Source organism: Mustelus asterias, chromosome 16, assembly GCF_964213995.1.
Source record: "Mustelus asterias chromosome 16, sMusAst1.hap1.1, whole genome shotgun sequence".
Lineage (NCBI taxonomy): Eukaryota > Metazoa > Chordata > Chondrichthyes > Carcharhiniformes > Triakidae > Mustelus > Mustelus asterias.
Genome location: NC_135816.1, coordinates 100,309,610 through 100,381,698, shown reverse-complemented (window position 1 = coordinate 100,381,698; position 72,089 = coordinate 100,309,610). Strand labels below are relative to the sequence as shown.

General features: G+C 45.8%; 1 protein-coding gene and 1 non-coding gene across 2 annotated transcripts; both read right to left on the bottom strand.

Annotated features, from left to right (window-relative positions):
• Nucleotides 1–20,358: 20,358 nt before the first annotated feature.
• Nucleotides 20,359–41,225, bottom strand: LOC144505313 (serine protease FAM111A-like). Its single transcript, XM_078231429.1, has 4 exons — nucleotides 41,086–41,225; nucleotides 38,466–38,611; nucleotides 34,373–34,475; nucleotides 20,359–23,937 (listed from the first exon to the last, which is right to left on the bottom strand). Exons 3-4 carry the CDS (start codon nucleotides 34,448–34,450, stop codon nucleotides 22,102–22,104), a joined length of 1,914 nt encoding a protein of 637 aa, XP_078087555.1. The 5' UTR covers nucleotides 34,451–34,475; nucleotides 38,466–38,611; nucleotides 41,086–41,225; the 3' UTR covers nucleotides 20,359–22,101.
• LOC144505709 (U2 spliceosomal RNA) lies at nucleotides 31,874–32,073 on the bottom strand. Its single transcript, XR_013499850.1, has one exon. It is a non-coding gene; the product is annotated as a U2 spliceosomal RNA (small nuclear RNA).
• Nucleotides 41,226–72,089: the final 30,864 nt, after the last annotated feature.

Below are 72,089 nucleotides of genomic sequence, written 5' to 3'. Positions count from 1 at the left end.
GCCCCCATAGGCCTTGCCCCAACAGGCCATGCCCCCTTGGCGCTGCCCAACGCCTGATGGGCAGTTCCCAGGACATGGGCACTTTGCCCCTTCGGCAGTGCCAGAGTGCCCATGCCCAGACGGCACCACTACCCCCCCCCACCGCCCAACCCTGTGGGGGGGCCTCAGTTCAGGCCTCAATGGAGTGCCCCTCTTCACTCCAGCTGGGTCGAGCCACTCGCTCCCTCCAAGTGGACAGCCACTGTAAACCCCACGAGAGTGAAACACACTGACGGGGTGGGTGAGGTGGCGGGCCTGGAGAATTCAGTTCCGGGCCCGATAATTATATTTAAATTAGACTCAAATAAAGCTTTAAATTATTTACCTGTCTTCCTGCCAGTTTCCAGCACAGAACTTGCTGCGCCAGAAGTCCAGCACGAGAAGGTGCGCTCGTGACGGGAACGCATGCGCGAATCCCGTGAATGCCCGGATGCGAGATTTTCCCACCCCGCTGTGCTAGAACATTAGCGTGGGGGTGTGGGAGAATCGCTGCCCCCTCCCCCCCACCCCCTGTACGCACCCCCGACCTAATCTTAGTAATGGTGATAATGTTACTGGAATAAAGAGATCATCTCAAAAATATATCGCCATCCCCTCGCTGTCGCTGGGTCAAAATCCTGGAACTCCCTCCCTAACAGCACTGTGGGTGTACCGACACCTCAGGGACTGCAGCGGGTTCAAGAAGGCAGCTCACCCACCACCTTCTCAAGGGGCAGCTAAGGGTGGGTGATAAATGCCAGCAATGCCCACATACCATGAAAAAATCTCTTTAATATTCAGACAATATCTCTCACTGTCTCGGGATCTTCCTAAGTGTTTACAGCAAATCAAGTGCGTCCACTGTTGGAAGAGAGAAAATGCAGCAGCCAAGTTATGAATAGCAAGCCTCCACAAACCATGACATGTTAACAGCCAAACAGCCTGGTTCTTGAATGATTTTGGTTTTGGGGACACGAGGGGAGCTCTCAGCTCTCCCAGTCCCTACTCCAGTCCACATGAGATCATTTCCAACGTTGCGAAAGCAGTGTCATTAACCACATCCGCTGTACGCTCTGTGGAAAATTTAACATAGCTCTGCAGAATCATCCTTGTCAAAGTAACTCTGACACTGCTGAGGATTCTGCCTGTTGGTGAGTTGAAAAATGTTCCGTCAGGTACCAGAGCTGTATGGAGGCGCTGGGCAGGGACTCAATTGTTTGCTTTCCGTCTGGGCTGCAGGATTGGAGCGGGTGAGGGACTGACCAAGGAAAGGTCCATCTCGCTCGGGTGGCATTTCCTGGTTTCAGGGCGAGTGCTGCTGGAAAACCCGACCCTGCCTCTCTCCCTCACACACACCAACACACTCACCCTCACACACACCAACACACTCACCCTCACACACACACTCACCCTCACACTCACCCTCACACACACCAACACACTCACCCTCACACACACCAACACACTCACCCTCACACACACCAACACACTCACCCTCACACACACCAACACACTCACCCTCACACACACCAACACACTCACCCTCACACACACCAACACACTCACCCTCACACACACACAAACACACACCAACACACTCACCCTCACACACACATTCACCCTCACACACACACTCACCCTCACACACACACTAACCCTCACACACACACCAACACACACACCCTCACACACGCACCAACACACTCACCCTCACACACACACCCTCACAAACACACACCCTCACACACACCAACACACACCCTCACACAAACACACTCACCCTCACACACACCAACACACTCACCCTCACACACACACTCACCCTCACACACACAAACACACTCACCCTCACACACACACACACACACTCACCCTCACACACACACTCACCCTCACACACACCAACACACTCACCCTCACACACACACTCACCCTCACACACACCAACATATTCACCCTCACTCCCCCACACCCACTCACTCCCCACACCAACCCACAGACTCCTCCACACACACACTCCCCCACACCCACTCCCACACACATCCACTCCCCCACACACACCCACTCCCCCACACACACCCACTCCCCCACACACACCACTCCCCCACACACACACTCCCCCACACCCACTCCCACACACATCCACTCCCACACACACCCACTCCCACACACACCCACTCCCGCACACACACACACTCCTCCACACACACCCACTCCCCCACACACACCCACTCCCCCACACACACCCACTCCCCCACACACACCCACTCCCCACACCCACTCCCACACACACACCCACTCCCCCACACCCACTCACTCCCCACACCAACCCACAGACTCCTCCACACACACACTCCCCCACACCCACTCCCACACACATCCTCTCCCACACACACCCACTCCCACACACACCCACTCCCGCACACACACACACTCCTCCACACACACCCACTCCCACACACACACCCACTCCCCCACACACACACACTCCTCCACACACCCACTCCCACACACTTTCCCACACACACATTCCCCCACTCCTCCACACCCACTCCCCCACACACACCCACTCCCCAAACCAACCCACACACTCCTCCACACACACACTCACACACTCTCCCCCACACACACCCACTCCCCCACACACACCCTCTCCCCCACACACACCCACTCCCCCACACACACTCTCCCCCACACACACCCACTCCCCAAACCAACCCACACACTCCTCCACACACACATTCTCCCCCACACACACCCACTCCCCCACACACACCCTCTCCCCCACACACACCCACTCCCCCACACCCACTCTCCCCCACACACACCCACTCCCACACACTCTCCCCCACACACACCCACTCCCCCACACACACCCACACATCCACTCCCAAACCAACCCACCCACTCCCCCACACACGCCCACTCCCCCACACCCACTCCCCCACACGCACTCCCACACTGCTCCACACACCCATTCCCCCACACACACCCACACACACACCCACACACACACCCACACACACCCACACACCCCCTCCCCCACCCACACCCACACACCCACTCCCCCACACACACCCACTCCCCCACAAACCCACTCCCCCACACACCCACTCCCACACACACACCCACTCCCCCACGCACACCCACACATCCACTCCCCCACTCACACCCACACACACACCCACACACACACCCACACATCCACTCCCCCACCCACACCCACACACCCACTCCCCCACAAACCCACTCCCCCACACACCCACTCCCACACACACACCCACTCCCCCACGCACACCCACACATCCACTCCCCCACACACACCCACACATCCACTCCCCCACACACACCCACTCCCACACACACACCCACTCCCCCACACACATCCACTCCCACACATTCCTCCACACACCCACACATCCACTCCCCCACACACACCCACACAACCACTCTCCCACACATACCCACTCTCCCACACACACCCACTCCCCCACACACTCCCCATGCCAACCCATAGACTCCTCCACACACCGACACACCCACTCCCGCACACACACCCACACACCTACTCCCCCACACACCTACTCCCCCACCCACTCCCCCGCACACCCACTCCCGCACACACACCCACACACCTACTCCCCCACACACCTACTCCCCCACCCACCCACTCCCCCGCACACCCACTCCCGCACACATCCACTCCCCACACACACCCAGTTCCACACACTCCCTAAACCAACCCACACACTTCCCCACACACCTACTCCCCCACACACACCCACATACCCACTCCCACATACTCCCCAAACCAACCCACAGACTCCCCCACATCCACCCACACACTCCCCAACACCCACCCACACACTCCCCCACACCCACCCACACACTCCCCAACACCCACCCACACACTCCCCCACACCCACCCACACACTCCCCCACACCCACATACTCACTCTCCCTCACTCATTCACACGTTCACTCACACACACACGCACTCCCTCACACCCACATTTACACACACTCACCCTCTCTCATACCAGCTCCCGTTCACTCACACACAAACACACTTAACCCTCACACCCACATGGTGATGTTAGTGTACCTTTAAGAAAGTTACTTTTTAAAATATGATTTCTGCAGCTCATGCTTCAGTGATGTGACTACAGCCTGCCGGCTGACTACGATGAGTGGTTTAAATGGGGTTGTTTGTGTTTGCTCTGGGATTAGTTTTGGGATCTTGCATTGTTCGTGTGTCTTTGGACCTTTGTCCAGTGAATTTAAGGTTTCAGTTTCAGTTTGGAGCTGCAGGTTTGGGTTTTGGTTTTAGAAGGGACAGCAAGATAAATGGAAGTGTTTTCCCTCTCTCCCTGTTGTTTTGAAAATTCTGTTGTTTGGCTGGAAACAAGATCTTGTTTTCCCGAAGGGTGAAAGTTTGCTGTTGTTGGGGGCTGGACCAGAGTCCCTCTGGGGCTTTGGGAAGCTGTCTTGTCTTCAAACTGTTTGGAGTGAATCCAGAGAACTGGAGACTTCAACTAGAGGATTCAATTTCCAGTATCACGTGAGCAGAAGTCTGTGCTGTGTTAAACCGTGAAAAAGATTGTTTTTAGTCTATGGGTTTTGGTTTGATTGGAACACATCAGAGATATTCATTAAGGGTTATACATTCTAGTGGTTATTTTGTTTCTTGTTTGTAGTTGATAAAAGTTCTTGCTAATTGTCTTCCTATACATGTTCACTATATTCTTCAATAAACTTTGTTTGATAAAAGCTCCCTAGTGGGTCACCTGAATCATACCTGAGGTGAAACATGTCATGCTTATCCCAGACCTGTGATTCAGGTAGACTTCATAAACACTTTGGAGTTTCTAACCTGAACCATAACAACATTCACCCTCACACCCACACAGACACTCACCCTCACACAGACACTCACACTCACACAGACATTCACCCTCACACTCACACAGACACTCACCCTCACACTCACACAGACACTCACCCTCACACTCACACAGACATTCACCCTCACACTCACACAGACACTCACCCTCACACAGACACTCACCCTCACACCCACACAGACATTCACCCTCACACTCACACAGACACTCACCCTCACACCCACACAGACAGTCACCCTCACACCCACACAGACAGTCACCCTCACACCCACACAGACATTCACCCTCACACTCACACAGACATTCACCCTCACACCCACACAGACAGTCACCCTCACACTCACACAGACACTCACCCTCACACACACACAGACATTCACCCTCACACTCACACAGACTGTCACCCTCACACTCACACAGACACTCACCCTCACACTCACACAGACATTCACCCTCACACTCACACAGACACTCACCCTCACACAGACACTCACCCTCACACTCACACAGACACTCACCCTCACACTCACACAGATATTCACCCTCACACTCACACAGACATTCACCCTCACACTCACACAGACACTCACCCTCACACTCACACAGACATTCACCCTCACACTCACACAGACACTCACCCTCACACAGACAGTCACCCTCACACTCACACAGACATTCACCCCCACACTCACACAGACATTCACCCTCACACTCACACAGACATTCACCCTCACACTCACACAGACACTCACCCTCACACAGACATTCACCCTCACACTCACACCCACAAACACACTCACTCTTTCATGCCCACATTGACAAACACATTCACTCTGTGCTAGGACCCCCACTGCCTGCTGAATCATAGGTTTTATATAGTTAACATGTATGGAAAGAAAATTCGCAAGAACTTTTATCAATTACAAATAAGAAGCAAAATAACCACTATAATGTATGGCTCTTAATGAATATCTCTGATGTGTTCCAATTAAGACCAAAACCCAAAGACAACATTATATATTAATGATTTGGAAGAGGGAACTGAATGTATTATCCTCAAATTTGCAAATAATTCAAAGTTGGGTTGGAGGGTGAGCTGTGGGGAGGATGCAGAGATGCTTCAGTGTGATTTGGACAGGCTGTGTGTGTGGGCATCTGCAGGGCAGATGTAGTATAATGTGGATAAATGTGAGGTTATCCACTTGGTAGCAATAATAGGAAGATAGATTATTACTTGAATGGGTGTAAATTGAGAGAGGTGGATACTCAACGAGACCTAGGAGTCCTCATGCAGGTACAGCAGGCAGTAAAGAAGGTGAATGGTATGTTGGCCTTCATAGCGAGAGGATTTGAGTATGGGGATAGGGATGTTTTGCTGCAATTGTACAGGGTGTTGGTGAGGCCACACCTGGAGTATTATTTGCAGTTTTAGTATCGTTATCTGAGGAAGGATGTCCTTGCTATAGAGGAAGTATAGTGAAGGTTTATCAGGCTGATTCCTGGGATGGCAGCTCTGATACGAGGAGTGACTAAGTCAGTGAGGATTATATTCACTGGAGTTTAGAAGAGTGAGAGGGGATCTCATAGAAACTTATAACATTCTGACAGAGTTAGACAGGGTAGATTCAGAAAGAATGTTTCCAAAGATGGGGGAGTCTAGAACTAGGGGTCATAGTTTGAGGATAAGGGGTAAACCTTCTAGAACTGAGGTGAGGAGAAATTTCTTCATCCAGAGAGTGTGAATGTGTGGAATTCACTCCCACAGAAAGTAGTTGAGGCCAAAACGTTGTCTGATTTCAAGAAAAAAATAGATTAGCTCCAGGGGCTAAAGGGATCGAGGGATATGGGGGGAAGGGGGGGTCAGGATATAGAACTCGATGATCAGCCATGATCAAAATGAATGGCGGAGCAGGCTCGAGGGCCGAATGGCCTCCTCCTGCTTCTAGATTATATGTTTCTATGACTGGCTTGCCCCTACCGGGGCGGCACGGCAGCACAGTGGTTAGCACTGCTGCTTCACAGCTCCAGGGACCTGGGTTCGATTCCCGGCTCGGGTCACTGTCTGTGCGGAGTTTGCACATTCTCCCCGTGTCTGCGTGGGTTTCCTCCGGGTGCTCCGGTTTCCTCCCACAGTCCAAAGATGTGCGGGTTAGGTTGATTGGCCAAGCTAAATTGCCCTTTAGTGTCCTGGGATGTGTAGATTAGAGGGATTAGTGGGTAAATATGAGGGTTAGAGGGATTAGCAGGTTAACATGTAGGGATATGGGGGTGGGGCCTGGGTGGGATTGTTGTCGGTGCAGACTCGATGGGCCGAATGGCCTCTTTCTGTACTGTAGGGGTTCTATGGTTCATCAATTCTACTAGTTACATCCTCAAAGAATTCCAGTAGATTTGTCAAGTATGATTTCTCTTTCATGAATCCATGCTGACTCTGTCCAATCCCGCCACTGTTTTCCAAATGTTTTGCTATGAAACCCTTGATAATTGGTTCTAGAATTTTCCCCACTACTGATGTCAGGCTTACTGGTCTATAATTCCTTGTTTTCTCTCTACCTCTCTCTTTAAATAGTGGGGTTACATTAGCTACCCTCTAATCTGTAAGAACTGTTCCAGATCTATAGAATCTTGGAAGTTGATCACCAATGCATCCACTATTTCTCAGGCCACTTCCTTATGCGCTCTGGGATGTAAATTATCAGGCCCTGGGGATTTATCGGCCTTTAATCCCATCAGTTTCTCCAACACCATTCCTCAACTAATACTGATCTCCTTCAGTTCCTCCCTCTCAGTAAACCCTGTGTTCCCCAACATTTCTGGTATCTTATTTGTATCCTCCTTTGTGAAGACAGAACCAAAGTATATGTCAGTTGTTCAGCCATTTCTTTGTTCTCCATTATAAATTCCCCTGTTTCTGACAGTAAGGGACCTACATTTGCCTTCACCAATCTTTTTCTCCTCACATACCTATAGAAACTTTTACAGTCAGTTCGCTATGTTCCCCGCAAGCTTACTCTCATACTCTATTTTCCCCTTCTTAATCAATCCCTTGGTCCTCTTTCACCAAATTCTAAACTGCCCCCAATCCTCAGATCTGTTGTTTTTCTTGGCGAATTTGCATGTTTTTCCTTTGGATCTAATGCTATCTCTAATTCCCCATGGTTGGGCTACCTTTCCAGTTTTACTTTTGCCCAAGATAGGAGTAAACAACCTGTGTGTCCCTTGAATGTTTGCCATTTCCTATCCACCAACATCCCTTTAGTAACGTTTCCTAATCTATCATTGCTCACTCGGGCCTCATATCATTGTCGTTTCCTTTATTAAGATTCAGGACCCTAATCTCAGAATCAACTACGCCACTCACCAGCTTAATGAAAAATTCTCCGATGTTATGGTCGCTCATCCCCAGGGGTCTCACACAGCTAGATTGACAATTCCATTCCTTTCTCATTACACAATACCCAGTCCAGAATGGCCTGCTGTTGAGTTGGTTCTTTGGTCCAGAAGACCATACCAAATACACTCCAGGAATTCCTCCTCTATAGTATTGTGACTAATTTGACTTGTCCAATCTATATGCAGATGAAAATCATACATAATTATAGATGTTCCTTTATCGCATGTGCCTCTAATTGTCATTCACAACATCATTACGACAGTTTGGGGTCTGTATACAACCCCCACTGACATTCTTTGCCCCTTGGTGTTTTTCGACTCTACCCATACAGATTCCACATCATCGGAGCTAATATCCTTCTCTCACTGTTGTGTTACTTTTCTCTTTAATCAACGATGCAACTTCACTGCCTTTTCCTTTTTGTCTGTCCTTCTGAAAATACTGACTACCATCTGAGATATGAGCAGAATTAGGCCATATGGCTGCACTCCTGGATGTTCCATCACCCTGCAGCCATGTCTCAGTAATCCCAACTATATCATACCCAATTACATCTATTTGTGTGATTAATTTATCCATTTCATTGTGGATACTCCAATTGCCAGATCTTTGCCCACTCAAACTTTTCATAACTTTTAGTAGCCTCTGTACGCCCTCTTCATAATTTTCTTTCCTACCTATCTCTGATTTGATTTGATTTATTATTGTCACATGTATTAACATACAGTGAAAAGCATTGTTTCTTGCGTGTTACAGACAAAGCATACCGTTCATAGTGTTACAGTCATAGCTAGGGTGTAGAGAAAGATCAACTTAATGCAAGGTGAGTCTATTCAAAAGTTTGATGGCAGCAGGGAAGAAGCTGTTCTTGAGTCAGTTGGTACGTGATACAGAATTTTGTAGTTTTTTCCTGAAGGAATAAGATGGAAGAGAGAATGTCCAGGGTTCGTGGGATCCTGAATTACGCTTCAACTTCAGATGATTTGCTCTACCCCACCTCCACCCCTTTGTTTTCATTCTATTTTACTTAATCTTTTACTGTTCTCTACCTTTTGTTTTTTTATTGCCTTTCTTCATTTTTCTTCCCCTCCACTTTTTCCCCCACCTTTTCCTTACCTTTTCCCCCCTTTTTCTAAATTTTGCCACTGCCCCATCCATTTCCCTCCCCTCCCCCCCGACATCTTCATCTGTCACCGCTTACCCTCTGATTTTAGCTTCTCTGCCGTTTGGCCATTCACACCCTTTATTCTTTCTGTGGACTGCCATTAGCAGTCTTCTCCCCTGGTTTCTGTGGCTACGACTCATCTTTCATTCCCTCCCCCTGCAGTATAAATATCTCCCACTTTCTACGCCTTTTAGCTTTGCCAAAGGGTCATCTGGACTCGAAACGTCAGCTCTTTTCTCTCCTTACAGATGCTGCAAGAACTGCTGAGATTTTCCAACGTTTTCTCTTTTTACAGTTTCTCCCGGTCTACTCTGTCCAGTCCCCTCATGATTTTGAACATCTCTATCAAATCTCCTCTGAGCTGCCTTCTCTCCAAGGAGAACAGTCCCAACCTCTCCAATCTATCCTCAGAACTGAAGTTTCTCATCCCTGGAACCATTCTTATAAACCTCTTCTGCACTCTCTCCAATGCGTATCGTACCTCTGCTCGAGAAACTGGATTATTTTGACCCTGCTCTGGAGGACGGGGCCCAGTATGGGGAACGCATGCGTTACTTTCTTAGCTCGAATGACATTATGCAGATGAAAAGCAACGGGTCATTCTTCTGACCGCTTGTGGACCATCGGTATTTGCCATTATTCACAGATTAACTTTCCCACAGGCACCAGATATCAAAACCTTCCAGGAATTGGCAGACCTAATAAAGGAATATTATGACCCGTTGCCATGTTTGACCCTGAGAAGGTACTGGTTTTGCTTGGCACTCTAGGAGACAGGGGAGTCTGTTACGGGTTTCCGAACAAGACAACTGGCAGAAGCATGTGAATTCGGGGAGACACTTAATGAGATGCTAAGAAACCGTTTGGTATGCGGGATAATTAAAATTTATTTATTAGTGTCACAAGTTGGCTTACATTAACACTGCAATGAAGTTACTGTGAAAATCCCCTGGTCGCCACATTCCAGTGCCTGTTTGGGTACACGGAAGGAGAATTTAGCATGGCCAGTGCACCTCACCAGCATGTCTTTCAGAATGTGGGAGAAAACCGGAGCACCCGGAGGAAACCCACGCAGACTCCACACAGGCAGTGACCCAAACCGGGAATCGAACGCAGGTCCCTGGCGCTGTGAGACAGCAGTGCTGACCACTGTGCCACCGTGCCACCGTAATATAACTGTTCAAAAACGCCTATTAGCTGAAGCTCAACTGAACTTCAAACAGGCGCTACAGTTGGCCTTATTGTTGGAAAATGCTGCAAGTGGAACTGGACACTCATGCCAGTTTGACTGAGTTTGGGACCATCACTTGAGCGCAGGTGATCGATTACACAGCCTCACTCAGGAAATATCCAGAAACAAGTAAATCCAGGTCTGCCTGCAGTACATCCCCAAAGAAAAGCCAAGTTTGACGAGACAGTCGATAATACCTTCAGAATCCCACCTGGCAAAGCATTGTGATTGTTGCTGGTATGCGGAGTCAGAACAGCAAAGCAAAGCTCTCAAGACCTGGATTAAGGAAAACAATACATAGGCCGGTACACACCCTGGAAGGTCCACCTACATCTGACCTAGAACAATTAAACTGCATAGCAACGTCCAAATTGGACCCAATTAAGATAACCGGAAGGTTAAATGGACGTCCAGTATTAATGGATGTCGATAGTTGCAATACCGGTTGGAGGTTCAGTAAAATTCACACTGGACTCCAACCCTTACCTTTAGTCAAGACTTCGGCAAGGCTGAGTAATTATACAGGGGAACCTCTGAGTTGCAGGTACAACCTTTGTCCTGTTTCTTACGAAAAACAACTGGTTTGGTCATCATTAATGATAGTGGAGGGCCGGGCCCGACCCTAATGGGGCAAAACCGGTCACACGAAATTCACCTGGATTGGGTAAACATCGTCCAGTTAGAAAATGGTCACTTGAGTGAAGTCGTGCTCAAATACCCGGACGTTTTCTGAGAAGGGACAGGAACAATAAAAGAAGCCAAGGCGACTTTACACGTCAGCCCAGGACGCAGTCCCGCGACTTTGCAAAGCCCACCCGGTACCATTTGCTTTAAGGGAAAAAGCGGAAACAGAACTGAGGAGACTGGAACGAGACGGTATCTTAAAAGCTGGCCAGTTTGCGGAATGGGCAGCATCGGTCGTGCCTACTTTGAAGCCAGATGGTTCAGTCCGCTTTTGTGGAGACTTTAAACAAACAATAAAACATTATTCACAGCTGGACAAATACCTGATTCCCTGGATCAAGGACTTATATGCAAAGTTTCAGGGGGACACATTCTCAAAATTCGATATGAGTCATGCTGATTTGCAATTGCAGCTAAATAAAAACAAAGAAAATTACAGCACAGGAACAGGCCCTTCGGCCCTCCAAGCCTGCACCGACCGTGCTGCCCGACTTAACGAAAACCCCCTACCCTTCCGGGGCCCATATCCCTCCATTCCCATCCTATTCATGTATTTGTTCAGATGCCCTTTAAAAGTCACTATCGTATCTGCTTCCACTCCCTCCCCCGGCAACAAGTTCCAGGCACCCACCATCCTCTGTGTAAAAAAACTTGCCTCGAAAAACTCCTTTAAACCTTGCCCCTCTCACCTTAAACCTGTGCCCCCGAGTAATTGACACTTCCACCCTGGGGAAAAGCTTCTGACTATCCACTCTGTCCATGCCTCTCATAATCTTGTAGACTTCTATCAGGTCTCCCCTCAACCTCTGTCGTTCCAGTGAGAACAAACCAAGTTTCTCTAACCTCTCCTCATAGCTAATGCCCTCCATACCAGGCAACATCCTGGTAAATCTTTTCCGTACCCTCTCCAAAGCCTCCACATCCTTCTGGTGTCCAGAATTGAACATTATATTCCAAGTGCGGCCTAACTAAGGTTCTATAAAGCTGCAACATGACTTGCCAATTTTCAAACTCAATGCCCTGGCCGATGAAGGCAAGCATGCCGTATGCCTTCTTGACTACCTTCTCCATCTGCATTGCCACTTTCAGTGACCTGTGTACCTGTACCCAGATCCCTTATTCTATCAATACTCTCAAGGGTTCTGCCATTTACTGTATATTTCCCATCTGTATCAGACCTTCCAAAATGCATTACCTCACATTTGTCCGGATTAACCTCCATCTGCCATCTCTCTGCCCAAGTCTCCAACCGATCTATATCGTTCTGCATCTTCTGACGGTCCTCATCACTATCCGCCAACTTTTCTGTCATCCGCATACTTACGTAATAATCGAACCAGTTACATTTTCCTCCAAATCATTTATATATATATTACAAACAGCAAAGATCCCAGCACTGATCCCTGAGGAATGCCACTTGTCACAGCCTCCATTCAGAAACACACCCTTCCACTGCTATCCTCTGTCTTCTATGACTGAGCCAGTTCTGTATCCATTTTGCCAGCTCACCTCTGAGCCCGTGCGACTTCACCTTCTGCGCCAGTCTGCCTTGAGGGACCTTGTCAAAGGCCTTACTGAGGTCCATGTACATCCACTGCCCTACCCTCATCAATCATATTTGTCAGTTCCTCGGAAAACTTGATCAAGTTAGTGAGACATGACCCCCCCTTCACAAACCTATGTTGCCTCTCACTAATATGTCCACTTATTTCCAAGTGGGAGTAAATCCCGTCTCGAAGAATCCTCTCCAATAATTTGGCCTACCACTGATGTAAGGCTCACTGGCCTATAATTACTTGGATTATCCTTGCTACCTTTCTTAAACAGCTGATGAGGATTCGCAGAAGTATTCCACCATCAATACTCTAAAGGGCCTCTATCAATACACAAGGTTACCTTTTGAGGTATTGTCGGCCTGCTCGAGCTTCCAGAGAACAATGGAGAACCTGTTACAAGGTTTACCCCAGGTAGCCATTTACTTGGATGAAGTTCTCATGAACAAAGGTGGACGAAGGTCTCCTAATTTCTGTTTCCTACAGAACCAGGAAGAAGTTCTTAATTGTTTTTCGAGGATCGGCATGCGCCTAAGAAGGGAAAAATGCATCTTCCTGGTACCTCAAGTGATCTATCTAGACTGCAAAGTGGACAAATCGGTTGTACATCCTTTGGAGAACTGGATGCGGGCGCCCTGGCTCCCACGTCCATCCAGGAGTTGCAGACGTTTCGAAGGCTGATGATGTACTATGGAAACTTTATACCAAACCGTGCCTCCATCTTGGTTCCGCTACATCAACTGCTAAAAATGTCAAGCCTGGGAATGGTCTGCCCGTCAAGACCTGGCTTTTAAGAAAATAAAGCAAATAAAGCTGTCATCGGCGAACGTCTTCGCACATTACGACTCCAGAAAAGAGTTAGTGCTAACCTGTGGTGAGTCTCCGTATGGCATCGGGGCAATATTAGCACATAGACGGCCAAATGGAGAGGAATGTGCAATTGCATATGCCTCCAGGACCTTGGGCACAGCAGAAAGAAAGTACGCCCACTTTGTAAAAGAAGGGTTAGCGGTAATATTTGGAGTAAGAAAATTTAATCAATATCTTTATGGGCAAAGATTTCTGATTGTCACCGATCACAAGCCATTATTGGGATTGCTCGGAGGGGATAAGGCGGTGCCAATAGCATCGGCCCATATTCAGCAGTGAGAGTTATTATTGGCTGCCTACAATTATCAGTTGGAGCACAGGCGGGAGGCTGAGTGGAAAACACAGATGCCTTAAGGCGGCTACTTTGAGTCGGCACCCCACCTAGTACCGTAAGTGGAAGAGATGGCAATGACTATGAATTTTCTGGATACCCTCCCAGTGGCCGCACATAACATACATCTTTCGACGCAAAAGTTAAACACTTAGCACTGTTGGGGGAAACAGAAAGGCCAGTACAGCCCCAATTCCATCCTTATTGGATCAGAAGGGAGCAGCTCACAGTAGAAGATGGAAGACCACTATGGAGGGGGTGGGGTGGTCACGAATGGTAGTTCCGAGTCTGGGCCACCATTCGATGCTGGGTTGTTATTGTTACAAGTTGTCCTTAACATTCCAGTTTGTGTCTGGGTTTGTAGATATCAATAACCACTCCCATGTCCAGATGTCTGATTTAATGAATTATTTTAGGCTGAGTCATGAATAAATGAACAAAACTGGTAACCTTGCTGCCTTACTTTACACACAAATAGATATATTCACTTTAACATTTTTCCTCACAGATTCCGCCCCCCCCAGGAAAAAAATCCTGCAGGAAATTGAAAAGACACATTTTCCTTTTTTATTAACCAATCCCCTTTTATCACTACCTTATCTTAACTGTACAGAACAATTTATTTTCATCATAGATACAGGTATACCGGACTATTCAATAATAATTATATTCAACACAAGTCCATTCCAATCTTGACATGTGGGCGACACGATGGCACAGTGGTTAGCACTGCTGCCCCCCCGGGACCTGAGTTCGATTCCTGGCTTGGGACGCAGTCTGTGTGGAGTCTGCACGTTCTCCCCGTGTCTGCGCGGGTTTCTTCCGGGTGCTCCGGTTTCCTCCCACAGTCTGAAAGACGTGCTGGTTAGGGTGCATTGACCCGAACAGGTGCCGGAGTGTGGCGACTAGGGGAATTTCACAGTAACTTCATTGCGGTGTTAATGTAAGCCTTACTTGTGACTAATAAAATAAACTTTATTCATGTTCCTCTTGATAAGGCATCAGCTATGATATTGATTCTTCCAATAATTTTTCAAATGATATGGTTGTAGCATTAGACTCCAGTGAAAGTTGCAGATTCGTGATATGAAATTTGACAAGAAATGTTTGTGGATTATGATCCATATAAATGATACTCTCTGGAGAGTTGTTATCGATGTTAGAGGTGCAAATTTCAAAACATTGTAAAGCTGACATCAAACTCAAAGTCTCTTTTTCTACCTTTGAAAACTTTTGTTGACAAAAGTTCAACTTCTGAGAAAAATGGCTAACTGGCCATTTAATCATAGAATCATAGAATCCCTACAGTACAGAAAGAGGCCATTCGGCCCATCAAGTCTGCACCGACCACAATTCCACCCAGGCCCGACCCCCATATTCCTACATATTTTACCCACTAATCCCTTAAACCTATGCATCCCAGGACACTAAGGGGAAATTTTAGCATGGCCAATCAACCTAACCCGCACATCTTTGGACTGTGGGAGAAAACCAGAGCACCCGGAGGAAACCCACGCAGACACGAGGAGAATGTGCAAACTCCACACAGATAGTGACCCGAGCCGGGAATCGAACCCAGGTCCCAGGAGCTGTGAAGCAGCAGTGCTAACCACTGTGCTACCGTGCCACCATTTGATCACCATATAATTTTCCTGTAATAACATTGCACCAACACTCCAGCCAGTTTAAACAGTTCAGCATAGTTTGGGACTGCTAAAAGTGGTGTAGTCGTCAGTACATCTTTCAAGCTGTCAGGAACACTTTGGTACACTTTTGTCCATCCAATTCTCTTGCCATTCTTCAGAAAGCTTGTCAACTAAAGTGTTGAAATCCGAAATGAAACTGCAACAAAATCCACTCGTGCCAATTGTTATGACCATAGTTGCTGTTAACCTCTGAGTAAACCAAATTCCAGAGGAAAATTTGGCTTACAGGTCTTAACCCTTGCTTTTGTATTCTGAAAATGAGAAGGAACCAGACTGATAGCAACAGCAAAGAAATTCAGCGACACTTTTGGAATTTTAAAATTTGAAAGTTACAGATTTATTAATGGAAAAAATAATTCAAGCACACAAGATTACAGCTACAGTGTTTAAAATAGTCTCAGAAAATTCCAAAAATCCTACTTGGTCAGACCCATAAGTAAACACCTTTCAGGTAACACTTCCCTTACAGATGTTTAACTTTAAAAAAATCCAGTAATATAACCCAAGGCAAAATTGCTGTCACTTTAGTGAAGCTACACCGCACAACCTCGCAAACTCTCTTCCACACACTGCTATGGAAATGCAAGAAACTTCAAAAACCAAAAATAGAAAATGCTGAAAAAAGTCAACAGGTCTGGCAGCATCTGTGGAGAGAGAAAGAGTGTTAACGTTTCGAGTCCGGGTGACTCTTCTCCAGAGCTAAATGGAGGGAGAAATAGGCGGGATTTTTACTGTATAAGAGGTTGTATCAGCGGGGCAGAGAAGGTTGGTGATTGGTTGGAGTTTTTGCTCAGCGTTTTCTGCTTTATTTCAGATTCCAGCATTTATAGTATTTTGCTTTAAACTTCTCAAACAGGAATGCTTTTTTCAGCCCAAGACTTTTCTCGTTTGATGGACGTCTGATTCAAACTTTATCTTCTCCCTGCTCACAGCCATTTCTTCCCCCACGCTGTCAACCCCCATCCAGCTCCATATCTCTCCTTAAATATCCCCTTTTCCTTTCACCTTCAATTCCATGGTTCTCAGCACTTCTTTCAACTTATTTTTTCCAAAGCATGAAAGAATTTTCATATGCCTTTCCTATTGCCCCCACTTTTGATTTGATTTGATTTATCATTGTCACATGTATTGGGATACAGTGAAAAGTACTGTTTCTTGCGCGCTATACAGACAAAGCATACCGTTCATAGAGATGGAAACGAGAGAGTGCAGAATGTAGTGTTGCAGTCATAGCTAGGGTGTAGAGAAAGATCAACTTAATACGAGGTAGGTCCATTCAGAAGTCTGATGGCAGCAGGGAAGAAGCTGTTCTTGAGTCGGTTGGTACGTGACCTCAGACTTTTGTATCTTTTTCCCGACAGAAGGTGGAAGAGGCGGGGTGCGTGGGGTCCTTAATTATCCGAGGCAGCGGGAACTGTAGAGTCAATGGATGGGTGGCTGGTTTGCGTGATGGGTTGGGCTTCATTCACAACCCTTTGTAGTTCCTTGCGGTCTTGGGCAGAGCAGGAGTCATACCAAGCTGTGGTACAACCAGAAAGAATGCTTTCTATCGTGCACCTGTAAAAGTTGGTGGGAGTCACAGTTGACATGCCAAATTTCCTTCGTCTTTCCTTGGGTCAAATTTAATGGAATAACCAGCCCTTGTCTACATATGCAATCTTTGCAAGCTGTAAAAAAACCTTACTCCCATTTGAAGTTTCACAGGTCTCCATCTCCCAACTCAAATGTCTAAACTTCACTTATTTACTTATAAAACCACTTGATTATAGCTTCATTACAAATGCATGCACTTCACACCTCTACTCCTTTTCACCTCTCAATTTGTATGACTACATATTGACAAACTTCAGCTGGGGTTACAAAACCTAATAGTTCTTTGGCTGTATCGATTAATGGAACTCGCCAGTATCCCTTCAAAAAAAAAATTTTTTTTGAAGTAACATTGTCGGTCTAATCTTTTCAATAGTCTTCTAACCGTGGAATTGGATATGTATCTACCTTGGTTACTGTATTAATTTTATGATAATCTATACATAATCATCGTGACCCATCCAGTTCCAGCACCATTACAGTCGATGAGTTCTAGCTCGTGTAACTCAGCCCCATCATGTTATTTTCCACCTTGAACTTGTTCGCTTTCCTTAACTAACGTCTCTGGATTGAGTCTGCAAGGATGTTGCTTTGTGGGTGATTAATCTCCTTCTTTATCATGTGTGGTCAAAGTTGTTTTATATGGTCTATTCCCACAACTCAGTTAATGAGTGTGTAATAGTTTCTTTGGAAGTCACGGTGACAGTTTTCTGGAAGATAGCCTAATTTTCAAGCACCTCCATATTATCCAATCTGATTGCTGGACAGTCATTTTTTATCTGCTTTCGCTTCCAGTGCAGCTAGTGCAATTTTCAAATACTCTGGACAACTCTCACACTTTGTGTCAAATTTCTGGGAGAGATTAAGCATAGTCGAAAGTGCAATCACTGAGCTTAAGTGTATCAGTTTTTCTTTAATTAATTTAAGTGGTCCTCTCACACCATGCCCACATCTCAGTTCATAAGGACTGAATCCTTTGTATTAATTAGAGGGGTGGGTCCCAGAAGGCAAACAGTAAAAATGGAATTCCTTTGTCCTAATCGTGAGGACGTTCCTGACAACAGACTTTCATCATGGTTATTAAAGTGTGATCCTGAGGGCAATTTCCCCAAATTCTGGGTGCGATCTTACCGTCTTGCCATGCTGAGCCGGTAAGTTAGGGCAAGAGGTGAAAAACCAGGTTCGCGCCCGGCTTCTCGACACCCACGAGCTTGCCAGCACAATCAACCTCATGCCCAGGAAGTGGCAAGGCTGATTTCAATATTAATGACATGAGTTCCATGTCATGAACGGGCCCCTATCGACTGGGCTCACTTTCCTCAGTCCCCTTGTTGGCTGAGGTCCTCAACGGTGAGCATCACAGGTGGTCTGCACCAACGGGGACCAGACGTGATGACCTTGAAGGTGGGACCAGAGGTCATTGAAGCACCTTGGGTGATCGGGTGCAGGGCTGGGCAGTGCCCATGGGATAGTACCAGCCTTGCACTCTGGCACTGCCAGCCGGGCACCCTGGTACTACAAGGGGGGTGGGCCTGAGGGGACAGGGCCTGAGGGGGTGGAGTCTGATGGGGTGGTTGGGTGGGTGGGTTGGGGGGAGTGAGTCCATATGAGGGGAGGGAAGAGGGGAACTCTGCTCTGGGGGGAGTGGGGTGCTTATCGGTGGGGGTGGCGAACAGCCGGAGCTGCGATCGGGGTGAGGCAAGAAAAGCTACGTTTAATAAAAGTCTGAAAATGGGTGTGCTCTACACCTGTGTTTTGGGCATGTTTGCCACTGCAATCTTCCCACACTCTTGTCAGTTTTTCTGGCAGTAGGGAGGCTTGCACCGGTGAGTGGGGAAGGGAGGGAACAGGGCGGAGCCTAATCTGACTGGGGAAACCGACTTCCGAGCACTCCCACGCCATTGCGGAGGGCGCCCCAATCTCTCAGTGAACTGGGAGATCTCCTCCCACCCCCATCCCTCCCTCCCATCATCGGCGGTCTGTTCTTCCCCCACACCAAGCATCAGGGAAACAGGACGCTCCTGGCAGAACCCCTAGGGTTTACAGCGAAGGCTATAAAAGGTGGAGGATGGGGCTCTGTATAATATAGAAATCATAGAAACCCTACAGTGCAGAAAGAGGCCATTCGGCCCATCGAGTCTGCACCAACCACAATCCCACCCAGACCCTATCCCCATATCCCTACATATTTTACCCACTAATCCCTCTAATCTACGCATCCCAGGACACTAAGGGGCAATTTTAGCACGGCCAATCAACCTAACCCGCACATCTTTGGACTGTGGGAGGAAACCGGAGCACCCGGAGGAAACCCACGCAGACACGAGGAGAATGTGCAAACTCCACACAGACAGTGACCCGAGCCGGGAATCGAACCCAGGTCCCTGGAGCTGTGAAGCAGTCGTGCTAACCACTGTGCTACCGTGCCGCGGGGGTCGCAGGGGTTCTGCCAGGAGCGTCCTTGTAGAGCAACCCACCTTTGCAGAGACCCCCTGCAGGAGCCCCCCTGAGATTGTGGAGGTGGGGCGTGTATGCACAGTCAAAGCCCCATCCCCACTCAGGCCACACACCACAGGCACTTCCTCTGGCAACTTCATTGCAGTGTTAATGTCAGCCGACTTGTGACTAATAAATAACCTTTAACGTCGGAATAAATGGGTGTTTTTCTGGTTGGAGGAAGGTAACTAGTGGCGTGCCGCAGGGATCGGTACTCGGGCCGCAACTGTTTACCATTTATATAGATGATCTGGAGGAGGGGACGGAGTGTAGGGTAACGAAGTTTGCAGACGACACAAAGATAAGTGGAAAAGTGAATCGTGTGGAGGACGGAGAAGATCTGCAGAGAGATTTGGACAGGCTGAGTGAGTGGGCGAGGATATGGCAAATGGAGTATAACGTTGATAAATGCGAGGTTATACACTTTGGAGGAAATAATAACAAATGGGATTACTATCTCAATGGAAACAAATTAAAACATGCTACCGTGCAAAGGGACCTGGGGGTCCTTGTGCATGAGACGCAAAAGCCCAGTCTGCAGGTACAACAGGTGATCAAGAAGGCAAATGGGATGTTGGCCTATATCGCGAGGGGGATAGAATATAAAAGCAGGGATGTCTTGATGCACCTGTACAGGGCATTGGTGAGGCCGCAGCTGGAATACTGTGTGCAGTATTGGTCCCCTTATATGCGGAAGGATATATTGGCATTGGAGGGAGTGCAGAGAAGGTTCACCAGGTTGATACCGGAGATGAGGGGTTTGGATTATGAGGAGAGGCTGAGGAGATTGGGTTTGTACTCGTTGGAGTTTAGAAGGATGAGGGGGGATCTTATGGAGACTTATAAGATAATGCGGGGGCTGGATAGGGTGGAGGCGGAGAGATTCTTTCCACTTAGTAAGGAAGTTAAAACTAGAGGACACAGCCTCAAAATAAAGGGGGGTCGGTTTAAGACAGAGTTGAGGAGGAACCTCTTCTCCCAGAGGGTGGTGAATCTCTGGAATTCTCTGCCCACTGAGGTGGTGGAGGCTACCTCGCTGAATATGTTTAAAGCGCGGATGGATGGATTCCTGATCGGTAAGGGAATTGAGGGTTATGGGGATCAGGCGGGTAAGTGGTACTGATCCACGTCAGATCAGCCATGATCTTATTGAATGGCGGGGCAGGCTCGAGGGGCTAGATGGCCTACTCCTGCTCCTATTTCTTATGTTCTTATGTTCTTATGTTCTTATGTTCTAACGTTTATCATGCCTGGTTTCCACTGGTGGAGACCAGCAGTGATTCTCACCAGTGAGACCTCTCACCAATGAAGCATCCGGGAGACCAGAAACAGCTGTCCCAGATGCGCTAATAGGATTAAAATGCAGTCAATCCCATGTAAATCCTGCCGGCAAAACAGGGACAATTTCTGTGACGGCAAACATTTTTTGGCCTCAGATGATGCAATTTTATTGGCTCTCCATGCCAATCGACTGGCTTGGCTGAGCCAATAAGATCGCGTCTGCCATTTCTCTCACCCTCCTTATAACTGCAGATGATAAGCTAAAGACTTAAATTGTTTGATTCCTAAACTATTAATTATCTCTTTGAATAATTGTGAGAAAAAAACTTGAGCCTTGATCTGATTGTATTTCCACATCTTGCAAAAAAAAATTGAACAAAATTTTCCACGATCACTTTTGCATAATAAGGCACTAGCTCAGGAAATTATGTCAAAAGATATTGATTCCCATTTCGGGTTTAAGTAGGGGTCCTATGTAATGTATTAATACCATGCTAAATGGCCTTTCAAAAGCTGGTATTGGAATTAAAATTGCAGGTTTAATGGCTGATTGTGTTTTCCCCACCTAACATGTCTGACATGTCTGGCAGAATTTAGCCAAGTCTTTAAGGAATCCTGGCCAATAAAAATATGTTTCAATATTTTAGCCTGAGTTCCAAATGTCTAAGTGAAGGGCCATCGGAATTTTTTGAGGCACTTGTAAAATCTTTGATAAATTACTATACTCTCTCTCTTTTGAAGTGTATAGTTTAGGGGCAAAAGGGGGAGCGGGGGAGCAAAGGTTTTCAGTTGAATGCTGCTATAAGTTATTCTCAACATTATACCATATCATGAACCATTTCCCGACACCCAGTTTCCCAGTTTCTCTCAAGCTATTCTTAACTAAGAAGGTTTTGATAAAAATTAGGATGTTTTTGGAATACATCATATTTGACAGCTACTATTGCAGTTCCATATTCAAATAAAAAACAAGGTTGCCCCACACCAGCACAATGCATGGCAACAACTTCACCATTGGAACTTAATACCGGGGAGCCAGAGGAGCCATGGAAGAAACAGGTATCGTATTTGAGACGTTGACGATCTTGGTCGATCGACATTATATTTTTTGAAAGCAAGTACATTGTTTGTAAACTCTCCTCCAGTGGAACTTTTAAATCAAGTTGGCTTTTCATCCAGTCTCGAATGCGCTGTACCATCTGCTGATCTTCTGTTACAACAGGCAAAACAACAGAGTTATCTATTTTCTTTATGCTTCCATTTGGGTGACCAATAATGTAGATCACTTCTTGTTGAGGTTTCCCACTGCTGATTACTTCTTGTTGAGCTGTCCTTTGGTAGTTTTCAAGAAGACCTGACAAACATTTCGATTCTCCCTGTGGGTATTCCAGCTCCAAAACAGCATAATCGAGTTCTTTGGAGTACACCTCAAACCATCGTTTCACTTTGTAACTTGAACCCTGAAGTTTGGTATGTTCATAGTCAAATATGACTGTTACTGTATCGCAGAGAACATTGGGTATAGATTCTTCATCATGATTTGTGATTTCTTTCCCCACCATTCCTTCCACAACATGGTAGCATGTGAGGATATATGCACCTTTCAGAATGAAGCAAGTACCTGAAGCGTGTGCACTGGATATGTAGCCAACTGATAAACTCTTTTGCTTAAGCATCAGTAAGTCTTTGACAGGGGTGGAGATGTTCTCCAGTGTTTTGTATTCACTCTTCAGGAAATTCACAACTGCTGATTGTGACAAATCACCACAAGTCCTTTTTTCTATAAATTTCTGAAAATCAGAAATGATTGTCTTGTTTCTGTCTATCATATATAAGGGTACATTTTGCATTTCACTCATTGCAATGCACTCCGAGTGCAAGTATTCCCTTGATAATTTTGATTTCTTTTTATCAACTGTTGCATATTTCTCGGTAGTTGTCTTTTGGGCCTGAGCAGTCATTGCTTCCTCACTGGTAGCCTTATTGATCTGTATTTGAAACACCTGGCCACTTAAACTATTCACGATGTTGTTGAATTGAATTTTAGTTATAGGGTGGACAATCGTTACTAGGTAACAAAACTCAGATTGTACAGTGGGGAGAAAACGCCCATCAGACACTAAAGCTTCTCGTATAGTCTCTCCTTCAAAGCCCAAGACACAAAGATTAGTATCTCCGTTTGCTATCTGCTTACAAGATATTATCTTTCGATTATCTCTTCCTTTTGTTCTGCCAGTCGGGAGAATATAAAAGAGAATGGGTCGTTTGCCATGAGATCTTGCAGTACTTACTGGTCTTCCACTAATGCTACCTTTTGGATCTTTCACAAATGACAGAATGAAGTAGGTATCCGCTGGCAGGCACTGGCACGGAATCCTGCTACTGACAATTCCTTGAAAAGGTTGCATCCCATAAGTAACAACTTCACGGGGTTTATACCTTCCAAGCATTTGCTGAAAGACAGCGGAAGTCTGGAGCGCTGAAAATAAGCTGTCTCCTGATTTCCCAAAGAATGCATATCTGACGGAGTCAATGTCCCCTCTCAAGCTGAACTTGAACGGGAGATTCTGACCTTCTCCATTGTGGCATGGTTCTTCTGTGGGCAGTTGTCCACGACACTGTGACTCTACTTGTGGCACATATTCACATTTGATCCTTTTGGTGTCCACATTGACCTCACTCGGAGGGTCAGTTAAGAGCTCCACTGGACTAGACTTCAAAAAGAAAAGATAGTTAATATATGTTCAGTACTACTCTTGGAGTGAAAGTAATAGGGCAATTGTTATGGGGGATTTTAACTTGACTAATATTGACTGGAATTGTTATAGCTCTAGCTCGTTAGAGGGGTCAGTTTTTGTTCAAAGCGTGCAGGAAGGTTTTTTGACTCAGTATGTAGACAGGCCAACTAGAGGTGAGGCTATATTGGATCTGGTGCTGGGAAATGAGCCAGACCAGGTGCTAGACTTGGAAGTTGGTGTGCATTTTGGTGATAGTGACCACAATTCGGTTACGTTCACCTTAGTGATGGAAAGGGATAGGCATGAACCTCGGGCCAGTGGTTTTAGCTGGGGGAAGGGTAATTATGAGGCTATTAGGAGAGAATTAGGAAACATAGGTTGGACTAGGAGATTACAGGGACTGGGAACGTCCGACATGTGGAGTTTTTTCAAGGAGCAGCTACTGCGAGTCTGTGATAGGTATGTCCCTGTCAGGCAAGGAGGAATTGGTAGGGCTAGGGAACCGTGGTGCACCAAAAAAGTTTCTTTGTTGGTTAAAAAGAAAAAGGAGGCTTATGTTCGGATGAGACGTGAGCACTCGGGTAGTGCACTAGAAAGCTTTAGATTGGCTAAGAGGGAGTTGAAGAGCGAGCTTAGAAGGGCTAAAAGGGGACATGAGAAGACTTTGGCGGATAGGGTTAAAGAGAATCCTAAGGCGTTCTATAGGTATGTCAAGAACAGAAGGTTGGTTAGGGCAAGTTTAGGGCCAGTTATAGATGGCAGAGGGAAGTTATGTGTGGAACCGGAGGAGATTGGTGAAGCATTGAACCAATATTTCTCTTCGGTGTTCACGCAAGGGGACATGAATATAGCTGAGGAGGACACTGGGTTGCAAGGGAGTAGAATAGACAGTATTACAGTTGATAAGGAGGATGTGCAGGATATTCTGGAGGGTCTGAAAATAGATAAATCCCCTGGTCCGGATGGGATTTATCCAAGGATTCTCTGGGAGGCAAGAGAAGTGATTGCAGAGCCTCTGGCTCTGATCTTCAGGTCGTCGTTGGCCTCTGGTATAGTACCAGAAGATTGGAGGTTAGCGAATGTTGTCCCATTGTTTAAGAAGGGGAACAGAGACTTCCCCGGGAATTATAGACCGGTGAGTCTCACTTCTGTTGTCGGCAAGATGTTGGAAAAAATTATAAGGGATAGGATTTATAGTTATTTGGAGAGTAATGAATTGATAGGTGATAGTCAGCATGGTTTTGTGGCAGGTAGGTCGTGCCTTACTAACCTTATTGAGTTTTTTGAGAAAGTGACCAAGGAGGTGGATGGGGGCAAGGCAGTGGACGTGGTATATATGGATTTTAGTAAGGCGTTTGATAAGGTTCACCATGGTAGGCTTCTGCAGAAAATGCAGATGTATGGGATTGGGGGTGATCTAGGAAATTGGATCAGGAATTGGCTAGCGGATAGGAAACAGAGGGTGGTGGTTGATAGTAAATATTCATCATGGAGTGCGGTTACAAGTGGTGTACCTCAGGGATCTGTTTTGGGGCCACTGCTGTTTGTAATATTTATTAATGATCTGGATGAGGGTATAGTTGGGTGGATTAGCAAATTTGCTGATGACACCAAAGTCGGTGGTGTGGTAGACAGTGAGGAAGGGTGTCGTAGTTTGCAGGAAGACTTAGACAGGTTGCAAAGTTGGGCCGAGAGGTGGCGGATGGAGTTTAATGCGGAGAAGTGTGAGGTAATTCACTTTGGTAGGAATAACAGATGTGTTGAGTATAGGGCTAACGGGAGGACTTTGAATAGTGTGGAGGAGCAGAGGGATCTAGGTGTATGTGTGCATAGATCCCTGAAAGTTGGGAATCAAGTAGATAAGGTTGTTAAGAAGGCATATGGTGTCTTGGCGTTTATTGGTAGGGGGATTGAATTTAGGAGTCGTAGCGTTATGTTGCAACTGTACACAACTCTGGTGCGGCCGCACTTGGAGTACTGTGTGCAGTTCTGGTCCCCACATTACAGGAAGGATGTGGAGGCTTTGGAGAGGGTGCAGAGGAGGTTTACCAGGATGTTGCCTGGTATGGAGGGGAGATCCTATGAGGAGAGGCTGAGGGATTTGGGATTGTTTTCGCTGGAAAGGCGGCGGCTAAGAGGGGATCTTATTGAAACATATAAGATGATTAGAGGTTTAGATAGGGTGGATAGTGATAGCCTTTTTCCTCTGATGGAGAAATCCAGCACGAGGGGGCATGGCTTTAAATTGAGGGGGGGTAGTTATAGAACCGATGTCAGGGGTAGGTTCTTTACCCAGAGGGTGGTGAGGGATTGGAATGCCCTGCCAGCATCAGTAGTAAATGCGCCTAGTTTGGGGGCGTTTAAGAGATCCGTAGATAGGTTCATGGACGAAAAGAAATTGGTTTAGGTTGGAGGGTCACAGTGTTTTTTTTTAACTGGTCGGTGCAACATCGTGGGCCGAAGGGCCTGTTCTGCGCTGTAATGTTCTATGTTCTATGTTCTATGTATCTTCATTAAAGAATATTAATGATTTAAACTTAAATGTGGGAAATTTGCAAATGACACAAAAGTTGATAGTGAAGAGTATAGCTGTCAATCCCAGAATATCAACGGTCTGATTGTGTGGGCAGAGAAGAGGCAAATGGAATTCAATCCAGAAAAGTGTGGGGTAATCCTTATTTACTCTCTCCAAATACAAGAGTACACAATAAACAGGAAGATATTGAGAGGGGTTGAGGAAGTGAGAGACCTTGATGGTGGCAGTACGGGTAGACAAGGCGGTCAAGAAAGCACATGGAATGCTTTTCTTTATTGGATGAGGTATTGAACACAAAAGCAGGGATGTAACAAACTCTAAATTCACTAATTCATGAATACACATGTAAATGAATAGCCAGATATTGCACGATGATCCGAGTGCATGAATCACAAAAGGCTGGTATACAGGTACAGGATGTAATTCGGAAAGCTAATAGAATGTTACTGTTTATTACTGGGGGAATTGATTCCAAAAGTTGGACAGGGCATTGGTAAGACCACACCTGGAGTATTGTATGGATTATCGGTCTCCTTATTTCAGGAACCTGCCTCCACCACACTTCCAGGCAGTGCATTCTAGACCCAAACCATTCGTTGTGCGAAAAAGTTTTTTCTCACATCACATTTTGCTGCTTTTTAAAATGACTTTAAATCCATGCCAAAGAACAAAGAAAATTACAGCACAGTAACAGGCCCTTCGGCCCTCGAAGCCTGTACCGACCATGCTGCCCGACTCAACTAAAACCCCTTACTCTTCCAGGGACCATATCCTTCAATTCTCATCCTATTCATGTATTTGTCAAGACACCCTGAAAAGTCACTATCGTATCTGCTTCCACTCCCTCCCCCCACCTCGAGTTGCAGGCTCCCACCACCCTCTGTGTAAAAAAACTTGCCTCGTACATCTCCTTTAAACCTTGCCCCTCGCACCTTAAACCTATGCCCCCCCTATTCCACCCTGGGAAAAAGCTTCTGACTATCCACTCTGTCCATGCCCCTCATAATCTTGTAGACTTCTATCAGGTCGCCCATCGACCTCCGTCATTCTGGTGAGAACAAACCAAGTTTCTCCAACCTCTCCTCATAGCTAATGCCCTCCATAACAGGCACTGGTACTCGCTGTACTCCCTCTATAGCAAGAATATCCTTCCTCAGAAAAGGTTAATGGCCCCTCATTCTCGATTATTTTATGAGGGGTGACAACTTCTCCCTGTCTATGAAGTTACCATGAAAATCCAATGCAAAAGATTAGATTAAAGGAGATGAACGCGAAGCGCTACTTAACCTGAAAAGAGTATTTAGGTCCTTGGACGGTGAGCAGGGGGGGAGGAAAAGGGGCAGGTGTTGCATCTTCTGGGATTGCATGGGAAGACGCTATGGGAATGAGGTAAGGTGCTGGGTGTGATGGAGGAGTGGACCAGGTATCCTGGAGGGAACGGTCCCTACAGAGTGCTGACAGGGGGAGTGAGGGGAAGATATGTTTGGTGGTGGCACCATGCTAGAAATGGTGGAGGATGATCCTTTGAATCCGGAGGCTGGTGGGGTGAAAAGTGGGGACAAGGGGACCCTATCCTGGTTCTGGGAGGGAGGGGAGGGGGTGAGAGCAGTGGCCCGGGGATGGGTTGGACACGCTTGAGAGCCCTGTCAGCCACAGTGGGTGAGAAACCACGATTAAGGAAGAAGGAAGACATTAGCAGCACCATTATGGAAAGTGGCATCGGATTTCAGCACAGGAGCCCTCATGAGGGCATCAAGCAATGCACGATTGAGAGATATGTCAGGTAGGAAATTGTGTGTTTTACCTCAGCACCAAATGCAACATGGGGGGGGTTGGGGGAGGGGGGGTTGTGTCATGTGGCTGGCATGCACATAGTGGATTATGTGCCCAGTGATTTGACAATATATTTCCACGTCAGCCTGCAGGACAAACTGGCACATAACAGTGAGGGAAGAGAAATGATTGATGGAGCAGTGTTCGCATAAGGATCCTAACCCCTGAAGAGGACGAGGATTTCAAAATTCCCAGCAGCAGCGCAGCAGACATTCACCACCCTCTGGGTGAAGAAATTTCTCCTCACCTCAGTTCGAAAAGGTTTCCCCCTTATCCTCAAACTATTGCCCGAGTTCTGGATTCCCCCCACCATCGGGAACATTCTTTCTGAATCTACCCTGTCTAACCCTGTTAGAATTTTATAAGTTTCTATGAGATCCCCTCTCACTCTTCTAAACTCCAATGAATATAATCCTAACCCACTTAGTCTCTCCTCATATGACAGACCCGCCATCCCAGGAATCAGCCTGGTAAACCTTCGCTGTGCTCCCTCTATAGCAAGGACATCCTTCCTCAGATAAGGACACCAAAACTGCACACAATAGTCCAGGTGTGGCCTCACCAACACAATTGCAGCAAAACATCTCTATCCCTATACTCAAATCCATAGAGTCTATGACTCTATGATTCTTGCTATGAAGGCCAACATACTTCTTTTCCGCCTGCTGTACCTGCGCGCTTACTTTCAGCGACTGATGCTCAAGGACACCAAGGTCTTACTGAGTATCCACATCTCTCAATTTACACCCGTTCAAATAATAATCTGTCATCTTATTATTTATCCACATTATACTAGTTTGAGGATAAGGTCACCATCCTCTGTCCTGATCAGCCATAACCATCCCTGTGGTCAGCCATGACCATTCCTGAGACGAAGCAGAAGCAACAGAGAAGGCCAAGCTGCCTGCTGTTCTTCCTGGAATACTCTTCATTGTTAACGAGACATTGCATTGGTTGGTTCAGTGGGATAAAGATCTGCTGCAGTCAACGCAACTGAGTGCTGAAAAAAAAGACAACAGACTTCATATGATACAGCTTCGATTGGCATGACAAACCAACCTCCAGTCCTCATTGTACCACCACTTCCCCTCCCCACACCAGTAACTGGTCACTCAGTGCTGCAACTGCCTCTTCCCCATTACGCTCTTCAGGAAAGACTAACCCCGGTCCAGAAGGTCGTCTTGTGGATGGCCACTGTCTATTGAAGTGCCTTCTGTACCCATCACCTCTGATCTCGCCTCAATGAACTGTAAGATCCACAAGTTCAATATCTGCCCAGGGGCTAGTGGACAGTGTGTCTGTGATAAAATGGAAATCGCTGCTGACTGAATAAAGCTCATCGGCTGCTCATCATAGAAACCCTACAGTACAGAAAGAGGCCATTCGGCCCATCGAGTCTGCACCGACCACAATCCCACCCAGGTCCTACCCCCATATCCCAACATATTTTACCCACTAATCCCTCTAACCTACGCATCTCAGGACACTAAGGGGCAATTTTAGCATGGCCAATCAACCTAACCCGCACATCTTTTGGACTGTGGGAGGAAACCAGAGCACCCGGAGGAAACTCACGTAGACACGAGGAGAATGTGCAAACTCCACACAGACAGTGACCCAAGCCGGGAATCGAACCCAGGTTCCCGGAGCTGTGAAGCAGCAGTGCTAACCACTGTGCTACCGTGCCGCCCCATACCGTGCTGCAGGGTGAAAATCCACTGGATTTGCTGAAAGCTTCAAAGATTGTGTTGTCCAAATGCAGGTCATAATTAACGGAATTCCCAATACTATTCTTCCCTAGAAATTCGGCAACTTCTTCTTGGTCTTGATTTCCAATTTCATGGATGGAGAGCTCATAGGTGTTTTCTTGGCTTCTTCCTTGATTGTCTTTGTTTTACACAAGTGAACTGAAAGCATTCTGTGCCCTTTGCTGGCATCCACAGCATAAATATCTCAAAATATCTACTGTAGGGTTCCCCACCCTCTTGCCTCTTTTGGCAGGCTTTTGAGTGGGTGGGGCCACAGCCTGTGGGCCTACCCAGTCAACTGAGTCACTTAGAGACTCGATGTTGTGTTCATTGAAGCTCTTTGATTTTTTTTTAAACAGACCAAGGACAACCTCACTTCAGATCAATATGCGAAGCAGGGCGAATTTTGCGAGATCTATTGGGCTTCAATTTGTTGCCACGTCGACTGACTGGACTAACAACATAAAGAACCAGGTGCCCTGCTCTCCAGTATGAATGCCGAATGCTGCTCGATGTTTGAGGAAGTATTTCTTCCATAGCTCCCTCGCTTGGCTTCTCTATGAGCCCTGGAGAGATGCAAATGAATAGGGTAGTAGTGACTGCTCACCGGGTATGTACATCATGACCTCATTCCAGTCTGCCTGCTCCTTTGGTACTCACCTGATGAAGGAGCAGCGCTCCGAAAGCTCGTGATACCAAGTAAATCTGTTGGACTTTAACCTGGTGTTGTGAGACTTCTTACTCTGCTCCTTTAGTAGGTTGTAAATTTGTTCTGTCACCAAGTTTTCCTTCACTCTCCTGCCATGATTCCGTCGATGGCATCAATGCTGCTTTGGATTGGCGTCACTACCGTTAATATATTTTACTCTTGGTGTGGTTGCTGGCATTTGGTTTGCATGACCTATCTTACTTAGAGAGAGAGATTGTAGTCTTACTCTGTTACTTGCTTTAAACTGGTCTCTTAACATATTAGGTTAGAGTAAATATGTCTCTCTTGAGTATAAAGTGCTCCACCATCTCTCCAGAATGTCCAGCATGTGACTACTGATATATCATAGTCTGCATCACTCCTCAGCAGAGCTGTTCAATTAACCCATTATACTCAAATAGTAGTTTGGTAACACAGAACGAGTATCGTTGAAAAAACACACATCTTGAAGCTTTTCACTTTGCACCCTGGAGAAGATAGTGCTGATTGGTTTGTCAAATGAACGCTGATTGGTCATAGTCAAAATCTTATCTGATTACCAGTGTAATTCATGGCACACTGAGGACGATTAATAAATGTTGTCCAGTCGCGGAATCACATCTAATTTTGGACATTGTGTTTTGAGCTTTGTAAGCATGGGCTGGTTGGATATGGTCAGTGCCTTGTTAGTTGTGAACAGCAGAAGGGACATTCTCGCTAGATCCATTAGTTTCAGATTGAATTGGGTCTTTTCTCATTATGACCATCGCAAAGTATTTGGTTAATGGCTCTGCTATTCCTTATTCCCCATTATAATGTTACTTGTCCCTGACTGTTATTGATCCACATTTAGTTTCACTAATCTTTTCCTATCTACATACTTGAAGAAACATTTACAATCATTTTTATGTTTCCTTGTCTGCTCTTATAATCTCTTTTCTCTTTCCCAATTAGACCCCATATCCTCCTTAGCTGAATTCTAAAATCCACCCAGTCCTCAGGCTTATTATCCAATCAAATCCAATCAAAGTCCAATTCAAGGCCTCAACCAGTGAGACATTACAGGTCCAAACTGACAAGACAGGCAAGCCTCTTCCTGCCTTGGGCTTGAGCTACATGATCCAAGCTGATAGGAGCAGGCATTGCACCCCTTCCAGTGCTCAATCTTATTTGCATCTTAGCCAAAAGGCCTAGATGCCGTTTTTAAAAATTGCTTCAAATGAAGCCTCAGTGTAACCTCATTGACTTCAATCAAGTGCAGGACAGCAAAACTACACTTGATCTTAGCCAAAAGGCCGAGAAGCGATGTTTTTCAGCAACACTGTAATGCTCTTCCTTTGATCTAAAACTATCTTTAAATCTGCTTGTTAGCCATGGTTGGACCACTTTTTCCTGAGAGTGTTTGTACCTCAAAAGGATATAGATTGTCAAATTATGAATTATTTTAATTCTGGACATCGAAAGATATGATGGTTGACAAACAATAGTTCTCCAATCTACCTTAGCCAATTCACCCCTCATATCCAGATAGTTTGCCTTGTTTATTTAAGGCCGTAGTTTCATACTCAACTAAATCTCAATATAAAATTCCATTGTGTTGAGTTCACTCTACCCTAGAAACAACACTCTGAACTACAAGGTTACCATTTCTCAGTCCACAATACGAGGTCTAAAACAGTATGTTTTTTTCTTTGGTACTTTATTCTTAATCAAAAAGCCAATTAAGTCCAATCAGAGTCCCCAGATGAGGGACAAACCAGATCCAAGCTGACAAGACAAGAATATACATACATCTTGGGCTTGATCAAACAAAATCCAAGCTGACAGGGTGAGGCATTGCACCCCCTCCTGACCTCGACCTGAGCTTCATCTGAGCCAAAAGGCCCAGATGGCTTTAAAAGATTGTATCAGGTGAAGCCTCAGTTTAAATGGCTACCCTGAGCACTTACAGTTGATGTTAGGCAAAGGTCTAAAATAGCATGTTCTTTACTTAATTCCTCGACATACTGATCTAGTTCCATGGAGGGGCAGGAAGGCAAAGCAGGAGGCAGCAACCAACATTCCCCTTTCTGGCAGCCTACCCATGATTGATCCACTCAAGCACAATTCCCCCATTCACCAACAATCCCACATATGCACCCCGCATCATTGGTGGGATTAGCTTTCCAGAATGGATGGCTGACAAGACAACGTGATGTGGAGATGCCGGCGTTGGACTGGGGTAAGCACAGTAAGAAGTCTCACAACACCAGGTTAAAGTCCAACAGGTTTATTTGGTAGCAAATACCATTAGCTTTCGGAGCGTGCTGCCCCTTCGTCAGATGGAGTGAAAATCTGTTCTCCAACAGGGCACAGAGACACAACATCAAGTTACAGAATATTAATTAGAATGCAAATCTCTACAGCCATCCAGGTCTTAAAAGGTACAGATAATGTGGGTGGAGGGAACATTAAACACAGGTTAAAGAGATGTGTAACCCCCACAGCTTTCCCCCTGATCTTGCAGAATCTTACTAGCCGTTCTGTCTGGAGACAATACACATCTCCTTAACCTGTGTTTAATGTTCCCTCCACCCACATTATCTGTACCTTTTAAGACCTGGCTGGCTGTAGAGATTTGCATTCTAATTAGTATTCTGTAACTTGATTTCTGTGTCTCTGTGCCCTGTTGGAGAACAGATAACCACTCCATCTGACAAAGGGGCAGCGCTCCGAAAGCTTATGGTATTTGCTACCAAATAAACCTGTTGGACTTTAACCTGGTGTTGTGAGACTTCTTACTGTGACAAGACAACAGCAAGGGTACCTGCAGAATGTCAAGACTGCCATTTAAAGCCACCCCATTTACATCATTACAAAAAATGCATTTGAGATAGATTGCTGGACTGTGGTGGAATCCCCTTTATACCAAGGTATAGACCATAGAATCATGCAGTGCAGAAGGAGGCCATTCAGCCCATCCATATGCAGCCACGATGCCAGCTATCTTCTTTCACGGGATGAGGGAGTTTCTGCTCAGCCAGCACTTTTACTGCCCACTCCTCATTTGAGAAGATGGAGGTGAGCCGCCTTTCTGAAAGGCTGCAATCCATGTGGCGTCGAGGAGTGCCCACAGCACTGTTCGGAGAGTGGCTGGGTCGTACAAAGCCAGGCTTGCAAGAGATTCCGTGACCTCAGTCTGATCTTTCACACAGTACTCAAATGTGATGTGCCCACGCTGCAACAGGAGCTGGGATATCAGCTCAACAACTGGCAATTCAGGGGAAACCTCTACCAGGGGAGTGGTAAGAATGTGGAACTTGCTCCCGCAGGGAGGTTCTCACTCAAATGGTAAAGATGCAAAGAAGGGGAGCTGGATAAATTCATGAAGGAGAAAGGGGGAATAGAAGGAGATGTTGATGGGGTGACATGATCGGAACAGACCAGATGGGCTGAGTGGCCAGTTTCTCTCGTTTTGAGTTTTATTTAATTGTGTAATTCTCTTTGCAATATACAAAAGCACCTAAACATCTGCAAGACAGGGCAGAAAGAGGATGAGAAAAGTGGGGAAGCAATGTGTAGGCTTATGCTGCACCTGGTTTATCTAGATTTACATAAACTTGTTACCTCTATCGCGTGTTCTGAGTCACTTTGGGAAGACGATTGAGAAATGGTCAACTGCGTCGAATCATTTGAGGAAAGCATTCTTCCTTGTGATGAGATTTCCTGCCTTTAAAAAAAATGCAAACAGTCTAATCCAAAAAGTAATGCGAACTTTTAATTTGGTTTCAACGCTGAGATATAAAAGCTTACATTTAAGTGGCACCTTGAACATAGCTGTTAGCAAGGTGTGTGACAGGAGCCTGATCATAAAAATGCAAATCAAACCACATGAAGACATATGAAGACAGGTAATCAAAAAGGTGGGCAAACAGGTAGGTTTGGAGAAGCACCTTAAAGGAAGAGAGAGAGGTGAAGATATTTATGGAGGGAACTGCAGAGCTAAACTGAAGCATGGCCAGCAATGGTGGCATGATTAAAATCGGGCATAAGCAAGAGGTTGAAATGGAGTGCTGTAAGGCTTGAGGAAGTTAGAGAGATAGGACAGTGGATGTTACAGACGTAGGGAGGGTTGTAGGGGCTGGAGGAGGTTACAGAGATAGGAAGGGTTGTCGGGGCTGGAGGAGGTTACAGAGATAGGGAGGATTGTCGTGGCTAGAGGTAGGGAGCATTGTAGAGACTGGAGGAGGTTACAGAGATAGAGAGGGTTGTTGGGTCTGGAGGAAGTTACAAAGATAGGGAGGCTGGAGGCGGTTACAGAAATAGGGAGGGTTTTCAGGATATTCGAGGGTTTAGGATGTTAGAGAGATAGGGAGAAATATAGGGCTAGAGGAAGTTACAGGGATAGGGTAGGTTGTAATACTTGAGGAGGTTACAGAGATAAGGTCGGGTGTACGTGCTGGAGGAAGTTACAGAGATAGGGAGGGTGTAGGGGCTGGAGGAGGTTACAGAGATAGGGAGGGGTGTAGGGACTGGAAGAGGTTACTGAGATAGGGAGGGGTGTAGCGGCTGGAGGAGGTTACAGAGATAGGGAGTGTTTCAGGGACTGGAGGAGGTTACAGAGATAGGGAGTGTTTTAGGGACTGGAGGAGGTTACAGAGATAGGGAGGGGTGCAGCAGCTGGAGGAGGTTACAGAGATAGGGAGTGTTTTAGGGACTGGAGGAGGTTACTGAGATAGGGAGGGTGGTAGGGGCTGGAGGAGGTTACAGAGATAGGGAGTGTTTTAGGGACTGGAGGAGGTTACTGAGATAGGGTGGGTTGTAGGGGCAAGAGGTGGATAGAGAGATAGGGACAGCTGTATGGGCTGGAGGAAGGTACAGAGATGGGGAGTGTTGTAGGGGCAGGAGGAGGTAACACAGATAGGGAGGATTTTAGTGGCTGGAGGAGGTTACAAAGATAGGGAGGGTTTTGGGACTTAATACAATACAGATAGGGAGAAGTGCAGAGTCTGGAGGAAGTTACAGAGATGGAAAGGGTGGTAGGGGCTTGAGGAGATTACGTAGATAGGGAGGATTGTACGGGCTGAAGGAGCCAACAGAGATAGGGAGGGTTGTAGGGGCTGGAAGAGGTTACAGAGACAGCGAGGGTTGCAGGTTTGGAGGAGGTTTCAGAGCTGGGGAGGTTTCTGGCAGCTGGAGGAGGATACAGAGATGGGGAGAGTTGTAGGGACTGGAGGAAGTTACAGAAATAGGGAGGGTTGTAGGGGCTGGAGGATGTTATGGAGATAGGGATGGTTGTAGGGGCTGGAGGAGGTTACAGAGGTAGTAAGGTTGCAGGTTTGGAGGAGGTTTCAGAGCTGGGAAGGTTTCTGGCAGCTGGAGGAGGATACAGAGATGGGGAGGGTTGTAGGGACTGGAGGAAGTTACAGAAAGAGGGAGGATTGTCGGGGCTGGAGGATGTTACAGAGATAGGGAGAGTTGTAGGGGCTGGAGGAGGCTACATAGATAGGGAGGATTTTAAGGGCTGGAGGAGATTACAGAGATGGGGAGCGATGTAGGACTGGAGGAGGTGACAGGGATCAGGAGGGTTGTAGGGACTGGAGGAGGTCACAGAGATAGGGAGGGTTGTAGGGGCCAGAGGAGGTTAATAAAAATTCAATCAAATTTGTGAGGCAAGACTTACCCTTCACGAATCCGTGTTGACTATCCCGGATTAAGCTGCATCTTTCCAAATGGTCATAAATCATATCCCTCAGGACCTTTCCCATTAACTTACCGACCACCGAAGTAAGACTAACCAGCCTATAATTACCAGGGTCATTCCTATTTCCTTTCTTGAACAGAGGAACAACATTCACCACTCTCCAGTCCTCTGGCACTATCCCCGTGATGTGGAGATGCCGGCGTTGGACTGGGGTAAACACAGTAAGAGGTTTCACAACACCAGGTTAAAGTCCAACAGGTTTATTTGGTAGCAAAAGCCACACAAGCTTTCGGAACTCCAAGCCCCTTCTTCAGGTGAGTGGGAATTCTGCTCACAAACAGGGCATATAAAGACACAGACTCAATTTACATGAATAATGGTTGGAATGCGAATACTTACAGCTAATCAAGTCTTTAAGATACAAACAACGTTGTTTGTTTCTTAAAGACTTGATTAGCTGTAAGTATTCGCATTCCAACCATTATTCATGTAAATTGAGTCTGTGTCTTTATATGCCCTGTTTGTGAGCAGAATTCCCACTCACCTGAAGAAGGGGCTTGGAGCTCCAAAAGCTTGTGTGGCTTTTGCTACCAAATAAACCGGTTGGACTTTAACCTGGTGTTGATAAACTTCTTACTGTGACTATCCCCGTGGACAGTGAGGACCCAAAGATCAAAGCCAAAGGCTCTGCAATCTCATCGCTTGCCTCCCAAAGAATCCTGGGATAGATCCCATCTGGCCCAGGGGACTTATCGAGCCTCAGGTTTTTCAAAATTGCTAATACATCTTCCCTCAGAACATCTACCTCCTCCAGCCTATCAGTCTGTATCACACTCTCATCCTCAAAAACATGGCCCCTCTCCTTGGTGAACACTGAAGAAAAGTATTCATTCATCACCTCTCCTATCTCTTCTGACTCCATGCACAAGTACCCACTGCCGTCCTTGACCAGCCCTAACCTCACCCTGGTCATTCTTTTATTCCTCACATAAGAGTAAAAAGCCTTCGGGTTTTCCTTGATCCGACCGCCAAGGACTTCTCATGCCCCCTCCTAGCTCTCCTAAGCCCTTTTTTTAGCTCATTCCTTGCTACCTTGTAACTCTCAAGCGACCCAACTGAACCTTGTTTTCTCATCCTTACATACACTTCCTTTTTCCTCTTGACAAGACATTCAACCTCTTTTGTGAACCATGGTTCCCTCACTCGGCCATTTCCTCCCTGCCTGATAGGGACATACCGATCAAGGACACACAGTATTTGTTCCTTGAACAAGCTCCACTTTTCATTTGTGCCTTTCCCTGACAGTTTCTGTTCCCATCTTATGCTCCCTAATTCCTGCCTAATCGCATCATAATTACCCCTCCCCCAGTTATAAACCTTGCCCTGCCGTAAGGCCCTATCCCTCTCCATTGTAATAATGAAAGACACCGAATTGTGGTCACTATCTCCAAAGGGCTCTCCCACAACCAAATCTAACACTTGGCCCGGTTCATTTCCCAGTACCAAGTCCAATATGGCCCCACCTCTTGTCGGCCTATCCACATATTGTGTCAGGAAACCCTCCTGCACACACTGCACAAAAACTGCCCCATCCGAACTATTCGACCTATAAAGGTTCCAATCAATATTTGGAAAGTTAAAGTCACCCATGACAACTACCCTGCGACCTCCACACCTATCCATAATCTGCTTGGCAATTTCTTCCTCCACATCTCTATTACTATTTGGGGGCCTATAGAAAACCCCTAACAACGTGACCGCTCCTTTCCTATTTCTAACTTCAGCCCATATTACCTCAGTGTGCAGATCCCCCTCGAACTGCCTTTCTGCAGCCGTTAAACTATCCTTGATTAACAATGCTACTCCTCCACCTCTTTTACCACCTTCCCTACTCTTACTGAAACATCTATACCCCGGAACTTCCAACAACCATTCCTGTCCCTGTTCTAACCATGTCTCCGTAATGGCCACAACATCGTAGTCCCAAGTATCAACCCACGCTCCAAGTTCACCTACCTTATTCCGGATGCTCCTTGCGTTGATGTAGACACACTTCAACCCGGTTGTATTGAAGAATACTCAGCAGCTTCTTCACACCGGATTTCCACTTGTACCAAATTCCTGACCTGGCTCGTGATTTCTAAAGCTCTCAGTTTCACTGTCTGTGGATAAGTTAACAATTTATAATAATAAAAATTGGAGTTTTAAAAATATCTTTATTATCTCCATTAGATCACTCCTTAAACTTCTATTTTACAAGGAATTACAAGCTGAGCCCGCAATCTATCCTCACAATGTAACTCTTAGTTGCATTATCAAAACAATAACAGCTCGATTACAAAAGAGACAATGATAGTATTGGGGGTGTAGGAATAGAGTTAAGAGAGAAATCAGGAGGGCTAAAAGGGGATACGAGATTGTTAGATAAGGCAAAGGAGAATCCAAAGAGCTTCTACAAATACATAAAGGGCAAAAGAATAACTAGGGAGAGAGTAGGGCCTCTTAAGGATTAACAAGGTCATCTATGTGCGGATCCACAAGAGATGAGTGAGATCCTAAATGAATATTTCTCATCAGTATTTACTGTTGAGAAAACCATGGATGTTCGGGAACTTGAGGAAATAAATAGTGATGTCTTGAGGAGTGTACATATTACAGAGAAGGAGGTGCAGGAAGTTTTAAAGCGCATCAAGGTAGATAAATCCCCGGGACCTGATGATGTGTATCCCAGGACATTGTGGGAGGCTAGGGAGGAAATTGCGGGTCCCCTAGCAGAGATATTTGAATCATCGATAGTCACGGGTGAGGTGCCTGAAGATTGGAGAGTGGCAAATGTTGTGCCTTTGTTTAAAAAGGGCTGCAGGGAAAAGCCTGGGAACTACAGACCAGGTGAGCCTCACATCTGTGGTGGGTAGGTTGTTGGAAGGTATTTTGAGAGACAGGATCTACAGGCATTTAGAGATGCAAGGACTGATTAGGGACAGTCAGATGGCTTTGTGAGTGGAAAATCATGTCTCACAAATTTGATTGAGTTTTTTGAAGGGGTAACCAAGAAGGTAGATGAGGGCAGTGCAGTTGATGTTGTCTACATGGACTTTAGCAAAGCCTTTGACAAGATATCGCATGGTAGGTTGTTGCATAAGATTAAATCTCACTGGATCCAGGGTAGCTAAATGGATAAAAATTGGCGAGATGACAGAAGCCAGAGGGTGGTTGTAGAGGGTTGATTTTCAAACTGGAGGCCTGTGACCAGCGGTGTGCCTCAGGGATCGGTGCTGGGTCCACTGTTATTTGTCATTTATATTAATGATTTGGATGAGAATATAGGGGGCATGGTTAGTAAGTTTGCAGATGACACCAAGATTGGTGGCACAGTGGACAGTGAAGGTGGTTATCTCCAATTGCAACGAGATCTTGGTCAATTGGGCCAGTGGGCTGACGAATGGCAGATGGAGTTTAATTTAGATAAATGCGAGGTGATGCATTTTGGTAGATTGAACCAGGGCAGGACTTACTCAGTTAATGGTAAAACGTTGGGAAAGTTACAGAACAAAGAGATCTTGGGGTGCAAGTTCATAGCTCCTTGAAAGTGGAGTCACAGGTGGACAGAGTGGTGAAGATGGCAATCGGCATGCTTGGTTTCATTGGTCAGAACATTGAATACAGGAGTTGGGATGGCTTGTTGAAGTTATACAAGACATTGGTAAGGCCACACTTGGAATACTGTGTACAGTTCTGGTCACCTTATTATAGAAAGGATATTATTAAACTAGAAAGCGTACAGAAAAGATTTACTAGGATGCTACCGGGACTTGATGGTTTGAGTTATAAGGAGAGGCTTGGTAGACTGGAACTTTTTTCTCTAGAGTGTAGAAGGCTGAGGGGTGACCTTATAGAGGTCTATAACATAGTGAGGGACATAGATCAGCTAGATAGTCAATGTCTTTTCCCAAAGGTAGGGAAGTCTAAAACTAGAGGGCATAGGTTTAAGGTGAGAGGGAAGAGATACAAAAGTGTCCAGAGGGGCAATTTTTTTCACAAAGAGGGTGGTGAGTGTCTGGAACAAGCTGCCAGAAGTAGTAGTAGAGGCGGGTACAATTTTGTCTTTTAAAAAGCATTTAGACAGTTACATGGGTAAGATGGGTGTAGAGGGATATGGGCCAAACGCGGGCAATTGGGACTAGCTTCAGGGTTTAAAAAAGGGCGGCATGGACAGGTTGGGCCGAAGGGCCTGTTTCCTTGCTCTAAACCTCAATGACTCTATGATATTCATGCTACAGCAGCTGCTCACTGTTTGTATCACTGATTCACAAGGCGTTAACAGGATCACCTGAGGCGGATGTCAAACCCTTTTTGATCTCTTTCTAACTCTCCTCTATCTCTACTCTGATTTCTGCCCTCTTTTAATTTCACCCCAGGTGGTGTGCCGCATTGTGGACCCAACCCTAGGTTTTACTTTTAAACAAGAATCACGGTGACATGATTAGGGAGGGCGAGGTGTCGTGATCAACGCAGAGCCTTTTCTTACGCTGCCCTGAACCTCAACATAAAGCACAAAGAAATAATTAACAACTTTACGATAGCTTAAAGATTGCATTGTTAGAGGAAGAAATTTAAGACGCTTTCAGTAACTTACAGACTGGAGAAAGTAGCTTCAGCAGAAATGAAACCTGAAAGGCAGGAAAAGATTCCAACACTTCCTGTATCCAGTTTGGGTCTGTGATTGGTTGATGATGGTATCGGTGCATGCACAGCGCCCTCTGAGTCTTCTCTGGCCCCAACACTCACTGCAGAACAGAAATGACCATTTCCTGCTTTCTTACCTCACCCTTTAAAAGCAGGCACATCGACCTGTATAAGAACCCACTTGCTGTCAGGAACTGAATCCTTCCCATTGGTTTCTGTGTAAAAGTAAATTGGGATGCCTTTCTTTAGAAGCCCAGAATTACACAGCTCACAAAGAGGCTGCTCAGCCCATCATACCTCTGTTGGCTCTTTGTAAGAATAATTCAATTAATCTCACTTCCTCCTGTTCCTTCCCACACCCCTGTAAATTATCCTCCTACCAGTGCATATCTGGTAAGTCTGGTATATCTGACAAGTACATAGCCCTGGAACACCTCGATAACAAGGAAACGTCTGTCAGACTCCTATTTATTGACAACAGCTCAGCCTTCAACACCATTATTCCCACTGAAACTCATCTCCAAACTCTGTGACCTGGGCCTTGGCACCTCCCTCTGCGACTGGATCCTGAACTTCCTAACTCACAGACCACAATCAGTCAGGATAGTGTCGTGGTTCCCCAGGACGACAATTCGTTTACATCGGTTTAAAACAGAGAGTCTGAGCAGCGATCTTTCAAGCAAAAGACTTTATTTCTCAGCATAAGAGATAAAGCCGGGAGCGTCCGGAAAACTCCAAAGAGCCCTTGGGCTTACAGTCTTTTATGTACATTTCAGCTCCCTATCTCAAGATTCTTATCTTACTTTTATTGCCTGTCCTTGGTTCTCATCTTACTTTAGACCCTTTATCTGTTGTATTGGCAATTAGTCGTTCCCTGTTATATCTCTGTGTCTCTTAAATCATGGTGGTTATGGCTCTTACCTTTATCTGACCTTTTCTGCTTGTACTATAATCGTAGTTTTGTTGATTTAGGCCGAAAGTGTTAGAAAGGACATTCTCTCTGCTGATTTTATGGTTTTATGGTTCACTATTAAGTTGAACCACCGAGCAGTCTTCCTTGTTTTCTTAAGTGACTGTTGTCTGCTTTCCTTAATTAGTGATTGCTATATTACTTCTCTAGTTCCTCCACTTTGATCATATCGACTACACTTGATTATATTAGGTCACACGAAGTTACTTTAGGTTATATACCCATCTCACTACTCACCTAAATCTGCTATATCATTTTACTAAAACCTGTGAATCTGAATTTCATACCTAGCTCATACAATATCTAATACAATTTCCCTTACAAGTGAATCTGAATTTCATACTAAACTCATACAATATCCAGCACAATTTCCCTTACAAGTCCCCCCTTTGAGGCTATTCCCTAGCCTCATCCCAATTACCAAGCTCAAATAATCCCCTCGCTCGATCCCATTTGTATTTTATTTTAATCACTCTTTGCAGGCGATGTGGAGGAGCCGAATATTTTGGTCAGGGATCAGTGTCCCTATTCTAACTTTATCATAATTTGTCTATCCCGGTTCTGATTTTTGGGTTGCTCCTCCAGATTGCCTGCCCCTGACAGTCATCAGCCAAAAACCTTCCCACTCTTGTCTAGGGAAGGGAAAAAGACTGATTCCTGTGTACAGACTAAGTTCTCCTGGTTTCGTGTGGACTTCAGCAAGGTGCTGTTGTTTCCACAAGGTGATCTTCCACTATTGTAGTTATTTTACAGAGTGACGAGTTTCAACTTCGACCAAGGTCATTGTGAATCCACTCAGCGGGGGCGGCTCAAGATTTTCCCATTCCTCTGTTTTTTCTCTCGAGCGTGAGCTGCTTAGCACCCGCGTCACCATCTGCCGCGCTGCCACTCTGGTAAGGAAGGATCTCAGGGCGGGTAAAAAACAACAAAATATCAATCCCAGAATGATTATTGTTGCGATTGCTACAGCTCCAGCTTTGGCAAACCACGCCCCCCATCTTCCTAATATTCTGTCCAGCCAACTCCATACCTCATGCCCAAACCCTGCATTTTCTTTCACTTCTTTCTTAAGATTTCTTAACTTATTCATGGCTTGTGTAAATGACCCCTCTGGATTAGTGTTATTAGGGATAAATGTGCAGCACTGATCCCCAAACATAACACACACCCCTCCTTTCTCTGCCAGGAGCCAATCTAACGCCTGTCGATTTTGCCACGCCATTTTGCTGGTCGCATCCAACTGCTCTCCTAAGGCCTCCAGGGCATCATTCGTATAATTAATAAACCTCTGCTGATTATAATAGATGTAATTGATCCACTCAGTATTCTTGCTGGGTGTGATCCAAACAAAGAGGGATTCAAACCCTGCAGCTATTTCGTTCCTAGCTTTGAACTCATTCGGGATGCCGCGGGGCTGTCCGATTGCGTCCAATTTTATCGTAGGGTCAGGGGTATATGCCCTCTTAATTCTTTGTGATTTAATTTCTCTTTCCCCCGGTAGTATCACAATGCTCTGGGCAAGCATAACTCGAGCACATAGTCCTTTCCAATTCTGTGGTAATTTTGCCAATAGTCCTTTCTCCGGGCCACAAAGCCACCAGAGATCGGCCAGTTGATTTTCTTGATAGTCTAACACAAAAGGAGGGGGTGCCCATCCCCCTCCTGAGAGGATCAGATAAAGAGCATCGGTTATATTCCAAATCCTTTCACACTCTCCTGTGTAATTTCCCACACTACTTCCTGTGCTACTTTCCCTCCAATAGCAATCTCGAATTTGTAAGTTGGGCTCTACACTCCTCCCCACGATTCTCCCCGTGTATTTCTATTTCTTCCTCGCTATCACCTCTATCCACTCTCTGTACTTCTTCAATTTCCCTTCTCTCCCCCACCCCTGGTACCGTTCTGGTACAATGGTTTAAGTGATACCACAGTGTACTGCCTTCTACTTGCAACGCCGTGGGAGACACTTTGGTGACTTCAAACGGTCCTTCTCGTCTCGGTTCGTTCCAACGTCTCCGGAACTTTCTGATGTATACTCGATCTCCAGGCTTGATCTGATGTTCTGTTACCGGATTCTCCTCCTCCTTGGCTTTTTCCTGTTCAAATATAGTTCTATGTATAACAGTTAATTGTTGTATATATTCTTTTGTGCTTTGATCTAAACATTCTAGCGTAGGACCTCCTGATCCCCTGATCTTAGGTACCGGCATTACTCTTCCTGTCATCATTTCATGTGGGCTCAAATGTGTGATTCTGTTTTCCTGACTCCTGTACTGCATTAGAGCCAATGGCAGAGCATCTATCCAGTTTTTCCCTGTTTCACTGCAAATTTTGCTTATTTTAGCCTTAAGGGTCCCGTTTGCTCTCTCCACCATTCCTTGGGATTGAGGGTGATATACGCATCCAAACTTCTGCTTTATTCGGAGTACCGAGAGTGTCTCTCTCAGTGCCCTTCCTATAAAAGCAGATCCATTGTCTGAACTTAATTGCGTGGGTATGCCAAATCTTGGGATAATTTCTTTTGACAGGAAGTTAATCACCGTTCCAGATCCTTGATCTTTGGATGGCGTTGCTTCTATCCATCTGCTGAATCTATCAATAATCACTAACATGTATCTTTTCCCTCTTACCACCTTTCCCATATCCACATAGTCCATGCATAGATGTTTAAATGGTCCTTCAGGAATGGGTATATGCCCTATTGGGGCAGTAATGCCCTTCCTGATGTTATTCTGAGCACACACCTCACACTGACTTAGTATGTAGTCAATCGAGTTTTGCAGGTATGGTGACCAGAATCCTTCCTTCTTGATCTTTCTAGCCACTTCTCCTCTTGCACAGTGGTCCACTCCATGCGCTTCGCTAATTAGTACGGTTAGTAATGATGTGGGTGCTATGACCAATCCCTCCCCATTTCTCCATATCCTGTCCTGTTGTCCCTGTAGTGCTCCTCTATCTTTCCACATTGCCTTTTCAGCTACAGAGGTTTCCTCCTGTAACTGTGCTACATCTTCTAATGTGATATGAGGTTCGATATCCCCCGTACCTGGCCCTGGGTGCGGCCTTGCTATTTCTACTGGGGCTATCGTAGCCTCAATGCATCCTGACGCTTCTTTAGCTGCCTTGTCGGCTTTGGTGTTTCCCTGTGTGATGCTGTCTGCTCCCTTTTTATGCGCCTGACACTTAATTATGGCTAATTCCCTTGGACCCATCATGGCCCTTATTAAAGCCCTGATTTGACCTTCGTGTTGTATTGGTCCTCCTCCGCTTTTCATAAATCCCCTTTGCTTCCATATTGCCCCGAACAGATGGCAGACCCCGTGGGCATAGGCCGAATCAGTATAAATTTCCAATGCTTCCCCGTTTGCTAGCTCACATGCTCTGGTCAATGCTTTAAGTTCTGCCAGTTGGGCTGAACAGGGCTGTTCACATTTCTCTGCTTCTATGACTTCAAGTGTTTCCCCTTTCTGTTCAACTATGGCATAGCCTGCGTGGTTTCCTAAGTGATCCCTGTAACATGAGCCATCTACATACAGTATCCTTTTCCCTTCTGTCACTAGTCCCTCTGCTCTTAAATCTTTTCTCAGTTTCATAAATGTTTTTGCTTCTCTTAAGCATTCATGTTCTTCTCCCTCATGAGGTAATGGCATGTAATCAGCTGGATTTACTCTGTTGCACTTTATAATCGTGATATCTGGAAATGTGGTTAGCATTCGATAATGATGGATCCTAGCAGGTGTCAGCACAAATTTTCCTTGCTCAATCAATTCAGCGACCTTATGGTATACATGTATGTTTATCGGATATCCCATTGTGACCGTAGCTGCCTTTTCGTACGCCCACCAAGCTGCTGCCAGACCTTGATAGCACGGAAGGTATCCCATTGCTACGTCGTCTAGCTTGGTACTGTAATATGCTACAGCCTGCCTTCGTCTACCCTTGCAATTTTCCTGCATTAACATTGCTGTAGCAAATCCGGCTTCTCTGTTACTCACAAATAAGTCAAAGGGCTTGTCATAGGTCGGTAAGGCCAATGCTGGTGCCTGTGCCATTTCTCTTTTCACATTTTCAAATGCGTCTGAAGCATCTTTATCCCATTTTAATTTGGCTTTTAATTCGTCACACCCTGCCTCCTTCATTATCTTTCGTAGTGCCTGCGTTTTTTCGGCATAGCTTTCCACCCATTCTGAACTGAATCCTGTCATTCCCAAAAATGTCATCATTTGTCCCACCGTCCGTGGTTTCGGAACTTTTAGTACTGCTTCTATTTGCTGTGAAGCTATCTCCTTCTGTCCTGCTGATATTTCTCTTCCCAAGTATTCTACCTTTTTCTGGCACAGCTGCAGCTTTTTCCTGGAAACTTTATGGCCCCCTTCTGCTAGTCTTTCCAATAGTTTTAAACTATCCTTCCTGCACTGTTCTTGTGTTCCTGTGCATAATAATAAATCATCCACATATTGTATCAGTGTTCCTTCCAACTGTATTCCTTCTAAATCTGCTCTCAACACCTGATTGAATACATGTGGGGAATGTTTAAATCCTTGGGGCATCCTATTGTATGTGTATTGTTTCCCCTCGTACGTAAATGCAAAGAGATACTGACTTTCTTGAGCTAGTGGCACACTAAAAAATGCCGAACATAGGTCTATTACAGTAAACCATCTACTTTCAGGTGGTATATTTGTCATCAAGGTATAAGGGTTTGGAACCTCTGCTGGCATATCTTCCACTACCTCATTAATTGCCCTTAGATCATGCACCAATCTCCATTTTTCTCCGTCCGCCTTTTTCACTGGTAGTAGCGGTGTATTACACTTGCTCCGGGTTTCTTTTAATACCCCTGCTTCTATCAATCCCTTAATTGTCCCTCTAATTCCTTCAATTGCTTCTGTCTTGATTGGGTATTGCGGCCTATACGGCCCCTGACGTCCTATCTTTAATCTGACTTCAACTGGATTAGCGTTTTTGACCCTCCCTACATTCGTGTCCTGTCTGGACCACAACTCCTGCGGGAGGGAGTTCAAATCCTGCTCTAACCTCTCTCTCCACTCCAGTTCCTGTTTCTCGATTTGCACTCCTATTGTTATCTGCTTCGGTTTCCCAAGCATTTTAACATCCAAAATTATTTTCGTCATTTGTCCATTGCTGGACGTCCAAATATCTACATTGTCTGTCTGGACAAATTCTAAATCTTGTGCTCTCAACACCATTGGTCCTAGGTCTTTTGATCTGTATCCCGGATTCACTTTCAATGTGACATGTGGCTCCGCCCCAGATACAGAGAACCATTTGTTAACCCATTCATTCCTAACAATGGTGAGGGCTACTCCCTCTAGTCCGATTAAAATACTTCCTGACTTTATTTCCTGTTCTCGTCCTGCCTCCCTTTCCCATTTCTCCTGTATCTCAGGTTCTTGCCCTTCATCAAATATCATTGTACTGTGTAATTCTGTTCTTGGCCATTTGGCTTGTGGAACCCAAGTGTTTATAAGCTTTCCCCAAACTTCCCATATCTGTTTTTTAACTTGTTCCTCTATATCTCCCAACCAATATACATTAACCCCTTCCTTTCCTGGTATTTCAAGTGGATACATTCCCATCAAATCAATTCCTTGTTCGGTGCATTCTAATTTTAGTCCTAGACCTAGGATTGCATCCCTTCCCAATAGATTTAAAGGAGTTTTATCACATACTAAAATAGGTACATGGGTTGTCTTATTTCCAATGGTAACAGGCACCGGCGTCGTCATTCGAGCTAATGTTACTTTCCCCGAGAACCCCACAGTTTTTACAAACTGGTTTGACAATGGTAAGTGATCCGCATATTTCGTTTGCATGCACGTACATGTGGCGCCGGTGTCTATCATCATGGGGACCTCGATCCCTCCTACTCTAACGTTAACTATAGGTTCCTGCTCTGCAGTTTCTGTTATCTGTACGTACTGTCCTACCATTTCGGGGTTCTCTGGGCCTCCCTATGGGGAATTCTGATGGTTTACCGGCCCTTGAAACATCGGGATGCTGTTTGGCGACCCTTGGATCAGTTGTTGGCCTGTCTGCTGCTGGTTTTCTCCCTGTCTGGGGAAATTCCGCGGGCAATTCCTTTTTATGTGCCCTGCCTCCCCGCACCCCCAACACACACCTGAAGGGCCAGGCAGTGGTCCCTGTCTCGGAGTCTGATGATTAACCTGTCCCTGTCCTCTCTGATTCTGATAGGGTGGCCTACCACCTCCCTGTCCTTTCCCCTTTCTATTCCAGTCAGTCTGACTTTGCAGGGCGTATGGGTTTTGATAATTTAGGCCATAGGCTCCTGGGTTCATGGACAGTGGGAAGGCAGAAATGTTATAGGTTACGACGGGCTGGCCTCCATCTCCGCTCCCCCCTTTGATTAGTGCAGGTATTTCCTCTGGCTTTTGCTCCACCATCATTGGTGCTATTTTTCTGGGTGCGAGATCCTCTTTTGCCTTCAGTTTATCCTTGCTTTTGATCTCCTCCAACTGTGCCTGAAGGAGTTTACGTTGTACCTCCTTCAGCTGTTTGTCTGCATTCTTTTCATCTTTGCGATGTCTCTCTACTGCATGGGCAACATAATCCACAAACTCTCGGTAATTTTTTGAGTCCAAGCCCACCACTTCCTCCAGCCTTGTCTTAGCTGGGGCTGGCAAGCCCTCTAGGATTGCAGCCCGGAACATGGAGTTGGTCAGTGGGTCTATTAAAATGTCCCTCTCCGTGTCCCTTCTCCACCTTTTTAATTGATTCTCCACATACACAGCTGCATTCTCCTCCTCACCCAGTGGCTCTCCCTTTAGGGTTTTTACATCCATTCGATTGGGGTACATATCCCGCAGTGCCTGCCAGATGTCTTGGCGGTACTGGTCCATTAGTGTCCCATCCACCGCTGGGTTATAAGCTGCGGTCGGGATGCCAGCACGTCTCATTACTTCCGCCATTTGGTCCATTCCTAGCACCTTTGTCAGGAGAGCTTTGATGTCGCCCAGTGCCATCCTTTTTCCCACCATCCCTGCCTCCAACTGTCCAATCCACCTTCCAGCCCCATCCAAAATATTGGGTAATTCATTAATTAAATTAGGCAAATCCTGACCTGACCAAGGGATATACTGCGGTCTGCCACCCTTCAGAATCACCGGGAATACCCTTTTCCCTCTCCTATCCACATCTGGAAACTTTACAGGTGGGTGCCTTTCCCGCCTTGATTTTCTTTGCACCCCTAACATTGATTGCCTCCCTTCGTCTTCACTACTCTCTTCTGTTTCTCCTTCCGTCTCTCTCGCCATTCTACCTTCCTCTGGGTGCTTCCACCTCCATCCTTGTGATGTCTCACTTGCATACTCGCAAAAATCATTTCCTGTTTTCCCCTCATATTTATTTCTAACATTTTCTCCTCCCTCTTCTCGTTCTTTTTCCTTTTTCATTACCTTCTTTACCCATTCCAAAAGTTCTACCACCTTTACTTCGTCCTCCAACTCCTTTCTCCTTTGGTTCAGCCCATCCAAATCCTCTTCTGTTTTCCTAGCTGCTTCCTCTATACCTTGTTTCTTTTCTCCCTCCTTTCGTGCCCATTCCTCCTTCGTCATCTGTTCTATGTCATATTCTCCCTCAAAATTCATTGTGCCTGATATAACTGGGTACAGTCCCATGGAGCTCTGTTTCTCTAAGTATGGGGGTGGGGCTACGTTTGAATCTTCCAATTTTGCTTTTTCCTCAGGTTGTACTGGCATCTGCATTCTACCTCCCCTCCATACCCCTCTTCTCGCTTTTCCCTTCTTTTGCTCGATTTATCCTTAATCTTATAGTTCTTTATCATTCCCTTCTGGTCCTCACACCTCTCTATGGACCATGTGCCTTCCTCCGGCCACTGTGTATTGCTCTTATTTGTTCTTTTGGCCCATTTTTTAGAGACGTGTTCTATATCTCCCCTAAGGGCTGGGAACTTATCCCCTAATATCTCCACTGGTGTCTTAACTTGGTGCGCCATTACTCGTCTTTTTGGATCACTGTCGCAATTTTTGTCACTTAATCTGTCAGAGTTAGGTATCACAGTGATTATTACTTGCTGTATTGTTTTTCCGTGCTCAGTCCCCTGTTTACCTTTCCTTTGGATTTCTTTTGCCACTATCTGTAATTCTAACCGGGGTCCTGATATCCACTTCCCCGTAGTCCCCTGTCCCGGCACTATCTTCCTCTCCCGGGCCAGAGGGTAGTAGGTTTTCACTTGCTCGTCTATGTGTATAAGAATCCTGTATCGGTCAGATCCCTTTATTAATTTCTCTAGGGTTTCCAATTTTATTTCGTCTATCCAATTCCTATCGACTACTCTTTCCCAATTTACATACGGCCACTCATTCTTTATCTCCTCTAAGTTAATTATGTGTGTAATCTTTTTCCAATCCAGTGTTGCTTCCGTTTTTGTTATTATTCAAAGATTAGTTATTTTCAATCTTGTCACCAGGCAGTTTTGTCAGGGTAATTTTTCAAGTTGTTAGTTATTACCCTACCTATATTCCGACTCTCTCTCTTATTTCTGTCCTTCACGCTGTTGTCTCAGACCAGTTTGTTCAAACTGGTCTTTTACTTCCTCTATTCTAGCTGCTACTCCCCTTTCCTGTGGTTAAAATCCACTCCTGTGCTTTTGGCTACTGTATTAGGTCAGAGAGTGATCTCTCACTGATCTCTCTCCCTCTCGGTTGACGTCCCTTACCCGAGGTCCTGGGTAGGTTTGGACTGGCAGGTTTTCCCACACTTACTCTCTTCTGGGCAAGTCGTGACCTGAAAAACCCGCTCCAAACCGCTTGACTTAACCTAATTGCATTACTTTAGCTTTCGGCCTTTTTCCCGTCTCACTTTTTACCCATTCACAGACAATACAGTATTCGCAGCGCGCTTTTGCATGCAAAAATTCTGCTCTTCGGATCAGACTCAGTCTCTCAAAATTTTTACACAATTTGGTTTTACCTGTGCAGGATATCTTTTTGGGTTGGGGAGATCCAGGACCAGCAGAGAGCCGGGTGCACCGGGCCTCGAGAAAACCCCTTTCTGACAACAAGGATTTACATGCATGCAAGTCTGCTTACCTTGTTGACAGAAGGCCGGCTGGGGACTTCTCGGTTCCGGTTGGACCACCGTCTCCGCTACTCCTTCCAGATGCTTTTCTGGGCGATCTCTCACCAACCCTGCTAAGCAGCGCCAATTTTGTCGTGGTTCCCCAGGACGACAATTCGTTTACATCGGTTTAAAACAGAGAGTCTGAGCAGCGATCTTTCAAGCAAAAGACTTTATTTCTCAGCATAAGAGATAAAGCCGGGAGCGTCCGGAAAACTCCAAAGAGCCCTTGGGCTTACAGTCTTTTATGTACATTTCAGCTCCCTATCTCAAGATTCTTATCTTACTTTTATTGCCTGTCCTTGGTTCTCATCTTACTTTAGACCCTTTATCTGTTGTATTGGCAATTAGTCGTTCCCTGTTATATCTCTGTGTCTCTTAAATCATGGTGGTTATGGCTCTTACCTTTATCTGACCTTTTCTGCTTGTACTATAATCGTAGTTTTGTTGATTTAGGCCGAAAGTGTTAGAAAGGACATTCTCTCTGCTGATTTTATGGTTTTATGGTTCACTATTAAGTTGAACCACCGAGCAGTCTTCCTTGTTTTCTTAAGTGACTGTTGTCTGCTTTCCTTAATTAGTGATTGCTATATTACTTCTCTAGTTCCTCCACTTTGATCATATCGACTACACTTGATTATATTAGGTCACACGAAGTTACTTTAGGTTATATACCCATCTCACTACTCACCTAAATCTGCTATATCATTTTACTAAAACCTGTGAATCTGAATTTCATACCTAGCTCATACAATATCTAATACAATTTCCCTTACAAGTGAATCTGAATTTCATACTAAACTCATACAATATCCAGCACAATTTCCCTTACAATAGGCAACAACACGATCATCCACGATCATCCTCAACACCGGTGCCCCACAAGGCTGTGTTCTCAGTCCCCCAATATACTCCTTATACACCTATCACTGTGTGGCCAAATTCCCTCCAATTCGATTTTCAAGTTTGCTGACGACACCACCGTAGTGGGTCGGATCTCAAACAATGACGAGACAGAGTGCAGGAATGAGATAGAGAATCTGGTGAATTGGTGCGGCAACAATAATCTCTCCCTCAATGTCAGCAAAACAAAGGAGATTGTCATCGACTTCAGGAAGCGTAAAGGAGAACATGCCCCTGTCTACATCAATGGGGATGAAGTAGAAAGGGTCGAGAGCTTCATGTTTTTAGATGTCCAGATCAACAACAACCAGTCCTGGTCCCCCCATGCCGACACTATTGTTAAGAAAGCCCACTAACGCCTCTACTTTCTCAGAAGACTCAGGAAATTTGGCATGTCAGCTACGACTCTTACCAACTTTTACAGATGCACCATAGAAAGCATTCTTTCTGGTTGTATCACAGCTTGGTCTGGCTCCTGCTCTGCCCAAGACCGGAAGGAACTACAAAAGGTCCTGAATGTAGCCCAATCCATCACGCAAACCAGCCTCCCATCCATTGACTTTGTCTACACTTCCCGCTGCCTCGGCAAAGCAGCCAGCATAATTAAGGACCCCTCGCACCCCGGACATTCTCTCTTCCATCTTCTTCCATCGGGAAAAAGATACAAAAGTCTGAGGTCACGTACCAGCCGACTCAAGAACAGCTTCTTCCCTGCTGCTGTCAGACTTTTCAATGGACTTACCTCGCATTAAGTTGATCTTTCTCTACACCCTAGCTACAACTGTAACACTACATTCTGCACCCTCTCCTTTCCTTTGCTATGAACGGTATGTTTTGTCTGTATAGCGCACAAGAAACAATACTTTTCACTGTATGTTAATACATGTGATAATAATAAATCAAATATCTAATCCCCTTTTAAGTTTAGAAGAAATTTAAAAGTTACAATTGAATCTAATTGCCGCTGATTTTTAGAATCTCCCACCCATGAATTTCATCCACTTTGTGAAATGCCACCAAATAGGTGACCATGGATCGGGTGACCAATCCTGCAGGATTTCAAGAGGTGACACAGTGGTTAGCACCGCTGGCCCACAGCACCAGGGACCCAGGTTCGATTCCCGGCTTGGGTCACTGTCTGTGTGGAGTTTGCACATTCTCCTCGTGTCTGCGTGGGTTTCCTCCGGGTGCTCCGGTTTCCTCCCACAGTCCAAAGATGTGCAGGTTAGGTTGATTGGCCATGCTAAAATTGCCCCTTGGTGTCCTGAGATGCGTAGATTAGAACGAATAGTAGGTAAAATATGTCGGGATATGGGGGTAGGGCCTGGGTGGGATTATGGTCGGTGCAGACTCGATGGGCCGAATGGCCTCTTTGTGTACTGTAGGGTTTCTATGATTCTATGAACTCCACTTTCCAACCAGCTCCCCACCTCCCTCCAATTGCCTGAGTGCTCAAAGTCCATCAGTCACAATCTTCACTCTATACTCACTGAACATTCACAGCCCTCACGGGCAGAGAAATCGAAAGATTCAACTGAGTGAAGACATTTCCCCTTAGTCCAAAATGGCCATTTCCTTCTCCTGACACCAAGTCCTAGTTCTGGACATTTGAACCAAGGGAAACAGACTTCAGCATCTATCCTGTCAGATTGTGATGCATTTCAACTGGATAACTTCTTATTCTTCCAAACTAGAGAACATAGGCCCATTCCCATAGGACAATTCTCACATCCAGGAATCAATCTCATGAACATTTGTTACACTCCTCTCTCCTTCCTGAAGTAAGGAGACTAAAACTATGCACAGTATCCAGATATGGTCTCACCAAAGGCCTATATAATTATGGCAGGATCTCCTTACTCTTAAATATAGTCTAATCCTCTTGTACTAAAGACTTACATGCCATTTTCCTTCCAAATTGGGTGTTGGATGGCATGGTGGCACAGTGGTTCGCACTGCTGCCTCACAGCACCAGGCTTTGGGTTCCTGGCTTTGGGTCACTGTCTGTGTGGAGTCTGCATGTTTTCCCCGTGTCTGCGTGGGTTTCCTCCGGGTGCTCCGGTTTCCTCTCTCCGTCCAAAAGATGTGCATGATAGGTGGATTGGCCATGGTAAATTGCCCCTTGGTGTCACAAGATTTGTAGTTCAGAGGGATTAATGCTTGCGGTTAAGGGAATGATGGGCTTGGGTAAGATGCTCTGTCAGTGAGTCAGTGCATTCTTGATCGGCCGAATGGCCTCCTTCTGCACTGGAGGGATTCTATGAATCTGTATATGTGATTTGCGTATTAGAAGTCTTAAATCCCTCCGCTTACCAACATTTACTAATCTCTCGTCTTTGAAAACATTCATTTTTTTCATTCTTCCTACCAAATAATTTCTTGTTTCCCCACCGTACACTCCAGCAGCCACTGTCTTAACCATACACTGAGCCTGTCTATGTCCCTATTCAGCGTCTTTGTGCCCTCTTCATGGCTTACTTTACTACCTCGCTTTGCATCATCAGCAAACCTCGACACATTGCACTCAGCTCCCTCATCGAAGCGACTGATACGGGGCTGAATAGCTGAGGGACAACTTGTGATAACAGGCCATTCCGAAAAAGACCCCATCATCACTACTCTGTTTCCTAACCAATCCTCAATCAATGCTGATATATTACCTCCAATCCCATTAAACATGATCTTTTTGAACAATTGTTTGTGTGGTACCTTTTTTTTTCCATAAGTTTTGTTTATTGGAGGACTTCCATTTTACATTTTACCAACCAATTTCCCAATATAGTGCGGTACAAAGTGATCATTATTCCACATATACGTACAGAAAAGACCAGCAAATACTCATACAAATGGCTCAGATAATCAACCAGTCAATTGTTGGGAAAACCCATCTGGTTCACGAATGTCCTTTAGGGAAGGAAATCTGCCGTCCTTACCCGGTCTGGACTACTTGTGACTCCAGAGCCACAGCAATGTGGCTGACTCTCAGCTGCCCTCTGAACAACAATAACTAGGGATGGGCAATAAATGCTGGCCAGTCAGTGACATCCATGAATTAAAAATAATTATTGTAATCAACATCTCTTCTCGTACGGGTCATGAAACAATATCAGAAAGAATGGGGGATCTCAGGATAACAGGATAAAGCCATGAGAACATGGCACCACAAAGCCAGGCATCCTTTATGGGGTAAAATACTACCAATGGGTTCCTAAATCAGCATCCCAGGACCTCCAAGCAATGAAAGCATGCCCCAGAAAAGAGGGAACATCAGGATACCGCCATTGGTACAAGACATGGTGTGGTGGTGTACGCTCTCATTTACAGAAGCCAATAAGCCAAGGATTCATACACTCCACCAAGACTTGCAGCACAACAGACTTCACTTCACCCCAGCCATATCAGAGGCACTATTCAGGCCCCACCATCACCAGAAAACTTAAACCATTTTCCACCATGGAAACAAGGAGAAGACGGATCGTCAAGGCACCCATCAACGGGATATTCTTCCCATCTCGACAAATCAGAGCTTGTATCAACACCTCACCGACTCAGATTAAGAAAGGAAACCACAGAAAGAGAGAAACAGCATTTTGCTGTTATTCCTACCAAAATGGATGACCTCACATTTACCAATGTTGTGCTCCATCTGCCAGACCCTCGCCCACTCACTTAGACTATGTATATCCCTTTGCAGACTTTCAGCGTCCTCTGCACATTTTGCTCTGCCACTCATCCAAGTGTCATCTGTGAATTTTGACACACTACTCTTGGTCCCCAACTCCAAATCATCTACGTAAATCGTAAACAATTACGGTCCCAACACTGACCTTTGAGGCACACCACCAGTCACTGATCGCCAACCAGAAAAACACCCATTTACCCCCACTCTTTGCTTTCTGTTAGTTAACTAATCCTCTATCCATGCTAATACTTTACACGTAACACCGTGCACCTTTATCTTATGCAGCAGTCTTTGGTGCGGCACCTTGTCAAATGCCTTCTGGAAATCCAGATGCACCACATCCACAGGTTCCCCATTGTCTACTGCACATGTAATGTTCTCAAAGAATTCCACCAAATTAGTCAAACATGACCTGCCCTTCATGAACCCATGCTGCATCTTACCAATGGGACAATTTATATCCAGATATCTCGCTATTTCTTCCTTGATGATAGATTCGAGCATTTTCCCTCCGACAGAAGTTAAGCTAACTGGCCTATAGTTACCCACCTTTTGTCTACCTCATTTTTTAAATAGTGGCGTCACATTTGCTGTTTTCCAATCTGCGGGAACCACCCCAGAGTCCAGTGAATTTTGGTAAATTACCACCAGTGCATTTGCTATTTCTTCCGCCATCTCTTTTAATACCCTGGAATGCATTCCATCAGGACCAGGAGACTTGTCTACCTCTAGCCCCATTAGTTTGCCCAACACTGCCTCTTTCATGATAATGATAGTTTCTAGGTCCACACCTGCCATAGCCTTCCTGTCATCAATTTTTGGCATGTTATTTGTATCTTCCACTGTGAAGACCGACACAAAATACCTGTTCAATGCCTCAGCCATTTTCTCATTCCCAGTTATTACATCCCCCTTCTCATCCTCTAAAGGACCAATGCTTATTTCAGCCACTCTTTTTTGTTTTATATATTTGTAGAAACTTTTGCGATCTGTTTTTATATTCTGAGCTAATTTACTCTCATAATCCATCTTACTTTTCTTTATAGCTTTTTTCGTGGCTTTCTGCTGACCTTTAAAGATTTCCCAATCCTCTCGGTTCCAACTAATCTTTGCCACTTGGTATGCATTTTCTTTCAGTTTGATACCCTCCTTTATTTCCTCAGATATCCATGGCTGATTATCTCTTTTTCTACAGTCCTTCCTTATCACTGGTATATACTTTTGTTGAGCACTGTGAAAGATCGCTTTGAAAGTCCCCCACTGTTCCTCAATTGTCCCACCATAAAGTTTTTGCTCCCAGTCTACCTTAGCCAACTACAGTATACTACGGTATACTACAGGCCCCCCAACAGCCCAAGGGAAGTGGAAGAACGGATATGTCAGGAGATACTGGATAGGTGCAGGAAAAATAGGGTTGTTGTAGTGGGAGACTTCAATTTCCCTGGTATAGACTGGAAATCGCTGAGAGCTGGGACTCTGAATGGGGAGGAATTTGTAAAATGCGTACAGGAGGGTTCTTTGGAACAATATGTAGATAGCCCGACTAGAGAGGGGGTTATACTGGACCTAGTACTGGGGAATGAGCCCGGTCAGGTCTTCAAAGTTTCGGTAGGGGAACACATGGCAAATAGTGACCACAATGCTGTTAGCTTGAGGATAGTGATGGAAAAGGATGAGTGGTGTCCCAAGGGTAAGGTGTTGGATTGGGGGAAGGCTAACTTTAGTGGGATTAGGCAGAAATTGGCAGCTCTTGATTGGGAGAGGTGTTTGAGGGTAAATCCACATCTGGCATGTGGGAGTCTTTTAAGGAACAGTTGTTAGGGCTGCAGGACAGGCATGTGCCTGTAAAAAAGAAGGATAGGAAGGGTAGGATTCGAGAACCGTGGATAACCAGGGAAATTGAGGGACTGGTCAAAAAGAAAAGAGAGGCGTATGTTAGATCCAGACAGCTAAAAACGGAGGGAGCTCTGGAGGAGTACAAAGAAAGTAGGAAAGAACTCAAACGGGGAATTAGAAGGGCAAAAAGGGGTCACGAAATGTCCTTGGCAGACAGGATTAAGGAGAATCCCAAGGCATTTTATTCATACGTTAGGAACAAAAGGGTTGTCAGGGAAAAAATCGCACCTCTCAGGGACAAAAGTGGGGAATTATGCTGAGAGCCCAAAGAAGTAGGGGAGATCCTAAATGAATTCTTTGCGTCGGTATTCACAAAGGAGAGGGATGTGTTGACTGGGAGTGTCTCGGAGGGGAGTGTTGAACCGTTGGAGAAAATCTCCATTACAAGGGAGGAAGTGTTAGGTTTGTTAGAGAATATAAAGACTGACAAATCCCCAGGGCCTGATGGAATCTATCCAAGGCTGCTCAGGGAGACGAGAGATGAAATCGCTGGGCCTCTGACGCAAATCTTTGTCTCGTCACTGGACACAGGTGAGGTCCCAGAGGATTGGAGGATAGCTAATGTGGTCCCGTTATTTAAGAAGGGTAGGAAGGATAACCCGGGTAATTATAGGCCGGTGAGCTTGACATCCGTGGTGGGGAAGTTGTTGGAGAAAATTCTTAGAGATAGGATGTATGCGCATTTAGAAAAGATTAAACTCATTAACGATAGTCAGCATGGTTTTGTGAGAGGGAGGTCATGCCTCACTAACCTGGTGGAGTTTTTTGAAGAAGTGACTAGAATGGTTGACGAGGGAAGGGCCGTGGATGTCGTCTATATGGACTTTAGTAAAGCGTTTGACAAAGTCCCTCATGGTAGGCTGGTGAAAAAGGTTGGATCTCATGGGATAAAGGGGGAGGTGGCTAGATGGGTGGAGAACTGGCTTGGTCACAGAAGACAGAGGGTGGTAGTGGAAGGGTCTTTTTCCGGCTGGAGGCCTGTGACTAGTGGTGTTCCGCAGGGCTCTGTATTGGGACCTCTGCTGTTTGTGATTTATATAAACGATCTGGAAGAAGGTGTAACTGGGGTGATCAGTAAGTTTGCGGACGACACAAAATTGGCAGGACTTGCAGATAGTGGGGAGCATTGTCAGAGGCTACAGAAGGATATAGATAGGCTGGAAATTTGGGCAAAGAAATGGCAGATGGAGTTCAATCCTGATAAATCGAAGTGATGCATTTTGGTAGAAATAATGTAGGGAGGAGCTATACGATAAATGGCAGAACCATAAAGGGCGTAGATACGCAGAGGGACCTGGGTGTGCAAGTCCACAGATCCTTGAAGGTGACGTCACAGATGGAGAAGGTGGTGAAGAAGGCATATGGCATGCTTGCCTTTATAGGACAGGGCATAGAGTATAAAAGTTGGGGTTGTTCTCCCTGGAAAGACGGAGGATGAGGGGAGACTTAATAGAGGTGTATAAAATTATGAAACGCATAGATAGGGTGAACGGTGGGAAGCTTTTCCCCAGGTCGGTGGTGACGTTCATGAGGGGTCATAGGTTCAAGGTGAAGGGGGGAGGTTTAACACAGATATCAGAAGGACATATTTTATACAGAGGGTGGTGGGGGCCTGGAATGCGCTGCCAGGCAAGGTGGTGGAGGCGGACACACTGGGAACGTTTAAGACTTATCTAGATAGCCACATGAACGGAGTGGGAATGGAGGGATACAAAAGAGCGGTCTAGTTTGGACCAGGGAGCGGCACGGGCTTGGAGGGCTGAAGGGCCTGTTCCTGTGCTGTATTGTTCTTTGTTCCTCTCTCATCCCTTTGTAGTCTCCTTTGTTTAAGCACAAGACACTGGTATTGGATTTTACCTTCTCACGCTCCATCTGTACTTTAAATTCAACCACACTGTGATCGCTTCTTCCAAGAGGATCCCTAACTGCAAGATCACTAATTATTCCCGTCTCATTACACAGGACCAGATCTTGGATAGCTTGCTCCCTTGCAGGTTCCATTACATACTATTCAAGGAAGCTATCGCGGATACATTCTATGAACTCCTCCTCAAGGCTGCCTTGACCGACCTGGTTTGACCAATCTATATGTAGATTAAAATCCCCCATGATAATTGCTGTGCCATTTTTACATGCATCAGTTATTTCGTTGTTTATTTCTCGCCCCACCATGATGTCATCATTTGGTGGCCTATAGACCAAGTCTATCAGTGACTTTTTCTCCATCCTATTTCTAATTTCCACCCAAATGAATTCAACCTTTTTTTCCATGGAACCTATATCATCTCTCTCTACCGCCCTGATGTCATCCTTAAATATCAGAGCTACACCACCTCCCTGACCTTCCTGTCGATCCCTCCGAACAGTCTGATGCCCTGAGATATTTAACTCCCAGTCATGACCATCCTGCAACCATGTCTCTGTAATGGCCACCAAATCACACTCGTTCGCAATGATTTGTACCGTCAACTCATTTACCTTGTTTCGAATGCTACGAGCATTCAGATAAAGTGCCCTTATGCTAGTTTTTGTACCTTCTTTTTGAATTCTAACACTTCCATAAATAACATCTCCTGAGTTCTCCTTTCTTTTAACTTTTTTCCTGATTTTTGATGTAGTTGGAACCTTCTCCCCACATTTTGTCCTTGCTCCCTCCTTCTCAGACTCCTTAAATAGGTTCCCATCCGCCTGGCATATTAGTTTAAACACTCCCCAACTGCTCTAGCAAATACTCCCCCCAGGACATCCTGCCCAGGTGTAACCCTTCCAACTTGTACAGGTCCCACCTCCCCCAGAACCGGTCCCAATGCCCCAGGAATCTGAAATCCTCCCCCTGACACCATCTCTTCAGCCACATATTTATCCGATATATCCTCTAATTTCTACTCTGACTCGCACATGGCACCGGTAGTAATCCTGAGATCACTGCCTTTGAGGTCCGATTTCCTAACTTTCTTCCTAGCTCCCTGTATTCTGCTTTTGGGACCTCATCCCTTTTTTTACCTATGTCGTTTGTATCGATGTGTACTACCATCACTGGCTGTTCACCCTCCCCCTCCAGAATGTCCTGCAACCGCTCCGAGACATCCTTGACCCGAGCACCAGGGAGGCAACATACCACCCTGGAGTCTCATTTGTAGCCACAGAAACGCCTGTCTATTCCCCTTACAATTGAATCCCCTATAACTATTTCACTGGCACACTTTTTACCCCTCCCCTCTGCAGCAGAACCAAACATGGTGCAGCGAGTTTGGCTGCTGCTGTTTTCCCCAGAGAGGTCATTCCACTCAACAGGATCCAAAGTGGTATCTCTGTTCTGCAGGGGAATGGCAACAGGAGATTCCTGCACTACCTGCCTATCTCTCTTGCTCTGTCTGATGCTCACCCATTCCCTTCCTGCCTGCGGAGTCTGAGCCTGTGGTGTGACCACCTCTCTATCCGTGCTCTCCACGATACTCTCTGCCTTGTGGATGCTCCACAGTGTCTCCAGCCGCCGCTCCAGCTCTGAAACCTGAGCTTCCAGGAGCTGCAGCTGGAGACACTTCCCGCACACATGCTGACCCAGGGGACTGGAACTGTCCCCAGCCTGACACATGGAGCAAGAGGAGCAAACCACAGCTCGGAGCTCTCCTGTCATGTCTTACCCCTTTAAACTTTTGAAAGATGTTTTGTTTCAGATTATATCCAATTTTCTAGGGTCCTTCTTTCCTGCTCCCTGTTAGTACCGAGTATAAACTTTGCAAACTATAAACCACAGAAATAACACAGAAACACTATACTATAGGATAGAACGTACAGGGTAAGTGGTAGGACTCTGAAGAGTGCAGTTGATCAGAGGGATCTGGGAATACAGGTACAGAATTCCCTAAAAGTGACGTCACAGGTGGATAGGGTCGTAAAGAGTGCCTTTGGTACATTGGCCTTTATAAATCGGAGTATCGAGTATAAAAGTTGGAGTGTTTTGGTAAGGTTATATAAGGCGTTGGTGAGGCCGAATTTAGAGTATTGTGTACAGTTTTGGTCACCTAGTTACAGGAAGGATGTAAATAAGGTTAAAAGAATGCAGAGAAGGTTCACAAGAATGTTGCCGGGACTTGAGAAACTGAGTTACAGAGAGAGATTGAATAGGTTGGGACTTTATTCCCTGGAGCGTAGAAGATTGAGGGGAGATATGATAGAGGTGTATAAGATTTTGATGGGTATAGATAGAGTGAATGCAAGCAGGCTTTTTCCGCTGAGGCGAGGGGAGAAAAAAACCAGAGGGCATGGGTTAAGGGTGAAAGGAGAAAAGTTTAAAGGGAATATTAGGGGGGCTTCTTCACGCAGAGAGTGGTGGGAGTGTGGAATGAGCTGTCGGATAAAGTGGTAAATGCGGGGTCACTTTTAACATTTAAGGAAAACTTGGACAGGTACATGGATGAGAGGGGTGTGGAGGGATATGGTCCAGGTGCAGGTCAGTGGGACTAGGCATAAAATGGTTCGGCACAGACAAGAAGGGCCAAAAGGTCTGTTTCTGAGCTGTAATTTTCTATGGTTCTATGGTTCTAGTGTCGAACAACTACAATGCCAAGAGCAAAAAGAAAAAAAATAACACTTACCAATCAGCACTCTCCCTTGTAGCCTCTGCTGCCTATTTCATCTAACTCGCTGTTTCACCCAACTCGAAAAGCACTCCTCTCAGTCAAACAGCACTCACGGTGCAGTCAGAGCAGCACTCTGAGGCCTCTGTTTTTATAGGCACAACTTACAAGGCCCTGGAACTGGTTTTAACTAGTTGGATCGGTGCAGGCTTGGAGGGCCGAAGGGCCTGTTCCTGTGCTGTAATTTTCTTTGTTCTTTGTACATATTTCCCCCCACTCCAAAAACACCAGAAGCACCAATGACACAAAAAAACCCACTCTTTTCCAGAACTCATGATCTGTCTGTAGCTTCACAGGAGACAAACGAGGATTACCTAATCCCAAAATAACAAAAGTACAAAAGAAAAATGCAGCACTAGCAGTTACACCAGGGGTTTTTGTCACCCAGAATATGGACTTATAAGGCCATATCCACCTGCCACCCTACTGTGGCACTTCGCATCTTATCTACAAATAAAGTGAAAGATACCAAAAAATGTACTCTCTCAGTGTAAATGCAAGGATTACAGCACATTAAAAAAACAGACAATTACTGTACGCCTCTTAGTGGGCGACACAGTAGTTAGCACTGCTTCCTCACAGCACCAGGGACCTGGGTTCAATTCCGGCCTTGGGTCACTGTGCGGAGTCTGCACTTTCGCCCAGTGTCTGCGTGGGTTTCCTCCAGATGCTCCGGCTTCCTCCCACACTCCAAAGATATATCGGTTAGGTGGATTGGCCATGGTAAGTGCGCAGGGTTATGGGGATAGGGCAGAGGTGAGGGGCCTGGGTGGTATGCTTTCTCAGAGAGTCGGTGCAGATTCGTTGGGCTGGGTGGCCTCTACTGCACTGTAGTGGTCCTATGGTACTATGTCATACAACCAACTCAGCATGCTCCCCAATAGAAAGAAGGAGACCTACAAAGAATCACCAGACTAGGAAATATCTCCATATTGCAAACACTGAAACCCAAGAATGAGAATTTGACAAAGGGCCAGAAGCAGGACTGGCAGACCCCTTTACCTACACCGCTCCCCCGGTTCCACACTTCAGAACCAGGATTGAATGGTAATGCACATTAAACTGAGGCCTCCCTCATTCCAACGTTGGAGCACACTGGTGGATGAATAACATCAAAGCGAAAAAATGGACAAACTTGATTTTCACAGTGTATAACCACATAACAGGTGACAAATGCCTCTGAGCTCATATATCATACACTCTTGTCAGGGTAAAAGACAATATCACAAAATCAGGAGCATAATCACAAGGGGTCATAGGTTCAAGGTGAAGGGGGGGAAGTTTAACACAGATATCAGAAGGACATATTTTACACAGAGGATGGTGGGGGCCTGGAATGCGCTGCCAGGCAAGGTGGTGGAGGCGGACACACTGGGAACGTTTAAGACTTATCTAGATAGCCACATGAATGGAGTGGGAATGGAGGGATACAAAAGAATGGTCTAGTTTGGACCAGGGAGCAGCACGGGCTTGGAGGGCCGAAGGGCCTGTTCCTGTGCTGTATTGTTCTTTGTTCTTTGTTCTTTGTTGGAACAGAGTTCAGGATTAATGATGAACTGCAGGATAATATAACCATCAAGGAGCATGGAAAGGCCAAAGCTATGACAGGATTGTTGAGCAACATCCAGGATCCATCCAGAGTTTCACTGAAGCCTTGGTATCTCTGTCACCGTGCTGAAGCCCCAGTAAAGAGAAAGCTAGGCCCTGGCGGGTAATCATAGAAATCATAGAAACCCTACAGTGCAGAAGGAGGCCATTTGGCCCATCGAGTCTGCACCGACCACAATCCCACCCAGGCCCTACCCCCACATATTTACCCACTAATCCCTCTAACCTACGCATCTCAGGACTCTAAGGGGCAATTTTTTTTTTTAACCTGACCAATCAACCTAACCCGCACATCTTTGGTAGCGACAACACGTCGCATTCGGCCACCTCCAGTCCTTCTCAATGAACACCGAGGACAAGATAACGTAAGACCAGTAGTAAAAAAACCTTCGGCCGACCCCAAGCCTCTAAGACTGGATATACTGTGCTCCATTGAACTCGAAACGCCCAGCCAGTTCTCAAATTCAGCTGGGAATTCATTGCCAGTCCCCCTCGGGAGACCTGGTGCCGTCTCCCTGAATCAACCAGGATGTTCGACATACCATGCAGCAGGATTTCCAAGGTCTGAGAGTGAGCACCCACTGAGAAAACTGCCCTCTCGACTGACAAGATTCTCGCTTCATCCATTCTCTTCAGGATATCGCGCAGTTCATCGATGTGAACACTAAGAATCTGTGCCGGGGAGCCGAGACCGTCAGCCGCAACTTCATTCACAATGGCAGCCATCATCTCGGTGCTTACGGCACTGCCGAAGTGTCGACCCACTCACCACTGCAAACTAGGCCCCACCCCAGCTATCTCCAACCACCTCAATCAACTTAACTCCACACCTTGACACTCAAATTTAGCCAGCACCTTCCAGGAACATAGCACAGATTAAACACATCAGGACCAAGTAATTAGGAATTGTGCATCAGGATTAAATAAAAGCATTAAAAGACGAGTAGTGCCAGAGCTTGTGAAAACGCAGCCACTCCTGTGCCTACATCATGTGACCCACCCTTGTGCCACCTTATTGGAATTTCAAGTATGCTCACCCATGTGAGCACCCATTGTTATCACAGTAAGAAGTCTAACAACACCAGGTTAAAGTCCAACACAGTGCTAGTTATTCCTTGAATAAACTCTAGTGCACTCTTTCAAAAAACCATGTTGACTCTGCATAATCATATTGCGATTTTCTCAGTGCCCTGTTATCATGTCCCTGATAAGCGATTCCAGCATTTTCCTTCCTTATATCAGACTAACTGGCCGGTAGTTCCCTGTATTCTCTCTCCCTACTCTCTTGCTTATTGGGGTTATGTATACTAACTTACAATCCAGGAGGACTTCCAGGACCGAAGGAATTCTGAAAGATTAAGCACAATGCATCCGCTATCTCTGTAGCTACCTCTTTTAAAACCTTAGGCTGTAGGCCATCAGATCCAGGAGATTTATCTGCTTTCGGTCCCATTAATTTCTCCTGTACTTTGTCTCCACCAATATTACCCACTTTAACTTCCCCACCCTCATTAGAACCTTGCGTCTCCACTATGTACATACACACATGATTATACAAAGTATTTACACATAGAACGTGCCAGTCGGCCCAACAGGTTGGTGTATATGTGTTCTGAAGACTGTGGAGGAACAGAGAGATCTTGGGGTCCATATCCACAGATCTCTAAAGGTTGCCACTCAAGTGGATAGAGCTGTGAAGAAGGCCTATGGTGTGTTAGCTTTTATTAACAGGGGGTTGGAGTTTAAGAGCCGTGGGGTTATGCTGCAACTGTACAGGACCTTGGTGAGACCGCATTTGGAATATTGTGTGCAGTTCTGGTCACCTCACTATAGGAAGGATGTGGAAGCGCTGGAAAGAGTGCAGAGGAGATTTACCAGGATGCTGCCTGGTTTGGAGGGTAGGTCTTACGAGGAAAGGTTGCAGGAGCTAGGGCTGTTCTCTCTGGAGCGGAGGAGGCTGAGGGGAGACTTAATAGAGGTTTATAAAATGATGAAGGGGATAGATAGGGTGAACGTTCAAAGACTTTCCTCGGGTGGATGGAGCTATTACAAGGGGGCATAACTATAGGGCTCGTGGTGGGAGATACAGGAAGGATATCAGAGGTAGGTTCTTTACGCAGAGAGTGGTTGGGGTGTGGAATGGACTGCCTGCAGTGATAGTGGAGTCAGACACTTTAGGAACATTTAAGCGGTTATTGGATAGGCACATGGAGCACACCAGGATGATAGGGAGTGGGATAGCTTGATCTTGGTTTCAGATAAAGCTCGGCACAACATCGTGGGCCGAAGGACCTGTTCTGTGCTGTACTGTTCTATGTTCTATATACTCACGCATGAACCTCCTCTCAACTTTCTGTATCTAAACCTTCTATTGCTTTCCAGAATCATACAATGGTTACAGCACAGGAGGCCCGCCATTCAGCCCCATTCTGTCCTTGAGGGCTCTTTGCAAGAGCAACTTAGCTAGCCTCACTTACCTACACTTTTTCTGTAACCCTGGAATTATTTCTTCATCCAATGTTTATCCAATTTTCTTTTTAAAACTCCAGTTGAATCTGCCTCCACCATACTCTCAAGCAATGCATTCCAGATGTAACTACTCATTGCGTAAAAACGTTTCTTTTTCATAGATGTTTACAGCACAGGAGGCCAGTCGACCCACATGTCCAAGCCAGCCAACAAACATCTGACCACACTAATCCCATTTTTCAGCACTTGGACTATAGTCCTTGGAGGTTATGACAGTTCAAGGGCACAATGGCATCAATGAGGTCCATGAGGTGGGTCTGTTGAAGTATGAGCTTCCTGATTGAGGTCATGATTACCTGCCCAGAGAGTCTCACCTGCATATATATTGGTGAGTGTCAGATCTACTGACACTCTGGATTCTGACTTTGTACCTGAGGCTCTCTTAGGAATGGAGATAAGTTTGTAAATAAAGGAAATCTGCTGAAGGGACACCGAGCTCTGGAGAGTTAGTTCAAAGTGAATATCTAAAAACTTAAATCTTACGAGAGTTTCTGAATCGACCACTCTTTCAGACAGTCAGTGAGTTTCAGACTCCCACCATCCACTGGGTGAAAAGGTTTCTCCTCAACTCCCTTCTTAGCCTTCTACCTCTCACCTTCAATCTCTTGGTTATTAACCCCTCTACTAATGGAAAAAAGTGCCTTCCTATCCACCCTATCGATGCCCCTCATAATCTTGAACATCTTTATCAGGTCCACTCTCAAATTTCACTGCTTCAAGGAAAACAGCTGTATCCTGTTCAATCTTTTCTCATAATTCAGACCCTCTATCCCAGGCAACATCCTGGTGAATCTCCTCAGCACCCTCTCTAGTGCAATCACATCATTCCTCTAGTGTGGTGAACTGCAGGCAGTACTCCAACTGGGGCCTAACCAGAATTTTATACAATCCCAATATGACCTTCCTGCTCTTGTATTCTATGCCTTGGCTACTAAAGACAAATATCCCATATACCTTCTTAACCACTTTGTCTACATGCCCGACCAGCCTGAACGAGTACGCCACTACAGTAACTGACTTCATCAGGAAGTGTGTAGAAGACTGTGTGCCAAAGGACGAAATCCATGTGTTCCCCAACCGGAAACCATGGATGAACAGGGATATCCACTGCTTGCTGAAGCCCAGGTCTGAGGCGTTCAAGTCAGGCGACACTGACCTATACAAGAAAGCCAGATACGATCTAAGGAGATTCATCAAAGATGCCAAAAGACAATACCGGACCAAGCTAGAGTCCCAGGCTAGCCACACTGACCCCCGCCGACTATGGCAAGGTCTGCAAGACATAACAGGCTACAAGATGAAGGCATGTAAAATCGCCGGCTCCAACGCACCCCTCCCTGATGAGCTCAATGCATTCTACGTCCGTTTTGAGCAAGAGGTCAGTGAGAGCATGCCCTCCACCTTGGAAGCCCTGGATGAACCTGTATCTGGGGTCACCATTGCAGATGTCAGAGCAGCTTTCTTGACGGTCAACCCACAGAAAGTGACCGGCCCTGATGGGGTTCCCCGATCGAGCACTCAGATCCTGCGCTGATCAGCTGGCGGAGGTATTCGCAGACATCTTCAACCTCTCTTTACAACAATCTGAGGTCCCTATCTGCTTCAAGAAGATGACCATCATCCCTGTACCTAAGAAAAACCAAGCAGCGTGCCTTAATGACTATCGGCCGGTGGCTCTGACATCCATCATTATGAAGTGCTTCGAAAGGTTAGTCATGGCACAAATCAATTCCAGCCTCCCGGACTACCTGGATCCACTACAGTTTGCCTACTGCCATATCAGGTCCACAGCAGACACCATCTCCCTGGCCCTGCACTCAACCCTGGAACACCTCGATAACAAGGACACCTATGTCAGACTCCTATTTATTGACTACAGCTCAGTCTTCAACACTATTATTCCCACAAAACTCATCTCCAAACTCTGTGACCTGGGCCTCGGCACCTCCCTCTGCAACTGGATCCTGAACTTCCTAACTCACAGACCACAATCAGTAAGGATAGGCAACAACACCTCCTCCACAATCATCCTCAACACCGGTGCCCCACAAGGCTGTGTTCTCAGCCCCCTACTATACTCCTTATTCACCTATGACCGTGCGGCCAAATTCCCCTCCAACTCGATTTTCAAGTTTGCTGACGACACCACCGTCGTGGGTCGGATTTCAAACAATGATGAGACAGAGTACAGGAATGAGATAGGGAATCTGGTGAACTGGTGCAGCAACAATAATCTCTCCCTCAATGTCAACAAAACAAAGGAGATTGTCATTGACTTCAGGAAGCGTAAAGGAGAACATGCCCCTGTCTACATCATGGTGATGAAATAGAAAGGGTCGAGAGCTTCAAGTTTTTAGGTGTCCAGATGACCAATAACCTGTCCTGGTCCCCCCATGCCGACACTATAGTTAAGAAAGCCCCACCAACGCCTCTACTTTCTCAGAAGACTAAGGAAATTTGGCATGTCAGCTCCAACTCTTACCAACTTTTACAGATGCACCATAGAAAGCATTCTTTCTGGTTGTATGGCTCCTGCTCTGCCCAAGACTGCAACGAACTACACAAGGTCATGAATGTAGCCCAATCCATCACGCAAACCAGCCTCCCATCCATTGACTCTGTCTACACTTCCCGCTGCCTCGGCAAAGCAGCCAGCATAATCAAGGACCCCACGCACCCTGGACATTCTCTCTTCCACCTTCTTCCTTCGGGAAAAAGATATAAAAGTCTGAGGTCACGTACCAACCGACTCAAGAACAGCTTCTTCCCTGCTGCTGTCAGACCTTTGAATGGACCTACCTTGCATTAAGTTGATCTTTCTCTCCACTTTAGCTATGACTGTAACACTACATTCTGCACTCTCTCCTTTCCTTCTCTATGAACGGTATGCTGTATGGCGCGCAAGAAACAATGCTTTTCACTGTATGTTAATACATGTGACAATAATAAATCAAATCAAATCAAAACCTTCAGGGATCTGTGGATATGCACTCCAAAGTCCCTCTGATCTTTAATTATTTCCTACCACTCAGTGTAATCTTTTGGCGTGTTCGCAACCCGCCTTCCTTGAAGTGTATTTCCTCACACTTTTCTGGGTTGAATTCCATTTGCCAATATTCTGCCCACCTTACCAGTTTGTTAATATCCTGCAGTCTATGGCTATCCTCCTCACTAGTCAACCAATTTTTGTGCCATCCATGAGCTTCTTGACCGTACCCCCTACCTTTCAGTCCAAATCATTAATGTTCACCACAAATAGGCTCCCAACACCGAGCCCTGCGGAACCCCACTGGAAACAGATTTCCAGTCACAAAAACAATCCTCTGCCATCATCTGTCATTCAGCCAACTTTGGATGCAATGTGTCACTTTGCCTTGGATCCCATGGGCCCTTACTTTCTTGACCAGTCTATGAGGAATCTTATCAAGAGCCTTGCTAAAGTCAATACAGATCACATCAAATGCATTACCCTCATCAACGTCACCTTTGGTATTTTTACTAATCAGCCTAAATCAGAGACCTCTGATTGTCAGATTTTCTTCCAATGAGAAATTTAGCATCAGCCCTGCAGATTGAAGTTCTGATTTTTTCATTTGAACCTTAGCACTTCAGACTCCCTCCACAGAAGCTAATTCCTAGTTCTGCTTATGTCATTCGATGCTATGAAATCCAGGACAACTGGATCCTCTCTGTCCTGTTCTAACCTTTCCAGCTGAGAAGAGATGTTTTACACTGGCATTGGGCAGGCAACACAGTCTTTGAAATTCCTGGTTGGGATTGCACAGAACAGTATCTCCTGAACTATACTGTCCCCTATCACTATCACATTCCTTTTCATTCCCACTTGAATGGTCATTTACCATGGTGTCATGGTCAGTTTGCTCAGTTTTCCTGCAGTCTCTGATCTCATCCATTTAGTGCCACACATGATGGAGGGTATCTCAATCTGAAAACAGGACTTTGTCTCCACAGGACTCACTTCGATCTTTACTATCATGGACAGATGCATTCAGCTAGGGTGGTGAGGGTGAGGTCCAGTAGGTTTTCCCACTTGGTCCTCTCACCAGGTCCATTCTGGTAGATATCAGAACTCGGCCAGTTTAGTAAATAGTGATGTGACCAATGGACCTAGAAAAGCAATTCCCAGAGTAAATTCTGTGCTTTAGTATTTTAACTTTTAATAGCTTTAATAGTTGTTGGTTCAAAAATATTACAGTTTCATGCCCGTCCCCCTTATCTCCCTCATTTTCAGTCTTGTGTAGGAAAGGGATTCTATTCTTTATTTATTCATTCATAAGACATGATAGATCCTGGCAAAAGCAGCATTTGTTGCCTATCCCATTTAAAATGTATGTGTCCCAGTTACATTTATTGCCCGTCATATTTACAAGCTGTATCAATGGCCAAAGATGTGGGGGTTAGGTGGATTGGCCGTGCTAAATTGCCCCTTGGTGTCAGGGGGAACTAGCCAGGGTAAATTTTCAGGATAACAACCTGTAACTAGTGGAATGCCACAGGAATCAGTGCAGGGCCACGATTATTTACAATATATATTGGTGACTTGGACAAGGGAAGTGAATGTGCCATTGCCAAGTTTCCAGATGAAACAAAAATAGGTGGGAAGGTAAATGCTGAGGATAACACAAAGGGTGGAGCTTTCCCATAATCTGTCAGAGTGTCAGGCTTTGACTGAAAACTGGCAATGCGTTTCTCCACATGCACAGCTGGGTTTTCAGACCAGACCTTCCGACACTCTGACAAAAAGGTTTACGTCAATATTCTGGTGGGGCGGGGCCTGATAGAGCCAGCAAGGCTGGCTTCACAGAAATCGGGACACCCATCTGCATTGAAGTTAAACTCACCCCACCTCCACCACAGATACAAAGGACTCTCCCACAAATATTGGGGCAACCCCCCTCCAACAACAGAATATCGATGGATCTCTTACCCACTCTCCCATAAATATCAGCTGCTCTCTTTCACCACCACGTACAAGTATGGCGGGGGGTCTCTTCCATCATCCCCGCACCCCTTGGCAAGATCACAGCCACTCTCCCCTCACAGCCATTAACTCCTGTGTTTCTTGACTCTCATGGTGTTTTGTGCCGCATCGCTGTTTATTCTCGCAGTGGTTGCAAGTGCAAAATTGCCCTCAAAGAGTCTACTAGAGGGCTATGGACAGGTTCAGTGAATGGGCAAAAGCTTGGCAGATGTAAGTTAACATAGAACATAGAACAGTACAGCACAGAACAGGCCCTTCGGCCCACGATGTTGTGCCGAGCTTTATCTGAAACCAAGATCAAGCTATCCCACTCCCTATCATCCGGGTGTGCTCCATGTGCCTATCCAATAACCGCTTAAATGTTCCTAAAGTGTCTGACTCCACTATCACTGCAGGCAGTCCATTCCACACCCCAACCGCTCTCTGCGTAAAGATGTATAATGAAGTTATGCACTTTGGTAGGAAGAATATTATTTAAATGGAGAAAGACATCATATCATGGGCAGGGCTAATCTCCAGCCCCATGTTAACCCGTGCTCTGCCAAGCGTCTTTACATTACAATGGCATACATGCACTTTATACGACAGCATCCAAGCTTGTGAT

Excerpts from the sequence above, each read along its gene's own strand:
- LOC144505313 (XM_078231429.1), bottom strand. The coding sequence starts at position 34,450 with ATGCTTTCCTCAAATGATTCGACGCAGTTGACCATTTCTCAATCGTCT. Across the intron at positions 23,938-34,372 it reads ACTCAGAACACGCGATAGAG|TCTAGTCCAGTGGAGCTCTT; the intron begins GTAACAAGTTTA and ends TTCTTTTTGAAG.